General features: G+C 45.4%; 1 protein-coding gene across 1 annotated transcript; it reads left to right on the top strand.

The window, feature by feature from the left end:
• Window positions 1-3,070: 3,070 nt before the first annotated feature.
• Window positions 3,071-36,058, top strand: CTDSPL2 (CTD small phosphatase like 2). The gene is made up of 13 exons (XM_040414363.1): window positions 3,071-3,256; window positions 13,030-13,243; window positions 13,471-13,609; window positions 15,898-16,047; window positions 16,149-16,364; window positions 17,070-17,148; window positions 26,987-27,098; window positions 27,195-27,281; window positions 27,492-27,554; window positions 29,947-30,026; window positions 30,122-30,248; window positions 32,249-32,344; window positions 34,560-36,058. The coding sequence occupies exons 2-13, from the start codon at window positions 13,052-13,054 to the stop codon at window positions 34,623-34,625; spliced, it is 1,407 nt and encodes a 468-aa protein (XP_040270297.1). The 5' UTR covers window positions 3,071-3,256; window positions 13,030-13,051; the 3' UTR covers window positions 34,626-36,058.
• The last annotated feature ends 24,890 nt before the right edge of the window (window positions 36,059-60,948 follow it).

The following is a 60,948-nucleotide window of genomic DNA, read 5'->3' as shown; positions in this document are numbered from 1 at the left end:
TGTTCTGACATGGACATGTGACTGCTGCGTCCAATCGCTGGCTGTATCGGTGAACTGCCAACACCAGTGATTTGCTGAAGTGGTCACATGTCTGGGGGAGCAATGGGGGATCGGTAAGACGAGTAGGACTTGCGGTAAAGATCATCAATTGCAAATTGGCAGAGGTTTGACACCTAGCACCCTCACTGATTGGCTGGAAATGTACAGAGCAGAATCGGAAAGGCTCCGTACACGGTGTAGTTTCCTGCGTCGGCATACTGCAGAGCAGCTCCCATTTATTTGAAAGAAAACTGAGCTGCAGTACCCTTGCACGGCCACTAGACTGTGTGCTGAGCTGCTCACATATTTAGATGTATTTTCCTGTACAGTAATTAAAGGGGTTGTGCCAAATTTTTAGTTATCCCCTGTCCACAGGATTGGTCACTAATCCTGAGAATAGGGGTCCCATTCCCCGTCCTAATTGAGCGGCCGGCCGCACATACACCCTGCCACTCCAATTATTATGGGAATGCCGGAGAAAGCCGCGTAGAGCACTTGGCTATTTATGGCGTACCCATTGTGAATAAATGGAGTGGCAGGGCACAAGTGCGGCCTGCTGCTCAATCAGCACAGGGGAACAGGACCCATGTTCTCATGATTGGTGGGCGTCCCAGCAGTTGGGCTTCCACTAATCAGTTAGTTATCCCCTATTCTGTGGCTAGGGGATGACTTGAACATTGGGTACAACCCCTTTAAAGAGATCCTGTCACCATGAAAATGCAAATTAAGCTACAGGCAGCATGTGCTAGAGCAGGAGGAGCTGAGCAGACTGCCAGGAGGCGGTCCTATCAGTGATTGACAGACTTCCCTCTATGACTGTGTATAGAGACAGCTGTCAATCACTGATAGGACCGCCTCCTGGACTTCAAAGCCCAAAAATAGCAGAAATATAAATAACTTACTGAATCTTTTCCCATAAACCTCTATATGTCTGCCCAGCTCCTCCTGCTCTAGCACATGGTGACAGGATCTTCCTGACAATCACCTGTTCGCTAACGAGTGTTCCTATGAACATTTGTTAGCAATGCCCTCTCCTATCGACTTCAATGGGAAGGAGCAGACTGAGGAATAGGATAAATGCTCCGTTCCATTGAATTACACTGCTCGCTGCCAATGTCGACGGCGGGCAGGTAAACGGTGAAGAGGTGGCGCTCGCAGGAGTGGTGAATTCTCTTCAACCAGCTGATCGATGGGGGTGGCGGGAGTTGGACCCCCACCGATCTGATAGTGATGACCTATCCCGAGGATAGGAAACCGACCAACCATTTTAACTGACGTATCATTGTTAGTTACAGGGGTAGATTTATCAAAACTGGTGTAAAGGAAAACTGCCCCTAGCAACCAATCAGATTCCACCATTTTTCAGAGCTCGGTAAATGAAAGGTGGACTCTGCTTGGTTGCTATGGGCCACTGGACAGTTTCACTCTAGCGACGGACATCTCCGGTAGGGAGCAGCCTGCCAGAGATGTCTGATCCGGCAGTGCTGGACGCTGCCTGATACCCGCCGGCCCAATTAAAGGGGTTGCCAGGATTTTAATATTGATGACCTATCCTGAGGATGGGCCATCAATATCAGATGCAGGGAGTCAGACCCCGGCTGGCCATGCTCCGTGCAAGTGCTGCCTCCCCTTCATTGTTTACCTGCTCGCCGTCATAGCAGCGATGAGCAGGCGGACTTACAGCTACGCCGTCCCATTCACTAATATGGGATGGCTTTCCTATTTAATTTACACAGCCTTCTCTTCAGCCAGCTGATCGGCAGGGATGCCGGGTGTCAGACCCCCACCGATCGGCTATTGATCACCTATCCCCAGGATAGATCATTAATATATAAAATTCAGGAGAACCCCCTTTAACTATAATGGGGTCTGGCTGCAACGCGCACAGTGGTTTTTGTCTAGCTGATTCTCTGCATATTTGCCGAGTTGCGGCCAGATCTCCGCCGGTCCCCAATATAGTTAATGGGGCTGGACAGCAATGCGGTAACTTCCAGCAATGCCGGAAGGCAGGGATACAAAAACACTAGAGTAAAACTAGCCTAAAGGTCCCTTTACACAGGACGATGTACAAGCGTTCCTTCCCGCCAATCTGCGGATCACTAGTAGAGGAGACCTCGGTGTTCACATGCGGCGATCTCCTCCAGAGTATGGGGAGGAGCGATTACTAATGCCGGCGCTCTTCTCCATACTGACTCGTTGTTTCCCGGGAGCAGGTCGTGTTTACACCGCACAATCTACCACCGGGAAGAGGGGATCTTTTTGTGTGCTGCACAAGCATTTCACTCGTTCATTGGGTAATCGGCAGTGCATTTACACCGCCAGATTATCGCTAACAAGCGTTACTATGAAAGGAGCCTCAGCCATGTGACATGCATGGCAGCACAGGTTTGTATTATGGGCCTTCTGTCTGGCACTAGAGATGCTGTGAAATAAGGCATCATTTTTCCTCCGTTGTAGAACAGGCACATCGCAAGCGACGGCTGTCACATTTGGGAACCTTAGTATGGCCGTGTACATTAGGGCTTGTGCACACGGCCATACTATTTCTATGGGGTCATGCACACACCAGCCTGACCTATTCCTGTCCGTGTTTGTAGATGAGAAGACCCTCTCTATTCACAGTAGAGAGGAAAATAGTTTAGTATTTTTTTTTGTTTTTAATATAAATATGTACACGACTGTGTGCATGATCCCATGAACAATGTACCTGTCTCCCATAAGCTTTGCCCTGGTCTGTATATTTTTAGTTGGGGGGAATATTTTATCATTGGACTGAGACTTTTATTTTTTTTGGTGGGCAACACCTCGATCACGTGACAACACAAACACAAAAATCGTCTGGGTTTGCTCTTCCACCACCATGCTTGTGCCCGGGAGGGCAGTGGTGGTCCTAACCGTTCAGACACACGTGCCCGCCTTCTGTACTGCATGTGCCGCCTGCCCTGCTCCGTCCATAACCTGTGCATTGTGGCGCGCCATCCATCCCTATGCACAGCTCCCTCCTCTTCACATTCCCTCCTCCTCGCAGTCTGTCCGCGCATGCGCACTGCGTTGTATCCGGGTCCTGCGTTCCCTCGGTCGGCGGGAAATGGCGCCCGGGATTTAGCTGCCGCCGTCCGGAGATACGGAGGACACGGACACCGGGGAAGACAAAAAGAATACAGCAACAGCCAGTGATTTCACCGCTTATCACCCGGAGCCCACCGGGGCACTCCAGGTATGGATTAATACAGGCTATGGATGGGGAGAGGCCTTCGCGGGGAGAGAGGCCCGGGAACGGTTTGTGTGTGTGTACACGGACGTATCCCGCCTCCTCCTGGGTGGACACGGCCGTGTAAGCGCCAGGTTGTGATTGTGTGCGGGGCAGGTGACTGGCATGTGCGGGCGCTGTGTCTCCCGGGTACATGTATGTGCTGTATCCAGGTGCCTGTGTGTAGTGAATGGACAGGATCCAATTACCTGTGTGTCTCTGATTGTATATGGACCTGACCGGGGGTGGGTGCAGCTCAGCAGAGGGGTCTACCCCTAATGTGCCCCTGATCCTGGAGAGATCACCTACCCCTAATGTGCATCCTAATCCTGGAGAGATGACCTACCCCTAATGTGCCCCCTGATCCTGGAGAGATCACCTACCCCTAATGTGCCCCTGATCCTGGAGAGACGACCTACCCCTAATGTGCCCATGATCCTGGAGTGATGACTTACCCCTAATGTGCCCCCTGATCCTGGAGAGATCACCTACCCCTAATGTGCCCCCTGATCCTGGAGAGATCACCTACCCCTAATGTGCCCCCTGATCCTGGAGAGATCACCTACCCCTAATGTGCCCCCTGATCCTGGAGAGATCACCTACCCCTAATGTGCCCCCTGATCCCGGAGAGATCACCTACCCCTAATGTGCCCCCTGATCCTGGAGAGATCACCTACCCCTAATGTGCCCCCTGATCCTGGAGAGATCACCTACCCCTAATGTGCCCCCTGATCCTGGAGAGATCACCTACCCCTAATGTGCCCCCTGATCCTGGAGAGATCACCTACCCCTAATGTGCCCCCTGATCCTGGAGAGATGACTTACCCCTAATGTGCCCCCTGATCCTGGAGTGATGACCTACCCCTAATGTGCCCCTGATCCTGGAGTGATGACCTACCCCTAATGTGCCCCCTGATCCTGGAGTGATGACCTACCCCTAATGTGCCCCCTGATCCTGGAGAGATCACCTACCCCTAATGTGCCCCCTGATCCTGGAGAGATCACCTACCCCTAATGTGCCCCCTGATCCTGGAGAGATCACCTACCCCCTAATGTGCCCCCTGATCCTGGAGAGATCACCTACCCCTAATGTGCCCCCTGATCCTGGAGAGATCACCTACCCCCTAATGTGCCCCCTGATCCTGGAGAGATCACCTACCCCCTAATGTGCCCCCTGATCCTGGAGAGATCACCTACCCCCTAATGTGCCCCCTGATCCTGGAGAGATCACCTACCCCTAATGTGCCCCCTGATCCTGGAGAGATCACCTACCCCTAATGTGCCCCCTGATCCTAGAGAGATGACCTACCCCTAATGTGCCCCCTGACCTACCCCTAATGTGCCCATGATCCTGGAGTGATGATCTACCCCTAATGTGCCCCTGATTCCAACTCCTGGAAAGTGAGCCCCGGCTGTGTAGATGTAAGATGTGCAGGTCTCCTCCACAGGGCTGCATTGTTTACTTGTCCATGGAGGTGAGGGGCGCACACTGAGCACTTTACAGTCCTCGCTTGTTAAGAGCTCTAGTATCTAAAATGTTAGGTTTTCTTTAAAGAGGACCTGTCACCACTCTTGACATGCCCGTTTTAATAGCGTCATGCATTCTCCATGTAATAACAGTTCTAGAGCATCTATTCTTATGGCTCTATGTTGTGCCGTTCCTTTATTATTCCTGCTAGAAGTTCTGAAGGAATTGCTATTAGCCTTCAGTAAGGGCACAGAGGGGGAGGTAACCAGTTGGGGATGTGTACCTGCACAGTGTGACTCTATCCAATCAGTGCTGCCATTGTCACATTGTGCAGGGACACACCCCCAACTGGTTACCTCCCCCTCTGTACCCTTACTGAAGGCCAACAGCAATTCCTTCATAACTTCTAGCAGGAATAATAAAGGAACAGCACAACACAGAGCCATAAGAATAGATGCTCTAGAACTGTTATTACATGGGGAATGCATGACGCTCTTAAAACAGGCATGTCAGGAGCGGTGACAGGTCCTCTTTAAATGACGCTTTTTCCTGTAGTACTGATGAGTGATCAGTTATTACCCGCCGTTACCCTGTGAAGGTGACGCACATTAGTCTAAAGTTAATTACAATGGACGATTTCAACCACAACGAACGATTTGCGGTTAAAATTTAACAATAGATAGTTTTAGCCGACATGTGACAGATCGTCTGAAAAGAAGTTGCCCGTGTTTAAGGCCTCATTCACACGAGCGATGTCGAAGTCAGGCGAGAGTTCTGCTTTTGTAGGAAACAGGGGGGAACCTCGGGGGGTATGCAGGGGTGAACATCAGATTTTCAATCTGTAAAGATCTTGCATTTTTCTTTCCACGTGGATGCAGCCTGTTTCTGATGCGTTTTTCACACACATGAAGGATAACACTCAACATCTTCTAGAAGCCAACAGTGAGAAACACATCCAGATGGCTTCCGTTTTTCACACAAGCCCCATTCACTTCTGTGGGTCCAAGGTTTTGGAAAAAACGCAGAATATAGAACGTGCTGAAGTTTTGAAGATCCCTGAGAAGCGACGATCATGTACACAGACCCACTGAAGTGAATGGGCCAGGATTCAGTCCACTCGCGTGAAAGGGCCCTAATATTTCCGTCCGATGAAAGATCTTTCAAGGGGTTGAAATCCCCCCCTCCTCCATATGCCCAAGCTCCTTACACACAATGTACTTACCTCACTCCCCAGCACCTGCGTCGCTACTATGCACGGATGAAAACATTCAGAGGGGGGGGGGGGGCAGTCAATGGCAGGCGGTGATGTGGATGAGCCTCCCTAGCATCGCCTTCCCTGCCCAAAAGCCAATGAATGGGACTCGTCGTTCTTCTATTCCTAATAATGAATGGAATTTACAGTGGAAAAGGATATTGTGAAGGTGAGGAACGTCTCTTAGAGGTTTTCGAGAAATCAGATTTGTAGTGCAGACTGAGATGACAATTACTTGTTGCTTCTGCTCAGCTTTGCTTTCCCTTCTCTTCAGCAAACGGACAAGATGAACCAGTTCAAGACGTCTGAGATTGGATAAAATATATAGGCAAGGATGAGGAAAATATATAAGTTGTTGACTGTTAAAGGGGTTATCCGAGAGTATAAAATCTCCCCGTGTGCGGATTGGTGTTTGGGACGGGGGAGCAGGCAGTGACAGGTGGTGATGCTAGGGAGCGCCAGGAGCAGCGTAAGTATATTCATTGTGGAGGGCCCGGGAATATTAATTTTATACTCTCGGATAACTCCTTTAAATACCGCCCTGGTCCTTCCCACCATCCATTGTTTAATAGGCTGCTGCAATGATGACATGTCAATATGTGACCACTGCAGCCAGTCTCTGGTCTCTGCAGGGTATTAACCAGTTGTAGTCCATTGACTATACAGCTGTGTTCAAAATAATAGCAGTGTGTTTAAAAAAAAGTGACTACAGCTCAAAATCCTTCTAATAGCTTTTATTTCCATACACACAAATGCATTGGGAAGACTACACATTCTATTCCAAATCAAAACATGAAGAAAAATATATCAAATTTGTGTTGTTCCTCTGAAAAAATTGAAGAAAAGTGAATATTAGACTGTTCAAAATAATAGCAGTGTTTGTATTCTTTACAAACTCAAACATTTACTATATAAACTGAAAAATGTTTGAAGATTTTGCTTTCCTTTGAATCTCTTCACTAATATTTAGTTGTATAACCTCTGTTTCTGAGAACTGCTGTACATCTGTGTTGCATGGAGTCAACCAACTTGTGGCCCCTGTGAACAGGTTTCCAGCCCAGGATGATTGGACTACGTTCCACAGTTCTTCTCTATTTCTTGGTTTTGCCTCAAACTGAATTTTTGATGTCACCCCACACATAGGCGTCTTCTAATTGTAACAGTTCTCACAGGTAACTTTAGACCTTCTTTGATCTTCCTGGAGCTGATTGTTGGCTGAGTCCTTGCCATTTTGGCTATTCTTCTATCCATTTGAATGGTAGTTTTTCGCTTTCTTCCACGTCTTCCAGGTTTTGGTTGCCATTTTAAAGCATTTGCAATCATTTTAGCTGAGCAGCCTATCATTTTCTGCACTTCTTTATATGTTTTCCCCTCTCCAATCAACTTTTTAATCGAGGTACGCGGTTCTTCTGAACAATGTCTGGAACCACCCATTTTCCTCAGAATATTTCAGAGAGAAATGCACAGTAACCAGCATGTACAACATTTGCTGCCTTCCTTCCTTAAAGGGATTCTGTCACCTCTTTTTACCCTATAGAGATGCGGACATGCACGGCTAGATCGCCGCTAGCATGTCCGCAATATACCTGTCCCATATCTGAGTGGTTTTATTGAGTGTAAAAAACCCACAGATCCCCCATAATAGTGTCATCCACAATTTGTTTTAATATGGCCTTTGAACATAATTTTTCAAGTAAAATCATATAAACCTCTTTGTTTTGTAATTTTGGTGTTTTTTTCCCGATTAATCGATTAAATTATCGACAACTAATCGATTATTCAAATAATCGTTAGCTGCAGCCCTAATATATAATGTAAATTGGCCTGGTAAGGAGCTGTACTAACCGTTCTGGAGCCCAGCCATGCCCCCCTGTGAAGGAGTCCAGCACCGCCTGTATCCACGAATCTGTATCCATGTATCCTAGCGATATGCCCCCATCGTCTGTGATGGGAATACCCCTTTTAAAGTGGTATTCCGGTTGTTCTCCCCTGTCCACAGGATGGGGGATAGCTATTAGATCGGTGGGGGTCCTACTGCTGGACCCTCATCGATCACAAGAACAGGGGCCCAGTAACCCCCTGCCGCCCCCTGAAATGAACGCAGCAACTGGTCGCCCATGCGTGCAGCCGCTCCATTCATCTCTATGGGAATTCCAGAGATAGTGGAACACACAGAAATGAATGGAGCAGCAACGCAAATGCCTGACCAGCCGCTCCTTTAATTTCAGGGGGGATATGGGGCCCCCTTTCTTATGATTGTTAGGCATCTCAGCGGTAGGGACTCCCACCAATCTAAAAGTTATCCCCTATGCTATGATGACCCCTCCATTCATTGCTCCAATTTCTCTGCTAGATTCTCTTCAGGCTGGCAGCCAAGGTGGTGTGCCCTTTCTCGGGAGGCATGTCTATGCTGCCACCGTTATCTCCCTGTGGCTTTCATAGCTTCTAACACTAGATACAGCTGATGGCAGTTGAAGGATGGAACTGAGCATGTGTGACCACCTCAATAGGTGGACGTGTACATTTCTATAGAGATTAGAACCTGGGAGTGCCATTATAATGAAGTAAAGAGAGTATCTCACAACTGGAGCATTTTTGTAACAGAAAGTAAATTACCTAATTAACTAGTTTTTCATGCTGGATTCTATTAGAACAACATTTAAAGGAAGTCTAGAGAAGGTTGGTGACACCACACATGGAAGCTGTACAGATTACAGCCCAGTTTTACCTATATAGACGTGATTGAACACCTTGACATGCTCCATCTTTCCTCTATACAACAGTAGAAGCTGGATACCATTTTCTGACTACAATGCCCATCATTGACTAACACATTTTAGATTCTCTGTAAGGATCAGGGTTTTCTGTATGCATCGCTCAGAGTAAGGTAAAGTACACTTATCAATGTACTTACCTTTTACAATTATGTACCGGTCCAGTTTACCCAGTGACCTAATGAGGCGGCTCCCATGGGGACAACATGTCTCATACGTACAGCTGCTGATGACTGCCCCCTGCTGGGTTGTCACTGTAGATGAAATGCCTTTCATGACCGCTATTAACCCCTTGGTGACCAGTGACTTAACTGTCTGCCATAGTTTGAGAGGAGTGAACCTGCTCCACATGTGGTGGGGAGACCCAGTGGTCAGATCCGTTGGTGATCCCCCTATTCAGTGGGTACTCGATCAGATCATTGTCTTCTGTTGTGTGATACCCTTTTGAATGATACAAAACAATGGTGTCCAAGGGGCTGTGATCAGTAGTTACCATTATACGGAGTCCAGTAAGAAGCCGTTGGCTGCTCCTCTACATGCTGAGGACATGGCAGCCAGTGCAGGTGACACGTGAGCGTCTGTTTGGGACGTCAGTTTAAATAGTTTTTCTCTGGCGGGTGGTAAAATGTCGGCATCTCTGCTCTGACTAATGAGAGCCATTTACAACGTTATCTTGAGGGATTTATCGTGAGGTTCCTATAGGATACTGGAAAGTTCATGTGGTCCATTGTCCATCACTTTTCATACCGGAGTTTAAGGTACTCGACTGTGAAGAGGAGTAAATTATGGCCTTAGGCCCTATTCACATTCAATGGTTTGTGTGCTTTTCCCGTGTCATGTCAGTGGTTACATGGGACTTTTGAAAGAAGACACTTGTCCTCAAGGTCAAGCACTCATAAAGGCAAGCGAAAACCCCTTGGCCAATTATGCCTTGTGGCCATAGTTTATTAACCCTTTCCTGCAGAACTGAATTCAAAAGCGTTTAACAGAGGGGGGGCAACACCTTCTCTTATAGCATCGGCGCCCTATCGAGAGCGCTGGGGTGCGGTTGGGTTGTTATGACGGGGAGGGAGCTAACGAAACGCTTGTCGTGTGACTGTTCAGGTTGCAACAGCTTCATCCCATTAATGTGAGGAGGAAACTGATTGGACAGTGTCTTCATTATCCTCTTACCCTAAATTAAAGGGGTTTATCCCATGACTAATGTAAAAAAATATATGAAAATCATACAAATGGATCCAGAGATCTCCACATTCATTGCTCTGCTAGATTTATATCAAGCTGACAGCTCCGGGGGAGTGTCTTTTCTGCTGCAGCTCAGGGGGCGTGTCCGTTCTCTTCCTATCACCGCTCAGGAGGCAGTTGAAGGATGAAACTGAGCATGTGCGGCCATCTCAGTGAGCAGGTCAAAGAAATAAGAAAAAAAACAAACAGCAGGTGGCGCTATACAGATACATTTTATTGAATAACTCAGTGGCTATGCTAAACTTTTAATTACATGCAGTTACAAAAGTAATCAGATCCAGGTGTTGGTTTTAAAACTACAGACTTTTTTTTTTTTTTTTTTTTTTTTTTTTTTTTTTTGTGGGACAACCTAAGGGTTGATAGTACTCGGCTGGTGTGTGGCCAGCATTACTGTAGAAAGGGCGCCTCGTGTGGTGGTTTTGTGCATAGCTGAGTAATTTATTGTATGGCAGGCCAGGTAGACTGATAAAGACTGTTATTTCTTATAGAAGCCTTACTTTCTAGGTATTGTACCACCTGGAGTACATTACTGAAAGGCTTCTATAAAGTTCCATATTAGACCTCCTCTGATAACATGGCTGCCCACATGCCTTTTATAGCATACTTCTTGTCGTGGGCAGCAATATGGTTGAGAAACGCAGCATGTAAAAAAGGTTGCACTCAAATAATAGGTGAGTTGCACACAAAGAGTTGTGTGCACTGCCTGTTTTATGTGTCCACACTGGATGATGGTCCTCTTGTGTGGCCCTTTGCATTGGCATGTATTTTTATCTTATTTTTGTCTAGATGGCATGTTCACGTCAGAGAAATCCAAAGTACTCTTGCCAAGGAATCCGCGTCCGAAATCCGAAGCTGACCCTTGGACTTAGGGTACTTTCACACTAGCGGTTTTCTTTTCCAGTATTGAGTTCCATCACAGGGGCTCTATACCGGAAAAAAACTGATCAGTTTTATCCTAATGCATTCTGAATGGAGAGTATTCCATTTAGGATGCATCAGTTCAGTCCCTCTTACGTTTTTTTGGCGGGAGAAAATACCGCGGAATGCCAGATTCTGCATTAATTTCCATTTAAATGTATTAGTGCCGGATCATTAAAATTGACGGATCCATTCTTCCGGTCCGCACATGCGCATTGCGCAGACCTTTAAAAATGCAAAAAAAATAAAAATACCGGATCCGTTTTTCCGGGTGACACCGGAGAGACAGATCCGGTATTTCAATGCATTTGTCAGACCCGCATCCGTCTGACAAAATGCCATCCGTTTGCGTGCGGTTTGCCGGACGGAACTGCCTGCCAGAATCCTCTGCCGCAAGTGTGAAACTTAAGTACCCTTATGCCGCAGTTTTTATTAGATTGAATACCGCATATCGGGCTGTGAATTAGACGCATTCAGTGAATCTGCTACATGTGCGGAAACTAAGTAACGCCTGTACTAGTGTCATAGGCGCCTGTACAGGACACATCTTGGGTATATTACTACGACTTATCCCTGCCATTCCTGAGCGCCATGCGTCGGATGGTGCAGGCAGCAGATCGATGCTGCTGGTGCCTGGGATATTCTTTAACCAAGCTCCGCACAGGAAGGCTCTATGTTATTTGTAAGGAAGCCGTCTATTTGTCAGAAGAAAATGGTATGGAGCGACACACACGGCGCGGTGATGTAAGCAATTATGCTCACCTTAGGAAGTTGAGAGTAGTCACAACAACTAGCACCACATGTATGCTGACGACGCATGAAAGGAGAGGCTTGGTTAGCCACGTCCGGGCGGTTAGTAGCCCAATCCAGAGGTGCAGAATTTACAAGCATATGTAGCAGAAAAGTAACCGATATCCAGCGCTTCCTCGTTAAGGCCCATATGTCCGTATTTTTGGTCCTCAGCCTATGTTTTTATTTTTTTGCCGATCGGATGCGGTCCCATTCAGCACACTCTGTTCTGTCCGCATCCGTGTGTCCTGCAGAAGAGAGAGAACGCGTCCTATACTTGTCCGTTTTGCGGACAAAAATAGGCAATGGTACAACAGATGCCGCATGGACGACATCCATATTTTTGTGGATCGCAAAATACTCAAGGTCATGTGACCCTAAAAGACATGGATTTTGTCTAAATAAAATGAATAAAAAAATTAAGCATACGAAATAAAAGGTAAAAAGGCTATAAGATGTGCACAGCTAGTTGTGTTTGTTTGAAAAGTCCATATAACGCGTTTTGAGGCTTGGCCCCTTCTTCAGGTGCAAGATAACCATAGGTGTATGTGTATATAGATGGATATACACACCTATGGTTATCCTCTTGCACTAGTCCAGTTTTTTTTGTTTGTTTTTTTAGTTTTTTTACAATTTTATTTTGATAATAAAACCCACATGTTTTAAAGAGGAAGCGCTGGTTATTGGTTACTTCTACACATGCTTGTATTTGTCAGTTTGGGCGGGATGCAGAACCATGCAGCTATGGAGGGAGACTCGTGCAGCGGTGCCACAATCTTCACCAATGCTGCTTACCCCTCCAGTGACAGCCTGGAGGGGTAAGTAGCCTCCTGGTGGTCGTTACTGAATGTTGGATTGGATGCTTGCCTGGGAGGGGTCTGGACTGAATGCAGAGCAGACAATTATACCCAAGTGATAAAGTACAGGAAAGTCATATACGGTATATGGGAGTGCACTTTATATCCAGGCTTTAATTGCCAGCTCTGAATTCACTCCAAATCTCTCCCAGAAGCTTATTAACCCTATTCTGGGAGTGAAGGTATATACCTGGGACTGTATGTTGCAGGGGACTAAAAAGGAACGGGAGAGATGTTATTTAGACTAGTAGTTGTTCCCGTGCATAAATACCAACCTCTTGGGTTCACACCGCCGCACAGAAAACCTGTGCATGCGGCATTTGTCTGTCCGGTGCTATTTGCCATCCGACGTCACAAGTGATGCACTGGATTAGGGCTGTACGATTAATCAAATGAATTACATCAATTTGCTTTCTTAATAATGTTTTCTTTTTTAGCTTTTATGTGGCGCTCTTAAAGATGAGGCTAAGGACGCGGAAGGGGTCTCCGCGCAGCAGTCACGGTCCTGCCGGGCGCACTGCACGTACTAAGAGGAAGCACTCAGAAGAAGAGGAGGAGGAGGAGAGCTCTCCTCTTGCAGAAAAGTTGTCTAAACCAGACACCGGTCTGCTGTCCACCATAAAGAACTTCATCAAAGGCAGCACAACAAAGGTACGTCTGTGAGCTGCATGGGTTTGGGTGGAGATAACAGCCTGTGTGAGGGGCATTGAGAAATCAGACTGCGGTATGGAACAAGGCAATGATGGTTTATGTCTCGTTTGTTATCAGAAGTCCTTTTAGTAGCAAAACCCCTTGTGACGTGAAATGTCTTGCACAGTCCTAACCCGTGGAGTGATGCACAGTGCTTACGTGAGGCTTTTACTTATCTCTGTTACTAGGAGGATCGAGAGAACCCTGCAAAGAGGAGCAGGGTGGAGCGTGACCTCGATAACAACCTCATCACCTCAACTCCACGTACCGGTGACAAGCCAAGCAAGCCCATTGCACGCGTCCGGCGGAAAAGTCAAGTGAATGGAGGTGACACCAAGGCGCATTGCTCGGTTCTTTAGCTAGTATGTTTACACGCATACAGTGCCCTGCAAAAGGCAGGTAGCCCTAATCTGTGCTCAGCGGTGGCACCTTAGGGGACATAGTAGTAGCGCTTGTGCATCTGCATTGCCTTGCGAAAGTATTCACAGCCCAAACGCTCCACCACCACTTTAAAGGAGCAAAATATTTTTTATTGTGATAATTAAGAAAAAAGAAAAAAACAGGAACATATAATGTGCAGAAGTATTCACCCCCTGAAATCTATTTGTGGAGCCACCTTTTTCAGCAATTACAGATGGAAGTCTCTTGGGATATGTGTCTATTAGCTTAGCAGGGGGATCCGAAACCTTCGGCACTCCAGCTGCTGTGAAACTACAACTCCCAGCATGCACACTTGGCTGTTTTTGTAACTCCCATAGAAGTGAAAGGAGGAGTTGTAGATTCAGAATAGCTGGAGTCCCGGAGGCGACTGATCCATGGCTTAGCATATCTAGGCACTTGGACCTTCTCACTCATATCATTGGGGGGACACAGGACCATGGGTATAGCTGCTTGCTGCCACTAGGAGTCAATACTAGGCTGAAAAGTGATAGCTCCTCCCCTGCCAGCTATACCCTCCCAAGCCAGGAGAGAGCATATCCGTTTTTAGCTTGGTGTCATAGGAGGCAGACCTCCCTGCATATTGCAGAGAGGCTTTTTATGTAATTCTCTTTATGTCAAGTCATGCCACAGATGGTCAGGTTTGGGCTTTGACTAGGCCAGGGATGCCCAAGCTGTGGTCCTCCAGCTGTTACAAAACTACAACTCCCAGCATGCCTGGACAGTCTACAGCTATTAGGGCATGCTGGGAGTTGTAGTTTTGCAACAGCTGGAGGGTCGCAGGTTGAGCGTCCCTGGACTAGGCTATTCCAAGACATTTGAATGTAGTGTTTAGGGTCAGTGTCCTGCTGGAAGGTGAACCTCTGTCCTAGTGTCAAAGCTATGACAGACTGAGACAGGTTTTCTTCCAGGTTTGTCCTGTATTTACTGGCATTCGTCTTTTTCCTTCAATACTGACCAATTTTCTAGTCCCCCGTCAATGAAAAGCCTCCCCACAGTGTGATGCGTCTACCGCCATGTTTCACAGTGTTTATGGTCTTCTTGGAGCGATGGGAAGTATTGAGTTTTAACATCAGCGTGGTCAAAAAGTTACATTTTAGTCTCGTCTGATCAGAGAACCTTCTTCCATATGTTTGGGGCCACATGCAGTTTTGCAAACTCTGAACATGTTATCCTATGTTTTCCTATGTTTTTCTTTAACCCCTTGAAGACAGGGCGTTCTTTACATTTTCGTGTTCTACTCTCTGCCTTCCAGGAGTCATAAGTTTTTATTTTTCTATTCACTGTTTTTTGCAGGACAAGTTGTACTTTCTAATTTGACCATTTTATAATATATACGATGTAGTGGGAAGCTGATAAATATATTCCAAATGGGGTGGAATTACGAGAAAAACACAATTTTACTTCAGTTTTATGGGTTTAGCTGATAACTGATATTAGCTCCAGGTGTCTGCAGTTTAAAACGGTAAAACCCGGCGGCTATGGCTGCACCCCAAAGCGGGCGCCGTTTTTTAAACATGTCCCTAAGAGGTCAGAGAGGACCTGTTGCCTCTCCTGAAATGTATGTTTTACAAAAAACTTGCATTCCCCATGTAGCATTTATCTTTATGGAGCATCTATCTTTAGTTTATAAATGAATTTCCAACCATCTGCAATAAAGTCTAACTGGATTTTATCCGTGGGGGAGGGGGGGGGGGGGGGGGGATCTAATTGATTGCTAAGGGCAACTAAACCAGTTCTACTTTACACCAGTTTGATAAATGACCCTATTTGTGTCTGAAACTCTGAGCATAACCAGTCATCAACTGTGTTTTGTCTCACCGTCTCAGTATCCTTGATGGAAATTCAGCAGCAGTGTCGCCCCTTATGGAAGTACTTGTACAACTTCTGTTAGCACTTGACAAGCACCCACTGACTGATCTAACTACGAGAAGTATTAGGAAGCTGGTTACTTATAGCTAGTGGTCTGAAAAACACTAACTGTTCAAACACTTGCAATACCCAGGCTGATCGAGAAGTCAGTCACGCCTGGGTATAGACCAAGTCTAAAAATTCCTTCCTGACCCCTACTAGTAGCCGGCCAGGTCCGAGGATCTACATCAACAGCCGTAATCCTGTTTCATTGTAGCATGTTGACGCTGTCTTTTCTTCCACTGACACTTAGTTTCTTATTGTAGAAGTTGCCGGCTACGAGGTGACCCCTCAACATCTGAAACAAAATGGAAAGCTGGAGGATGCATCTCTTCCAACCAGCCCACCCAGGACCACATTGCTGGGGACCATTTTTTCTCCTGTCTTCAACTTTTTCTCACCAGCAAACAAAAATGGTGAGTGTTGCGCAAAACAGTTTTTTGTGTCTTTCGCTTAGTGTAAACTTGGTATCTGACCTTAGTTATCTAAGGACATAAATAAAACCACTGGATTTCAGGCACGTCTGGGTCAGACTCTCCAGGACAAGCGGTGGAAGCTGAGGAGATAGTGAAACAATTGGAAATGGAGCAGGTGGATGAAATCAGCACCAGCACCACCACATCCACTAATGGAACGCCCTACCCCAGTCAGGGTACACCTGTCCGTTCAGCAGCCAATAGCTGGCTAGAGACCAGCGAGGATACTCCTGAGCGGGATATCCCAACGTTAACAGGTTAGGGACCTTATTTTATTGGAGTGCATGTTTTAGGATCACCAACAAATGCTTTATCCAACTGAAATCTGCAAAGTTCTTACATGCAAGATAGAAATGACATTATATGAATGCTTAAAGGGAACCTAACCTTAGTCCTAACTAAGGGCAACATAAATAAGTGACTGATTCTCTTAGAAAAATGCTGGGTCACTTTCTTTAATTGACCCAGCCAATCTGCCAACATCATGTATTGAAAAGCTCCAGCTGATAATCATGAGTCCTGAATATTCATGAGCTCCTGACTCTCCCCACCCACCTGCTGCTGAATGACAGTTTTTTTCCATTTGAATCAGCAGCAGGTGGGCAGGGGAGTGGCTATAGCTCTGAATTAAATATATGCTGGACTCGATGACATCACGCTGGACTCAAATCAGCTCATTAGCATGCGGCATCTTTGTGTGTATATTATGAGGTAACCATCTGTCACACCAGTAAATGAATACATCTAAGGCACTTTTTAGTAGTTAATGATTGTATATAATTAGTTAGATTATAATCAAATATCCACATGACAGGTTCCCTTTATTATTTCCTATGGGTTTGAACCCATTTCTGTCAGTCAGCCATTCACATAACTATCACTTGTTTTCAGCTATAGCTGCAGCTTAGTCTGGCTGATCAACATTAAAATTCTAATGGGATTTTTAATATTTTTTTCTCTAGCTCCAGTGTCCCCAGACAGTGGTTACTCCTCTGCACATGCTGAAGCAGCATATGAAGAAGACTGGGAGGTGTTTGACCCGTGAGTTACCTTTTCCTTTGTTCCTTATCCCTTCTGTCGTTTTCTACTTTTTTACCTGTGATCTTTTGTAGCCGTACATTTTTGTCCCTATGTTGTTGTTTTTTTTTGTTGTTTTTTTTTCTATAAACATTTTATCTTTTACTTTTAAACAAAATTGACAAAAAAACATATAGCTTTGGGTGGTTTTATAAAAAAGACCCCTCTAAGGCCTCTTTTACACGAGCGTGACGGATTAGGTCTGGGTGCGTTCAGTGAAACTCGCACCATTTTGCAAGCAAGTTCAGTCAGTTTTGTCTGCAATTGCGTTCAGTTTTTTCCTCGCGGGTGCAATGCGTTTTGATGCGTTCTTCATGCGCGTTATAAAAAACGGAATGCCATGTTATGCGGGGAAACAGCAGTTGACGTGTTCCTTATTGCCTGGATTTCTGTGCACAGATGCTCACCATGTACATCTGTAAATCCACAAGAGAAATCCTTGGTTCAGTCTCGGATTTCTTTGGCAGATTTTTCTGATGGAAAATTCTGCCTTCTGAGTCAGAGGCCCCAGAGGTCAGCAGACAACAGCTGAGCAAGTGTGCATGATGGGAGTTGTAGTTTCACAACAGCTAGAGTGATGATGGTTGGTGAACCCGTCCACAAAATCTGCATGCAGATTTAGAAGTGGATTTACAATTTATTTTTGGTTGTTTAAAATCAACCCTAAATGCTTGTAAAATAATGCTTGGGCTTGGCTAAACCTGCATCGGCCGATTACCCAAAGAACGAGCGGAAAGCTGTTTCATCGGTTGATATGATAGTTTATGCGGTCACCTAAATCAGCACTCTGCTGCCCACAAACAACGATTCTGTTTGGGGACAAGCAATAGCATTAGTGATCACTCCTCCCCATACTGTGGAGGAGATTGATGTATATAACTGCAGCGCTATCCTTTGCTGACGAACAGGCGATTACCAGGAAGGAACTCTTCCTTCCTGACAGTCGTCTGCTATATCTATCAGTGTAAGGGCTGATGCACACGACCGTATGTATTTTGCGGTCCACAAAAAACACGGATGACGTCCGTGTGCATTCTGTTTTTCTCGCCCATATTCATTGGGGGACACAGGAACCGTGGGTATAGCTATGTCCTCTAGGAGGCGTTGACACTACATAAAGCGGTTAGCTCCTCCCCTGGCAGCTATACCCCCTCCAGCCTGGAGAGAGAGCTTCAGTTTTTTTCTAGTGTCAATAGGAGGCAAGACCTCCCTGCTCTGCAGGGAATCTCCTGAAGATTTTTTATTTTAGTTTATTTTTTTCCTTCTTTTTCAGATGGGACAACAGTGGTCGCCTCGCCTCCCTGTTCTCCCGGGGTCGAGTTGCGCCAGTGCCGGTCACCCGCACTGCTACCTCCCCCACAGAAGACAAGGTGGCCAGGGCAGCCTCGCTCCCCTGCTCCCGCCAGCCAAAGGGTTACCTAGGTCCGCCAAAGAGAAGACCCTCCCGCCATACCAGACTCCTGCCACTCCGGTGCCAGCTGCTGAGGAGGTGACCCTGCTGGAGAAGGGGACCTTATAGGCCCACTTAGGGGGGAGGGTGAAGAGAAGAGGATGAAGATGAGGCGAGTACACGGGACTAGGTAAGTATGGTTAACCCTCTAGGTTGGTCTCCACCTCCCTCCCTCTTGGTGACAATAGCCTTCCAACAGACAGGGCTCAGCATAGCCCTGCAGCCATTCCCAGCTCCCTCCATTCCCAGCAGTGAGTGTCGCTGCACGGCGCGAACCCCTAAAGCATTCACCTCTGGCGCAGATTACTCATTGTTGTCCCCCAAGCCGGGACAACGGCACATAGGGGGTTAATATCCGCTGGGTCCGGAACGCAGAGTGTGTCGCTGCGGCACGGTCGCGGAGCCCCGCTCTTCTGGTGTGTTTCCTGGCTACTTACCGGCGTCTTACTGCATGCAGAGAGCGGAGCGCAGCTCCCGCTCCCTGACAAAGAAATCTTCCTGTGGCCGGCATCTACATCTCCAACCCTTCGGGAGCGGACGCCGGGCGCGTCGCTCCAGAGGGGCTTAATTGCCCTGCGCTCGACCGGCACCGAAAGGTGCTCCGGCCGCGATATTGCCCAGCCCACTCTGTGTCCGCCCGGCCCGCGGGGTGGAGCCCCGTCCTAGCCGGGCGGGCGCTTTTCAGAGAGCGATTACTCTACTGGTCTGTAGTCCGTTCGATATGGGGGTTAGCGATGCCCTAATCGGCCATGCGCAAGGGCTTGGATCGCCGCTTGCGGCCTGGCTAGGCCACAAACGTCGTCCCCGGAGGGAGGGGGGGGCGGGCGCGCACACTAACGCAAATTCTTCCCCCTCCCCAGAAGCATGCTGAGCCCGCCCCGGTCCTCAAAATAGTTTTTTAACCCTTCCATGCCCAGCCACCTATTTAGGCCGGCATATCTGGGGATCTTTCCCCTTAGTGCAAGCTGGTATGCGGAGGAATAACCCTTTCCTGCCTCTTGTGCTCTGAGGCCGGCATCTTGGTACAAAAATAATAATAATAAAAAATAAATAAATGTGCGTCCATACGTTAGCGGACCACAGCAGGACCTCTCATAGTTCGCAATCCACCCTCCGCGCAATCCCATGGAGGACAGCTGAAGTATTCCCAATCAACCCTCGGGTTGTTTGGTTGATAATTGTCCACCTGTGCAATTCAGTGAAGGATCTCCGTAGGATTTCCAATCCGTACTCCGGGGCCATTTGGTTGATAATTCTCCACGTGCGCCATGCAGTGGAGAACCTCTGGGATTCCCAATCCACCCTCCGGGGTCGTTTGGTTGATAATTCTACACCAGCGCATTCTATATAGGACCTCTGGCATTCCCAATCCACCCTCAGGGGTTGTTTGGTTGATAATTCTACACCAGCGCATCGAATAAGTGTCCGCTGACATTCCCAATCCACCCTCCCGGGTCGTTTGGTTGATAATTCTCCACCTGTGCAACCACTCTTCAGAGTCGTTTGATTGAGGAATCCGGTGGACGGACCTCTAGAAGTTCCCATTCCAGCCCCTTTGTAGTTTGGTTGATAAGTCCCCACCTGCGCTGTCCGCAACTACTGCCAGGGGCAAGATTCTGAGGAGTAGACCTAGGCCCTAGCGGACCATAGCAAGTGTTCTTTCCCCTCGGATATCTCCACACCCCCTTCCTTCCTCCCCGGGTCACACTCAGACGCACCCTCTCACAGGGATGGGTCCGCCGGAGGGAGGGGGTGAAGTCACTGATTCAGAACCTGCAATGAATCCGAAGCAGTCTTCTAAGATTGCGCCTACGGTGGCCAGCAGTACTTGTCATTCACATTACCCCCTTTCATAGGCGGAGTAATTGCACTACTTCGTGATGCAGTACTGGCCTTATACATTGTCCCCTGCCATACGTGGACTAAGTACAATAACACTGGTTTCAGTGCCAGACGTATACATTCCCCCTTCTGTAGGTGGCGGAATTGCATCTCCACTGGGTTCAGTACCTGCCCCTTCCATAGGTGGCACAATGACATTCTCACCAGTTACAAGGTGTGCTGTATGCATTACCCCCTTACTTAGGTGCTATTGCACTCCCACGGGGTACAGGACTCGCCATATGCACTAGTTCTCGCCGTGGGCATTTACCCCCCTTCATAGGTGGGGTGTTTTCCCTACCACTGGCTTACGTACTTGCCGTACGCATTCCTCCTTCCATAGGTAGGGTAATTGCACCACCATTGGATACGGTCCCGACTGTCGCGCTATCCTTCCATAGGCGGTGTGTTGCACATCACTGTGCTTCATGTTTGCATTTCCCCCCTTCACAAGTGATCCACTAGCGGGGGAATATCTGAACATCTTCAGATACTGCAAGTCAACTGCGCCACGGCTCTAGGTGCCTTCGCTTATTTCATGAGAGGGCACGGCAACAGTCGGTACTTGACAGTGCCCGGCACCTTTACTCTAGTGCTATATGGGTGCCGCCAGTGGACACGGGGGCTATCCCTCATTGTATCCTTCTCTTGGTGCTGGTTTTGAGCATGATTATAACATCCTCTTCTCAGGGGGTTTACTAGCATCACTTGTGTCCTAGAGACACCCATCTCCACGGGCCTCCATTGTTCCCGTCGGTCATGATATTGTCCGCATCAATACGTTGTGCGTACACCATTTCACATATATGTTGAGTACGTTCCAGCGAGTCAAGTGTTCACTGACTCTATATTCTCTATCACCACTCCTCCTTCTCTGGGGAGTGGTTATGCTGGCACTCCGGTTTAGCGCCTATAGCTTGTTTTCCTCCACAGGTGCAGCCCTTCGCTAATGCTCGAGTTAGTGGTCACTTCAGTGGGACGTCCCTCAGGTAGGGGTCCTACCCTGGCGCTAGCTTGGCAGTTGCTCCTGTCCAGCGCCCTTCCAGGTAGAGTTTTTAAGGTTGCTCTACTTAACCTGGGCCAGTACAGTACGTGGCTTCTACGGATAGTCTCAAGGCCTCCCCCTCAGTTTTGCACTGACTGGGCGAACGCTGGCTGCTCTTGTGGGAGCGGTATTGCCTTACCACTACATACTTGGGTTTTTACTGCTCAGTGCTTCGTCACGTGATGGACTCTTTTAGCACTGAGTTCGGTGGCCTTGCGGGTGGCCCCCTCCTCTGCTGGAGTATGAGGCTAGCAACACAGTGTGACTTCCCTTGCCTGGCTTCCTCCTCAGGCAGAGTTTTTTGCGCAGCCATTTAATCCTTGGCTACTTCTGTATAGCGCTGGTCTCTGACCTAGCATATTCTTCTCATGTCTTTTTCCTCCTCTGGCTCATGGTTCAGACGCCCCGCATGCCTTGGTAGTTATTAACATTACTACCTTCCCTCGTCTACATTTGCACGGGGTATTCGTTTGGTGGCCTTCCATTCAAGGCACGTTCCGCGCCCTCCACATCCCTCCCTCTACAGGGACTCCTTCCATTGGTCTGGGTGTGCTAACGGTATCTACACAGAAGCTCCCTACCCTTCTCTTCCGAGCAGGAGTTCCGGAAGCATATGGCATGGACGCCCTGATATCTCCTTGGTGGGACTTCTTCCTCCTTACGTGTTTTTTCTCCTACCAGGGTTCTATGGAGGATCAGAGGAGGGCATTCCGAATACTAGTCGCTCCGGATTGGTTTCGGCGGACGTCATCCGCACTATGATTCAGGCCAGGAAGCTTGCACCTCCCAGGATCTGTTATAGGACCTGGTGGTCCTCCTGGGCTTCTGTAAAAGCCGGGACATTCCTTCACTCCGTTTTTTTTGTTCTATTCCCAGCGATCCTATCCTTTCTACAATCAGGGTTGGACCTTCGTTTAGCCCTTAGTTCTTTAAAGGGTCAGGTGTTGGTGCTTCTATCCTGGGGCAGCCTCCAACGTCTTCTGGTGGCCATGGAAACATTCCTTCAGGGAGTGGCACATGCGGTTCCTCCGTACCATCCTTTACCGCCTTGGGATCTGTATATAGTTCTCCCAGCGTTCCAGTCTTCTCCCTTGTGCCCTTGGGGAGATTTTTCTCCGGCTCTGCCCTAGAAGGTAGTTTTTTTTCTTGTGGCTGTCACATCCATCAGACGGGTGTCCGAGTTGGGGGTGCTCTCTTGCTGAGAACCCTTCCTGGGTCTTCACAGGGATAAGGCGGTTCTCTGGTCCATTCCTTCTGTCTCCCGAAGGTGGTCTCTGTCTTCTGCATCAATTAAGAAGTTGTCCTTTCATCACTGTCCCTCTCCTTTACTCCCTAGGAAGGAAGTTACGTCATTGACGTGGTCAGTGCTCTGATCAAGATTGGCAGCCGCCAAGGACTCGCTCCACTAAGCGGTGGGCGCATCTTGGGCTCTGAGGAATCGCGCTTTGGCTGCGCAGTTGTGTAACCTGGCTACCGGTCCTCTTTACACACATTTACAAAGATTTACCTGGTGCATACTTATGCATCGGCGGACGCTGCTTGGGCTGCATGGTCTTGCAGGCGGCAGTTTCTTAGATACCAGCAGGGACGCTTGCTTCCATGGGTCTGTGGTTTTTTTCCCTCCCCGGGGACTGCTTTTGGACGTCCCACGGTTCCTGTGTCCCCCAATGAATATGGGCGAGAAAAGGAGATTTTGTATAACTTACCAGTAAAATCTCTTTCTCGCTCTTCATTGGGGGACACAGCACCCACCCAGTATTGTTGTCCGGCCACAGTTGTGGCAGTTCCTGGTTAGAACCCCGTTGGGGCTTTTGGCATGGTTGGTGTCCCATGTTTTTTCTTAGTTGGCTTGCTTCTCCTACTGCTTCTCACAAACTGAAGCTCTTCTCCAGGCTGGAGGGGGTATAGCTGCCAGGGGAGGAGCTAACCGCTTTATGTAGTGTCAACGCCTCCTAGAGGACATAGCTATACCCAGGGCCGGCTCCAGGTTCATGTGGGCCCTTGGGCGATAAATCCCAGTGGGCCCCCATGAGGCATTTTTTTACATTGACATGTCCCCCTGTGGCTCCTACACGGTATAATGACTACTAGTGGCCCCTATACAGTATAATGACTACTAGTGGCCCTTCACACAGTATAATGAACCCCCAATTCCCCCCCCCCCCACTGTATAATGACCACCTGTGGCCCTGCATTCAGAATAATAACCCCCAGTCGCCCCCATTTAGAATAATGACCCCCAGTAGCCCCCACACTGGGGGAATACTGTATGGAGGGGGCTCTGGGGGTATTTATACTGAATGGAGGGTCATTGGTGATCATTACTAAATGGGGGACACTGGGGGTCATTATACTATGTAAAGGGCCCTCACAGTATAATGACCCCACAGTGGCCCTCCATTCAGAATAATGACCCCCAGTCGCCCCCACACTGGGGGTTATACTGTATGGAGGGGGCACGAGGGGTTATTATATTTAATGGGGGCTCTGGTGGTCATTATGCTAAATGGAGGGTCAATGGGGATCATTATACTAAATGGGGGGCACTGGGAGTCATTATACTGTGTAAGGGACCCTCACAGTGTGATGAATGACCCCCCAGTGGCCCCCTCACATACCTATCATTGCAGGGGAGCTGGTGGTCCTGTCATTCACTAACCGCAGCTCCCAGCTCCCCACATGAACCTGGAGCTGGCCCTGAATGACCCCCAGTAGCCCCCACACGGGGGGAATACTGTATGGAGGGGGCTCTGGGGGTCATTATACTGAATGGAGGGTCATTGGTGATCATTATACTAAATGGGGGACACTGGGGGTCATTATACTATGTAAAGGGCCCTCACAGTATAATGACCCCACAGTGACCCTCCATTCAGAATAATGACCCCCAGTCGCCCCCACACTGGGGGTTATACTGTATGGAGGGGGCACGAGGGGTTATTATATTTAATGGGGGATCTGGTGGTCATTATGCTAAATGGAGGGTCAATGGGGATCATTATACTAAATGGGGGGCACTGGGAGTCATTATACTGTGTAAGGAACCCTCACAGTGTAATGAATGACCCCCCCAGTGGCCCCCTCACATACCTATCATTGCAGGGGAGCTGGTGGTCCTGTCATTCACTAACCGCAGCTCCCTGCGCTCCTTCTCTACGGCGGCCCGCTGCAGCAGTGAGCCAGGCCTGGAGGAGAGAAGGAGATGTGCAGTGATGTAGCTAGAACTGACTGGGCCCCACAGCGAAATTTAGTACGCCCCCCTCCCCCCCAATGTGTGTTCACATTACGTTTTTCCTATCGGTTTGATGTATACACATGTGCAGCACTCCACGTTTTTGTATCCTGCAGAGTCAAGTAAAAAATGCATACGTTAACGTACATGTTTTTTTACCATGGAACTGTATGGTGAACGGACGCCACTGTACGGCATCAGTCTGAGGCATCTGTTAACGCATACATTTTCACTATGCATTAAATGGATGGCAAAAATGTGATGTGAACCCAGCCCTAGTGTCAGAATAAGCCCCAGTACACAGCCGAGCAGCGTGGCGGAGAGGGGGGGCCGCCATGTACTGACAGAGCGCTACCTGGTGGTCAGGGGTGAGGACTGTGCTTCCCAAGGATCATTTTCTACTGGAAAATACAGGGCACAGTATAATACACTAGAATCTATATAATATAAAGATATTAGCCCCACCCCCCGAATAATCATACGATTAGGGGGTCATTTATTATATAGAAATACGTCTATATTAGGCGTATTTCTGACACAGATGTGGCGCAAAGGTCCTTAACACCGCAATCTGTATCTTTTCCCGCTCATGCCAGGTCTAAAAAAAGTGGTGTGGGCAGGGAAGGGGATACAGTTATGGCCATGCAGTTATTGGATACCACCGCCATATAGTGATAACACCGCCATATAGTGATAACACCGCCATATAGTGATAACACCGCCATATAGTGATAACACCGCCATACAAGGATAAAACCACCATACAGTGACCGGATAAAAGGGTATAAGAGGGCATAGTACAGAGAATGACTATGGGCACTGCACAGAGTGTGGTAAGAGGGCACAATGCAGGGTATAAAGGGGCACAGTACGGGGTGGGGGGCACAGTCACATGACCCTGTGATGTTAGAAGGTCCTTATGGTGAATGCGGTTCAGATGCCACCATAATGAGAGGCAGAGGAGTGAGACAGGGGCCCGGGGCCCTGGATGGACAGGAGGGGTGGACACAGCAAGTAGGTTGAAGGGGCTCTGAGGGGGATTCATACAAGTAGTGGCAGGAGGTCTGTGCAGGGCAGCAATAGGAGATAGGAGGGTGGGACAGGAGCCCTGGATACATGAGGGAGGAATGGAGACAGCAGGGGCTCCATAAGGGTGATATAGGACAGGATATAAGGGGGGGGGGCAGGTGTCATGGAGGCAATCAGCTTAATAAAACAGTAACACAACTAAATAGAATGAAGCAGCAGTGTCCCCCCCTTTCCTTCTGTCCCACAGAGAAGAGACAGTCACAGTGCAGACTCACTCACAGACTGTGTTCACACTTCTCTGCTCCAGCTCCAGCCGTGCGGTCTCTCTCCAGTCTCCTCAGGCAGCCTGTGTCCTGTGTAGAGGGGGCGTGTCCTGAGTCTCTGCAGCTCAGAGGGCCCACCAGAGGGGTACTGCGTATGTGAAAGGACAGCAGTGAGAGCTCCCATCTGTATTGATGGAAGTGCTCATAGCAGCTCAGTGGGCCCCCCCAGGAGCATTGGGCCCCGGCACTTGCCCGGGGATGCCGGGTTATGACGCCGGCCCTGGCTATACCCATGGTCTCTGTGTCCCCCAATGAAGAGCGAGAGAGATTTTACTGGTAAGTTATACAAAATCAGCTGGCCCCTAATAGATCAGTCCTTTCCTTGTCCGTAATGCGGACAATAATAGGACATGTTCTATTTATTGGCGGAACGCACATACGGAAACAGAATGCACACGGAGTAGTTTTTTTTGTTTGTTTTTTTGCGGACCGTGTATGGAGCCATTAATTTCAATAGGTCCGCAAAAATAACCAAAAAAACGGAAGTTACTCCGTGTGCATTCTGTTTCCGGAACAGACACGGAAACTAAATACGGTACGTTCGCGTGCATGAGACCTACCGGTAATTTTTATTTTTTTTTGGTCTTTAATAAAAATATTGAGTCGTTCTGTCACAAAGGGTTAACTTTTTCTAGCTGTGTGAATTATACTTTTTACTTTCACTTTGTGAAATAAACCTGATCTCTAAATTTTTTAGAAAGACCAATTTAAAAAAGGATTTTTAGCTCAAAATGAGTACAATGCAATAATAATAAAAGAAAATTGCCCCCAAAGGTGTACATAGCCTTTAAGACCATATGAGAAGTGATGACGTGAGCTCATGGCTACTCTCTCTATCGTAGATACTATTTCATTAAACATGTACCACCCCTGACTGAAGAGCAACTGAACAGGAAGCCAGCTCTCCCCTTAAAGACCAGGAGTACACCAGAGTTCTCCCTTGTCCTGGACTTGGTAAGGTGTAGCTTGAAAGGCCTTTCTAAAGTGTGACTGAATAGTTTTTTTTTTTTTTTTGGTGTAACAAATTTTTATTCATTTTTTTTAATATAGGATGAGACACTGGTTCACTGCAGCCTCAATGAGCTGGAGGATGCTGCCCTGACGTTTCCGGTGCTGTTCCAAGATGTCATTTACCAGGTGGGGTTTGTGGGCCATACACATGCCGTTCATTTTCTGTGACATCCAAAAGGTTTTAAAGCAACCGTCCGTGTCTGACAATCGCATTTCATACTTATATTCAGCCCTCGCCTTGCCAAGGTTGCTTTTATCTTGGGACTTGTTTGCCCAATTTTTCTCTTGGATATGACTTTTAAATGTATTTTTTTTTTTTTTTTTTTTTTTTTTTAGGTTTATGTGCGGTTAAGACCTTTCTTTCGTGAGTTCTTAGAACGTATGTCCCAGATTTATGAGGTAAGTTTATATTTTAATTGTTTGATGTTTTTATTTTATCTTTCTATTTTTTTATTTTCCAAATGTGTTTCTGTGGAATATATTTACAGTACTGCTATCCCATTTTCTCCTTAGCCAGTATTTTCAACTTTTGAGTCTAATGTGCTTCATGGATGCAAAGGGGTGTATTGGACACCTCATCACGCTATATGAACACTCGTTAGCTATCATCGGGCAGAAAATCTTAAGGGTTGCTACACAATAAATTTGCTCTGGTATTTATTAGGGATCAACCAATATTGTTTTTTTTTTTTAGAGCCGATACCCATAACCTGATAACTTATACCGATTTATTCTGTTCATTTTTTGAAAATTATTATTTTTTTTTTTTGCTGTTACGGCGTTCACCACATAGAAGATTTTTTTAAAATATATTTTAATAGTTTGGACTATTCGGACGTGACTATATGTTATATGTTTATATATTGTTATGTATTTTATATGTAAAATTGGGAAAGGGGGTGATTTATACTTAATAATTATTATTTTTCTTTTTATTTAATAACTATTTCTCCCCTTAGGGCCTAGCTCTTTTAATCCCTTGTCAGATTCACCATAATAGATCTCTATCAGGGTGAATAGGACTTCACACTCTCCCTGCTGATCTGTGCTCTGCACACACAGAAGCACGGAGCCGACTATGGCAGCCAGGACTTCAGTAGCGTCCTGGCTGCCATGGTAACCGATCGGAGCCCGGGATTACAATGCCGGGGCTCCAATCAGAAGCTGCCACTGCACCACCAATGAGGGGGAGGGGAGGGGACCCTGTGGCCACTGCCACCAATGATTTTAATACTGGAGGGTTGGGTGGGCGCACTGCGCCACCAATGATAATTAACGTTTAATACAGGATGCGGATGTGTTTGCGCAGAATCACATAGCCGGCATCTTGCCTCTGACAGGGAGCTGCGATCAGCGGCAGCAGTTAACCCCTCAGGTGCCGTTAACTGCCGCTGATCGCAGCTTCCTGTCATATAGGCTGGGCACTGCCTCCTGTATTTGTATTAGACATTAATTAGCATTGGTGGCGCAGTGCGTCCGTCTCTCCTCATTGGCAGCGCGGCACAGGGGGAGGGAGAGAGTGACTCCTTCTCCCCTGTGCTGCTGAGGGAACATGGCGTGCTGACAGCAGCACGCTCATGTTCTGTGATGGGGCGCTGGACGCACGATCGGCAAGGTTAGATACCGATAACTTTGAAAATCATGAATATATCCCTAGTATTTATCCGCTACAAAAAAAGGCATAGAAAATTTTTGTGTTTTTTTTTTTTCTTCCATTATGCGTTATCTATGCTTCTGTTTATAGCTCGCAATCACTGATCAAACACTGACCATGTGAAGGCGACCTAAGGATAATTTCATATAAGTGAGGTTTTCATCCATCTGGACTGAATTCTGACCCATTCATTTCAGTGGGTATGGGGTGAGCATTGTTTTTCACTGACCTTCTGTCAGTTCAAGAAATAACGCAGCGTGTTCTATATTATTTCGTTTTTTAATGCAGGACTGGTTCATTTCATTTAAGGCCTCAAGCATCGGCTGTGCCTGTATTGCGGCCTGAAAACAGCTGGTCCGCCGTACAATTGGGTCCGCAATCCAGGAGATGCGGCACGGATCGGAGGTCCACAGAAGTACTACTGAGTGCTTCGTTGGGCTTTCTGTCCGTTCTTCCGCACCGCAAAAAAAGTAATGCATGCACTCCGATCCTGGACCCAATTAAAGTGAATGGGTCCGTGTCCGCAGATGGCCACATGGTCTGTGCCCGTGCATTGCAGACTGCAATGCACGGGCACAAACCATGTTGTAGTTTTATTCCGGCCGCCTCTTGGCATGTTTGCTAAGAGGCAGTGAATGGGGCCAGAGCGGATTTCCGGCGGCACGCATGCACTAGCGGCAGCACGGATCCGGCAGGCTGTTCACCCGGAGAAGGTTGCTTCTAATGTGAAGTAGCCTAAACCATCAGTTTTTCACTGAACAGATCCTGACACTTTCCGTATCACTCAGGGGGAAAAAGGCTTAAAGGGTGATGAAAAAAGCCAAAAGCTTCAGTTTGCTGCATTTTTAAAACCTGCTTGTGTGTCCTGCATCTTCTATTTCTCAAAGCCTTTAGCTAACATCCAGAGCTGGTCTGTCTAATTTGTATGGACTCTGTCAAACAAACTTTGTATGAAATCAGAGGGTTATGGAGGTACAGTAAAGGTCTCATGCTCTATGGGTGTTGTATTGTGATCCTAGGCTTTGATTCTTCTAGAGTGAACACCTATGTTGTTCCTCAGATAAAAACTTTTTCTTTTCTGGTAGTAAACAGTTTCTTTTCCCTTTTTTGTTACATGCTTTTTCTTGTATTTCACAGATAATCCTTTTCACGGCCTCAAAGAAAGTCTATGCAGACAAATTACTGAATATTTTGGATCCCAAAAAGCGACTGGTCAGGTAGGTGCACACATTTATGCAATACGACAGCAAGCTTCAGAAATAATATTTTTTTCTCTGTTGTGCATCACCCTGTGTATCTTATTGTTTCCCAGACACAGACTTTTCCGAGAGCACTGTGTGTGTGTCCAAGGCAATTACATTAAAGACCTGAACATCCTGGGGAGGGATCTTTCTAAAACAATCATCATTGATAACTCACCACAAGCCTTTGCATACCAGGTAAATTGAATGCTTTCTTTTGTTCCTAGTTAAAGGGGGTGTCCTGTTTCCGATGTTCTCGGAGTAGGTCATCAATATCAGATCGGCATGGGTCTGATTCCTGGCACCACTGCCGATCAGCTGTTTGAGAAACAGCCCCTCCGTCCCATTCACTTTTATGGGAAAGAGCATTTGTAGTTACACTTCAAGTGAATGGGACATATGGGTCTGTAATGACATCCGTTTCCCGAGCAGGTAAGCAGTGAATAGAACCCAGGACCGATGCGCTCTCTTCAAACAGCTGTTTGTAGGAGGTGCCGGGAGTTGGACCCCCGTTTCAATATCGATGACCTATCCTGACATTGAAAACTGGACAACTCCTTTAAAGCCTTTTTCCCCATAAACTGCACCACTCCTTGTGTATGGGTGGCTTCTGGAATTGCACATGGACAAGGGTGGTGCTACTTCCTCTGGGACAGGGCAGAGGGCCCCCACTCTCATGCAGTCCTTTTAAAAAGATGACAATTTTAAAACATTTTGTACTTTTTCATTAGCCTTTTTTATTCGAAGCAAAGAGATTAGAATAATGGATCGTGTGGATGTTGGGGGTGTAGAACTGCGTGTGTATTTGGATGGCAGTGCGGTCTACACTTCTCAGCAGTCTGTATACTCAGTAGCAGTAGTGGTTGTGCACGTGCAGTGTTAGTCCATTATTCCCAGCAAGCAGTTCAAGCCTTACCACTTTGTATCATTTTAGTTTTGATATATTTGTTTTTTTTCCTTGAAATATCCCCACAGTTTATGCTTCTGTTAATAATGATATTTGAATACAGGAATCTATAGTTAAAGGGCACCTGTCAGCAGATTTGTACCTATGACACTGGCTGACCTGTTACATGTGCACTTGGCAACTAAGGGTATCTGTGTTGATCTCGTGCTCCTATGTTCCAGCAGTTCTGAGAAAAAATATATAATTTTTGCAAATGAGCAACTAGTGCATTGCTGTTACTCCTAGAGGCTCTGCTCTCTCTGCAACTGCCACATCCTCTCCACTTTGACAGGGCCAGGCGGCTAAAACGTCATCACTCCTGGTCCTGTCAATCAAAGTGAAGGAGGTGCAGCAGTTGTAGAGAGAGCAGAGCCTCTAGGTGTAACGGCAACACCCCTGTTGCTCCTAAAGACTCATTTGCATATAGTAAAACACAATTTTTCTCAGCAATGCGAGCACATATGAACATGGGACCAACTCGGATGTCTTCAGCTGCCAAGCGCACATGTAACAGGTCAGCCAGTGTCATAGGTACAAATCTGCTGACAGGTGGCTGATTAAAGGGATTCTGCCACCAGGTTTTGGCCTATAGAGATACGGACATGCACGGCTAGATCGCCGCTAGCATGTCCGCAATATATCTGTCCTATAGGGCTGTGTGGTTTTAATTTCTTTAAAAAAGGATTTAATAGATATGTAAATGAGTCTTGAATGTGTCCAAGGGGCTGCACTAACCTTACTTGTGCCCAGCCACGCCGCCTGTGAAGGAGCCCAGCACCGCCTATGTGCTCCGTATCTCCTCCTTTCATCAACGATAGATAGCCGTAATCTCGCGATGCGCACTGCCGGTATAGTGTTCCTTCCCTGTGCTGGCATCCGCCTCAGGGAAAGAACTGCCCATGCACGATCTCGCGCATCGCGAGATTACGGCTATCGATCATTGATGAAAGGAGGAGATTCGGAGGACATAGGCGGTGCTGGGCTCCTTCACAGGGGGGCACGGCTGGGCACAAGTAAGGTTAGTGCAGCCCCTTGGACACATTCAAGACTCATTTACATATCTATTAAATCCTTTTTTAAAGAAATTAAAACAACACAGCCCTATAGGACAGATATATTGTGGACATGCTAGCGGCGATCTAGCCGTGCATGTCCGTATCTCTATAGGCCAAAACCTGGTGACAGAATCCCTTTAAGTTTACCTGTGGCAAATTTACCACATTTTTCCTAATAGAATCTATGCTTCTTACAGCTTTCAAACGGGATTCCCATTGAGAGTTGGTTTATGGATAAAAATGACAAGGAGCTGCTGAAGCTTGTCCCTTTCCTGGAGAAGCTTGTAGAACTGGTAAGCTTGACTTTAATGTATGTAAATGATTGGATGGTGCTACCGCACATATTTTTGTTGGATATTTAAATGTAGAGAGAAATAAATGATCACATATCCAGTTTGCACAGTGTTCCTTGTAAAAAATTCCTGAACAGGGAGCAGCACTTCATTGTAAAAGCATATATACGATGCGACTTTTGCATTGTGTTTGCTTTTAGTTTTCACTTCATTTTACAGGATTACTTGGGGTACCTTCACACTAGCGTTTTTCTTTTCCGGTATTAAGTTCCGTCCTAGGGGCTGAATACCAGAAAAAAACTGATCTGTTTTTTCCTAATGCATTCTGAATGGAGAGCAATCCGTTCAAGCTGCATCACTTCAGTCCCTCTTACGTTTTTTGGCCGGAGAAAATACAGCAGCATGCTGCATTTTTCTCTCCAGCCAAATATCTTGAACATTTGCCGGATCCAGCATCAATTTCTATTAAAATGTAAATTAAAATTGCCGCATTGACGGATCCGTTCTTCCGGTCCGCGCATGCGCAGACCTTTAAAAATGGGAAAAAAATAAATACCGGATCCGTTTTTCCGGATGACAACCGGAAATACGGATCCGGTATTGCAATGCATTTGTCAGACGGATCCGTCTCACAAATGCATCCGTTTGTGTCCGGATTGCCGGATCCGGCAGGCAGTTTTGGCGACGGAACTGCCTGCTGGAATCCTCTGCCGCAAGTGTGAAAATAGCCCAAGTCCTTTGTTTGTTTTTGTAGCACATCATTGTAACCTGTTCATCTAAGGACTGTTAGAATCTAGAACCAGTGAAGTAGGCAGCACTGGTGTATTGGCACCTTCTACTTGTACTGTTGTACAGCCCAGGAGATTTCACATGTTGGGTGTACGTTATTGCCAACTGCCTTCACAGGTTTTTAAAGGTGTTTATTGGTTGTGAGACGTTCTAATGAGAACAGGGACCCTATACCACTCAGGCCGGAGCTGCAGATTGTGCATGTACACTGCTGCTCCATTCATCTCGATGGGAGTTCCATAGATAGCTGAATACAGCACCTAGCTGTTTCTGGGAGATGAATTGAGTCGTAGTGCGCATGCCTGACCTGCCACCCCTTTCATTTCTGGGGGCTACTTAGAGTATGGGGTCCCCATTCTCATGATGGTGGGAGTCCCATCAGTAGGATCCCCACCAAACTAATACTAGGAGATAACCTCTCACAACTGAAATACCTTTTTAATTTATGGCATACATTTCCTTATGTTTATGCCGGCTATACCCCCTTTTTTCAAACTGTTTAAAGAGTAACTGAACCTTTTATATGAACTTTTAATATGTTGTCCCTAATAAAACTATTTCGAATATACTTTATTAATGTTGTATTTTTCTTACTCTTTTACGTTCCTAAAGCGCACCATTCCCTGTGCACTTAACTCAGTTCTCCGTACACCGCTGACAGCTCAGCGATGCATGGATTGTGGAATTCATGAATGGGCAGCAGCAGCGCTGTGAGTACCGCAGGAGCGCGCATTGCAGCCTGCTCCACTTAGTTAATCCTGGCATAGTACCCATGTGCTATGCCAGGAGTTAGTAATCCTCCGGGATGCAAGAGCAGCAATATGCGCTCCTGCCCGTACTCGGTGGTGCTGGGGCCCCATTGATAAAATGTGCACTTCGTACACCGCTGAGCTGTCAGAAGTGTACGGAGAACTGAGTTTTAAGCGCACAGTTAATGGTGCTCTTTAGGCAAGGAAAAGAGTAAGAAAAATACAAAATTGATTAATAAAGTATATTAGAAAAAGTTTGATTGGGGCATTAGGGACAACATATTACAAGTTCATATAAAGGTTTAGTTACTCTTTAACCTAAGCATAGCTTTATGTTCAGCCGTACCTTAACTAAATGTGCACTTAGTTTTGGCATTAAAGGTAATTCATATTAGAAAAGCCATATTTCATCTACATTTGACCCCCGTGGCTCAGCAGTTGAACCCCACCAATCAGCTGACTGACCTATCCTATGACGCCTTTAATTTGAATAGATAGCCATGCAATTAGAAAATGTATAAGTGAACATTGTGTGTGTGATGTTTAATCAGGTCTAATAGTTTAGGAAAATGTTTATTTGTCAATATTGAGAAGAATGTGTTTCTGTACACTTTAAATTCCGTTTGTATGTCTGCTATAATAATTATTAATGCTTGTGGGTTTTTTCCCTACTACAGAATGAGGATGTGCGGCCTCACATCAGAGACAGATTTCGCTTACACGACTGTTTGCCGCCAGATTAGAAGGACATCAAGCACCTGCAGGATTCCCTAACTACCGGGGGGCGGCAGCTTTCAGATGCCTGCAGGGGAGCAAAAGCTGCAAAACCACAGGACTGAAGCATACATGTACACAACCATTTGCCATAACTGCTGAAGGCATTTCTTTACTTTGCTGTCCAAAAAAAAAATATATAAAAAAAGAAAAAAAAAATTATATATGGGGAAAAAAAGGAACGGTTTCACAGTGACGTGTTGTGACTGGTTTGGTGGCACATCACTGGGCAGCTTGGCCTCCTCCCAGGAATTGTTATGTCTCCAAGAGAAACCCCGCTGTCTGTGAGCTGCAGATTGCATCCTATCCGCTGTTGAATAGTTTGTCCGTGTCAGCAGGAACGGAGAGATTTTTTTTCTTTCTTTTTCCCCCCTCAGTTTTAGCCTCCTACACAGTGATCCTTCTTAGTGTAGATTATTCGTTATCCATTCCTTGCATTTCAGTCGGTTTTAGTAGCCAAATTTTACCTTTTTATTTTTGTATAATATGTTTGGCTGTTCCTATTCTCTGCTTGCATAATGTGTTTTTTTTTTGTTTGTTTTTTTTCTAGGTAAAATTAAATTCTTAAAGTTCAATCCATGTAAGCTCCATTTAGAAATACATATATCTTTTATATTTTATCTGTAATCCATTCTAGTACTTTTTAAAAAACATAAAGCTTTTAAAAAGCAAAGTAGAGAGAGTGGGAATATTGTACAGAAGTGTGGTGCCTGCGTACAGTACAGGGGGGAGGGGATGTATTTCCTGTGACTAGGCCAGGATTGTGTTTTTACATACTTTCCTCTCTGTACATGCAGATCCAAACACCCATTACACACCTATAAATATATATATATTTCCGCTCACACATGTATACACACGGCCTCTCCCTCCTATACGTATCCATCCACAGCTCTGGTACTGATGCAGCTAATTTGAATGGTGGGTATTTTTGTATGAGGTGCTCTGTCCTGCAGGGAAGACGTACAGAAGGAGGTGTCGTGGGTGCAAGGTTGCTTGCTGTTCTGGTGGGTGCCCTATGTTTCAGTGGTGCACTCACTTCCTAAAAAAAAGAAGAGAAGGCACTTTTTTTTCCATTTTCTTTTTCTTTTCTTTTCTTCCTCCTTTTCTAAAATAAAAAGAGGTTTGTATTTTGTAAGCTTGTTCAGAGAGTACAGTATTGGAAGTTAAAGCTCTACAGAGGAGGCTGTTCATCCTTTTTGTTTCTATGTATATTACCTGTTTAACTGTATGCCATTTTATTGTATAAATTTACACATGGATTCATTTTCAAGTCACTCCTTAAAGTAAGGAGTTTTTTTAGTAAGTTTTTAGGAAAACATTTAATTTTTGTATTTTTGATTTTAAAGAAAAAGCATGAGTTCTGTCATATTTTCAGTGTATTAATGAAGATTTTAACCTTTACTTTGGGTGGCTGTTTTATTTCGTACTGTGTGTGCACTTTTGTGCAGTGTTATTCATTCGATTTGCACTTAAAGGAATTACTGCTAGCCATACGCCAACTCCCACCAGGTAAAAGCCCTGGACCACATGATTTTCCCCATACTATATTACTCCTCCTTCACACTTGTTTATATTGTGATCATACATTAACCCCTTCCCAACCGCTTCACAAAAATTTACGTTGGCAGTTGAGTATTTAAAAATTGCAGGCGCGATAGCCACCAGGTGCCTTCTGTTTTAAACAGCAGGCACCCGGGACTAATGTATGTGATTGACATCTGGAGGTGCAAAAACCCGGACGTCCGGTGGCTCTTCAGTGAGGATTGGGTGAGCCGAAGTGTGTGATAGCCTCTAGTTCCTATGGAGCCCCTGCTTGTGGCAGGGATCCATAGGAACATAAGCGGTCATTTATGAACTAATATACGCCAGTTTTCTGGCGTATATCTGTTGCAGATTGCGGCAAAAAGATTATTTGCGCCGCGATCTGCGACTTTTCCCCCGCTCACGCAAGGAAGCTGGCATAGATTTAGACCAGCGGTGGATGTGCTGAAGTTATGTAGAGGCAGGCTCCAGCATGAGGGAGATTAAGACTGCGTCTAAAATGGCGGTCTTAGTAAATGACCCCCATAGTGTATTTCTCATAGACTGCAATGCTAATGCATTTAAGTCTGAGAACCAATCTGATGATTGCTTGTTCCCTATGGGGACTGTATAAAAAAAAAAAAAAAGTTTAAAATTATTAAGATTCAAATCGCCCTTCCCCAAAATAAAAATACATAAACAATAAAAAAAAAATATTATCGCAATGTCTGTGAAAACATCTGTACTATTAAAATATGTGAAACTGAAGTCACAATGGCCATTTTGCCAATTTTTTCGTGGTTGCTTCAAATCCCACAAAATTAAAAAGTGATCAAAAAGTCGTTCACAATTAAAAAAAAGTTATGGGGGTCAGAATATGGCGATGCAACGAAAAAAGTTTTTTCCTCAAGTATAAAACCGCAAGAAAACCATATGAAAGGAGCAGGTCAGTTTTACCTCATAGGAAACGCTGTAAAAACGAAACCCAAAAAACTGTGGCGAAGTTTCGTTCTTTTATAATTCCAACCTATTTTGGAATTATTTTTTCCTGCTTCCCACTACATTGTATGCAACCATAAATAGTGCATTAGAAAGTACAGCTTGTCCTGGAAAAAAACAAGTCCTCATACGGCTATGTGAATGAAAAAATAAAAAAGTTAAGGCTTTGGGAAGGCTGGGAGTAAAACAAACAAACAACAAATCAGTCTTGAAAGGGTTAACAATCACTCTTCTATCACCTAATAGGAAGAGAAGGTATATGAACTCCGATGTTTTTTTTTGTCGGGTGCCATGGTATACAGGTCTAAGCCCATAGATACTTGTATAGAGAAAACCACGCACACTCAATAGAGTGTAATATGCAAAATGGATTTATTGTGATACACTCACAATTGTGGAAGAAATAATACTAATTGAAAAGAAATTCAAAAGTAATTGCCTTAGACCGCAGGTCTGGTGGCAGACATGTATGTTACAGCTCTAACTTTTCGGTTTTGCCGTATGTTGGAACGTTATTCTTGTCCAATGAGGATGCGATATTAATGCGACGTTTCGGTCATTTCAGACCTTTTTCAATCTATCGCTGTAATGTAAAAAGGAGAGTGGTAAACATAAGAATCTAGGAAATGCATCTAAATGGTGTGTAATAAGGAGATTGCTAGCTGTTGTCTATAACAGTATTCACACTTACTATAGTTGGTGACTATGAGCTGTAAATAGTGTAGGAACAAAATAGTTAATGATTATGTGATAGGATGACTCAGAGTATTAGATGTAAGCTTTAAAATGTAAAGGTATAATGGAACATAAGATATTTGAAATAATACTACATAACTCCAGGTACGAGGCAGAGAGAAGTTACCCAAGATTCTATGTAAGTGAGGAGACCATGGGGCAGGTGCCAGGTCAGAGGATGAGGGGCATGAAAGGAAGGAAGAGTATAGCTTACCAGAGGGATAGTCGGATGGAGAGATGGCAGTCCAGGTATGGACAGAGAATAGAGCTGCTATGGCGTGGGCGTCCATAAATACGCCCGCTATACACCACTTCCTGTGTGTGAGCGTGGCCGCTGACGCATGCACACGAGATGTGAGGCATGTGGTAGCCATTTTGGAGTAGGTGGCGCACGCGCACTGTGTGTATAGAGGATGTGAGGTTAGCGGTGGCAATATTACAGAAGGGAGGGCATGCGCTGTGTTTCATTGGGAGTTTGAGGAGTGTGCACTTGCTTATTGGATGTTCTGAAGTTGCGGTGGCCATCTTGGAAGCTGGAATGTCATGAGAATGTACAGGTGAAACTCGAAAAATTAGAATATCGTGCAAAGTTCATTTATTTCAATAATGCAACTTAAAAGGTGAAATTAACATATGAGAGACTCATTACATGCAAAGCGAGATATTTCAATCCGTTCTCATTTATTTATATATTTATATATTTCTGTCTGTCTGTCTGTTCTTTATGCGCGACCAAACGACTGGACCGATCTTCACCAAATTTGGCACACAGGTACATAAGGTGTCCGGGAAGGTCTTAGAACGGGTCTCAGCTCTCTAAGACATACCGTTCCTGAGATATTCCCCCCCCCCCCCCCAATCCAAGCCTGCAAGTCCTTCTCTTCAAATCCCAACTGCTATAAACACAGTTTTACTCTAGGTTTCCATAACAACCCAGCCATTTTTCTTTACTGCTTAAAGGGGCGGGCAATGGTGGAGGTCACTGTTTTTAAAGGGGCGGCCACAGTGGAGGTCACTTATTAAATGGGTGGGCACTGTGGAGGTCAATGTTATTAAAGAGGCGGGCGCTATAAAGGTCCCTGTTAAAGGGGTGGTCACTGTGAAAGTCACTGTTAAAAGGGCGGTCAATGTGAAAGGCACTGTTAATGGGGCGGCCACTAAAAAGGTCACTGTTAAAGTGGTGGGCACTGTGGAGGTCACTGTTATGGGGGAAACTGTCTATCTTTTTACGACACACGGAAACAAAATGAAATAGATTAAATATACCCGTGCAAAGCCGGATCCTTCTGCTAGTCTCTTATACACTCACCTAAAGAATTATTAGGAACACCATACTAATACGGTGTTGGACCCCCTTTTGCCTTCAGAACTGCCTTAATTCTACGTGGCATTGATTCAACAAGGTGCTGATAGCATTCTTTAGAATTGTTGGCCCATATTGATAGGATAGCATCTTGCAGTTGATGGAGATTTGAGGGATGCACATCCCAAAGATGCTCTATTGGGTTGAGATCTGGTGACTGTGGGGGCCATTTTAGTACAGTGAACTCATTGTCATGTTCAAGAAACATTTTTCCAGTCTTCAACAGTCCAATTTTGGTGAGCTCGTGCAAATTGTAGCCTCTTTTTCCTATTTGTAGTGGAGATGAGTGGTACCCGGTGGGGTCTTCTGCTGTTGTAGCCCATCCGCCTCAAGGTTGTGCGTGTTGTGGCTTCACAAATGCTTTGCTGCATACCTCGGTTGTAACGAGTGGTTATTTCAGTCAACGTTGCTCTTCTATCAGCTTGAATCAGTCGGCCCATTCTCCTCTGACCTCTAGCATCCACAAGGCATTTTTGCCCACAGGACTGCCGCATACTGGACGTTTTTCCCTTTTCACACCATTCTTTGTAAACCCTAGAAATGGTTGTGCGTGAAAATCCCAGTAACTGAGAAGATTGTGAAATACTCAGACCGGCCCGTCTGGCACCAACAACCATGCCACGATCAAAATTGCTTAAATCTCCTTTCTTTCCCATTCTGACATTCAGTTTGGAGTTCAGGAGATTGTCTTGACCAGGACCACCCCCCTAAATGCATTGAAGCAACTGCCATGTGATTGGTTGACTAGATAATTGCATTAATGAGAAATAGAACAGGTGTTCCTAATAATTCTTTAGGTGAGTGTATATATAAAAACGAGTTTCTGTCTAGACGTTCTTTATGCACGACCAAACGACTGGACCGATCTTCACCAAATTTGGCACAAGGGTACATCAGGTGTCCGGGAAGGTTTTAGACCGGGTCTCAGCTCTCTAGGACGTACCGTTCCTGAGATATTCCCCAAAAATGACCCACATTAGCCAATACAAGCCTGCAAGTCTTTCTCTTCAAATCCTAACTGCCATAAACACAGTTTCCTCCAGGTTTCCATAACAACCCAGCCATTTTTCCTTACTGCTTAAAGGGGCGGACACAGTGGAGGTCACTGTTATTAACCGCCTAACGCAGGATCGCATTCCGGAGGCGGCAGCTCTGCGCAGAGTCACGCATCTACGCGTCATCACGCGAGATTTCCTGTGAACGCGCGCGTTCACAGGGTCGGAAGGTAAGCGAGTGGATCTCCAGCCTGCCAGCGGCAATCGTTCGCTGGCAGGCTGGAGATGCGATTTTTTTAACCCCTAACAGGTATATTAGACGCTGTTTTGATAACAGCGTCTAATATACCTGCTACCTTGTCCTCTGGTGGTCCCCTTTGCTTGGATCGACCACCAGAGGACACAGGCAGCTCAGTAATAAGTAGCGCCAAACACCACTACACTACACCCCCCCTGTCACTTATTAACCCCTGATCACCCCCCTGTCATTGATCACCCCCTTGTAAGGCTCCATTCAGACGTCCGTATGTTTTTTACGGATACATGGATCGGATCCGCAAAACACATACGGACGTCTGAATGGAGCCTTACAGGGGGGTGATCAATGACAGGAGGGTGATCACCCCATATAGACTCCCTGATCACCCCCCTGTAAGGCTCCATTCAGATGTCCGTATGTGTTTTGCGGATCCGATCCATGTATCCGTGGATCTGTAAAAAACATACGGACGTCTGAATGGAGCCTTACAGGGGGGTGATCACCCCATATAGACTCCCTGATCACCCCCCTGTCATTGCTCACCCCCCCCTGTAAGGCTCCATTCAGACGTCCGTATGTTTTTTACGGATCCACGGATACATGGATCGGATCCGCAAAACACATACGGACATCTGAAGTGGTTAAAGGGGCGGGCACTGTGGAGGTCACTGTTATTAAAGGGGCGTGCGCTATGAAGGTCCCTGTTAAAGGGGCAGGCACTGTTAAAGGGGTGGTTACTGTGAAAGTCACTTAAGGGGGCGGGTACTATGGAGGTCACTGTTTTTTAAGGGGCGGGCACAGTGAAGGTCACTGTTTTTAAAAGGGCGGGCACTGTGGAGGTCACTTATTAAAGGGGTGAGCTCTATGAAGGTCCCTGTTAAAGGGGCAGTCTGTGAAAGTCACTTTTAAAGGGGCGGCCACTATGAAGGTCACTGTTAAAGGAGTAGTCAATGCTAAAGGGGCGTGCACTGTGGAGGTCAATGTTAAAGGGGCGGGTACTTTAGAGGTCACTGTTATGGGGGAACTGTCGATATCTTTTTATGACACACTGAAACATAAAATAAAATATACCCGTGTAAAGCCGGGTCCTTCTGCTGGTCTCTTTTATATATATATATATATATATATATATATATATATATATATATATATATATATATATATATATAAAAATGAGTTTCTGTCTGTCTGGACGTTCTTTATGTGCGACCAAACGAGTGGACTGATCTTCTGTTATTAAAGGGGCGGTCACTGTGAAACACACTGTTAAAGAGGCGGTCACTGCAAAGGGGCGGTCACTTATTAAAGTCACTGTTAAAGGGGAGGTCACTGTGAAAGCTACTGTTAAAGGGGCGGCCACTGTTGAAGGGGGGTCACTGTTAAAGTGGGGTTACTTTTAACCCCTTAGGGACACATGACGTACCGGTACGGCATGTTTCCCGAGTCCTTAAGGACACATGACACGTCATGTGTTGTTATGATCACCGCCGCTTGCTAAATGCGCGGTGACCCCCCCCCGTGTTGACGATCGCCGCAAACCGCAGGTCAATTCAGACCTGCGGTTTGCGGCTTTTACCTGGTGCTGCGGTTGTGCCATCGGGTCCCCATGTGGCTGTGGGGGGGACCCGATGGCATGGAAGGCAGCGCGATGCCTTCCTTAGGCATCAGCGCTGCCTTCCGGTGAAGAGCCTGTGAGATCCAGCCCCCTGGATCTCACAGGCCCCGGTAGCTGTATGAGTAATACACACAGTATTACTCATACAGCCAATGCATTCCAATACAGAAGTATTGGAATGCATTGTAAAGGAATATACCCCCAAAAATTCAAGTCCCAAAGTGGGACAAAAAATAAAGTGAAAAAATAAAGTTTTCCCCCAAAAAAAATTAAGTTTCAAGTAAAAATAATCAAAAACGTCATTTTCCCCAAATAAAGTTAAAAAAAAAATTGTTAAAAAACGTTCTTTATGTGCGACCAAACGACTGGACTGATCTTCTGTTATTAAAGGGGCGGTCACTGTGAAACACACTGTTAAAGAGGCGGTCACTGCAAAGGGGCGGTCACTTAATAAAGTCACTGTTAAAGGGGAGGTCACTGTGAAAGCTACTGTTAAAGGGGCGGCCACTGTTGAAGGGGGGTCACTGTTAAAGTGGGGTTACTTTTAACCCCTTAGGGACACATGACGTACCGGTACGGCATGTTTCCCGAGTCCTTAAGGACACATGACACGTCATGTGTTGTTCCGATCACCGCCGCCCGCTAAATGCGCGGTGACCCCCCCCCCCCCCCCCCCCCCGTGTTGACGATCGCCGCAAACCGCAGGTCAATTCAGACCTGCGGTTCGCGGCTTTTACCTGGCGCTGCGGTGGTGCCATCGGGTCCCCATGTGGCTGTGGGGGGGACCCGATGGCATGGAAGGCAGCGCGATGCCTTCCTTAGGCATCAGCGCTGCCTTTCTTAGGCATCAGCGCTGCCTTTCGGTGAAGAGCCTGTGAGATCCAGCCCCCTGGATCTCACAGGCCCCGGTAGCTGTATGAGTAATACACACAGTATTACTCATACAGCCAATGCATTCCAATACAGAAGTATTGGAATGCATTGTAAAGGAATATACCCCCAAAAATTCAAGTCCCAAAGTGGGACAAAAAATAAAGTGAAAAAATAAAGTTTTCCCCCAAAAAAAATTAAGTTTCAAGTAAAAATAATCAAAAACGTCATTTTCCCCAAATAAAGTTAAAAAAAATTGGTAAAAAAAAAAAGTATACATATTAGGTATCGCCGCGACTGTATCGCTCTATAAACATATCACATGACCTAACCCCTCAGATGAACACCGTAAAAAATAAAAACTGCTAAATAAACCATTTTTTGTCACCTTACATCACAAAAAGTGTAATAGCAAGCGATCAAAAAGTCATATGCACCCCAAAATAGTGCAAATCAAACCGTCATCTCATCCCGCAAAAAATTAGCCCCTACCTGAGACAATCGCCCAAAAAAAAAAAAAAACTATGGCTCAGAATATGAAGACACTAAAACATCATTTTTTTTGTTTGAAAAAAGCTGTTGTGTAAAACTTACATAAATAAAAAAAAAAGTATACAGGGCGGAGCCTGACCGTGCTACATGGCGGCTGCTTGAGTGAAGAGCTCCCGTCAACAAGCTGCCTAAGCTACTAAAGCACTCTTCCTCCGTGCCATGGTTAAGATCCAGCCGAAACCTGTGGCTGGTGACATTGCCAGGGATCCTCTGACCCACTCTGCAGGACCCAGGATGGAGAAATTCGTCCATAAACGGGAGGCGCAGCCACATACCAGGTTAGATAAGATGGCGCCCAGCGGGAAATCCGCTTCTCGCAAGCCTGACGTCGGCTCAAGCGAGACCCTCTCGCATGCAGAGGAGGACTCTCAAATCTCCCAGAGGGAGAGCGACCCTATTCCGCTATCCAGGGACTATCTTGACAAGGCCCTGCAAAAAGCATTGGCCCCGATAGCAGAGGATTTATCCTCCATCAAGATCGACATACGCCACATTGGCAATAGGGTTGAGGCCCTTGAACAGTCGCAAGATGTGCTCCATTCATATGCGGCCTCCACAGCTCAAAGCCTGGATTCGCACAGGGCGGCCATTAACTCCGCCCTGTTATCCATAGAAGATCAGGAAAACTGAAGTCGCCGCAAGAACATTAGGATTCGGGGCCTGCCTGAGGCTTCGGATAAGGAGAATCTGTTTGCCGCTATGCAGTCCTTGTTCACCTACCTGTTGGGCACGGAGCGTGCCAAGTCTGTGGTGGTGGAGAGGGTACACAGAGCCCTTCGCCCTAAGCCTGCTCCTTCGGAGAATCAGCGGGATATCATTTGTGGCCTCCTGAGTTACCGCGACACAGAAGCCATCTTGAACAAAGCCAGAAGCCTGGAAGTAGTGAAAATTGCGGACTCCATAGTCCACCTTTATCAAGATGTGGCCTCTTCCACCCTCCATAAAAGGTGTCTACTGAGGCCTCTCACGGATGCCCTACGTTCAGCTAAGATCCCCTACCGATGGCTATTTCCCTTTGGGATCCTTATCTCTGCTGGCAACAAGCGCCTTTCGGTTCGTGACCCGGACGACCTGCAGGAGCTCTGGGACGTTTTGCAGATTCCCCCTCTGAATATCCCATCGTGGCTACCTGTTCCCCCTGTTGGCGATCCTCCTCCTCTTCCATCTCCTTGGTCCACCGTGGGTAATCCCAGACCCAAGAAGCCCAGATCATTCCGGATGGACTCAAACGACTGATCAGCTTAAGGAGTTAATGGGTATTGTTCATACATTGACTGGGTGAACTATTCAGATGGGAAAGGAGTTGTCATCTCCCCAGCATATTGATCTTTATTTCAATAGTCTTATTATATTGACTGGCTGTCATTTTCTTTATTACTTTTCTTTTTCTTATTCCTTTATATCTCCCCCCCCCCCCTTCTCTTCTCCTTCCTCCTTTCCCTTCCCTTCTCTCTCCCCCCCCCCCCCCCCCCCCCCCCCATCCTCTCCCTCTCTCTTCCACTTGGCTTCCTTCTTTTTCCTCTTCCTTTACCTACCTCTGGCGCGGGGTTAGACAAATAGGAAACATTTTCCTTTGTTTTCCTTTTTTCTTCTTATCTCTTTATTTTTTCTTCCTTCCTGAGGCTAATGGCGGCTTGGGCAGATTAGGATGTTAGGTTATATACACCTTACTCCCCCCCACTCCCTGCTCGTCATAGAGCTCAACATGGTTGTACTTCTACCATACATATTAATGTGTTATCATTGTTATGGTTATTCCTTAAAAGGAATATGTTCCTTTCCGTTTTTATTTTACCTTTGCTTTTTGTTTCTTCCTTAATCAAGGTAATATGGCTTTTGTATAGGCGCTCTCCTTGTTGTTTCTTAATATGGCGTCTTTGATGATTAATGTGGCCTCATTTAATGTTAATGGATGCAACAATCCCATTAAACGCAGCCGCGTATTTCAAATATTAAGGAGAGAGAAGGCTGAACCTTCCATAGTGGCAGACCCTGAGGGTCGCTTTTTATTCCTCTCTGGTAAAATAGGCACTGTAGCGGTCACCATTTGCAATGTATATGCTCCTAACAAACAAACGGTGTCATGGCTAAAGAAAATACTAAGTGATATAGCTGCGGTTCATTCTGGTTTTTTGTTGGTTGGCGGTGATTTTAACCTTACTCTAAACCTATTCTAGATGCCTCATCGGGTAAATCTGCTATTTCGTTCGGCGCTCTGGGGAGACTGCAAGGCTACCTGCGAAATCTCAATCTGTGCGATGTCTGGAGGTCCATGCATGCTGAGTCTAAGGACTTCACGTTTTACTCCAATCCTCACAGATCGTACCAGCGGTTAGACCATCTCTTTTTACAGGACAGGTATCTGCAGCAGGTGCACAGGGTAGATATCCATAATATCACGGTCTCGGATCATGCCCCGCTCTTTTTATCCGTGTCCTTGCCTGGGGTTAACTCAAGAGAATGGTCCTGGCGATTAAACCCCACCCTTCTGAGTAGCCCCTCTTAAATCAGCTCTTTTTCAAAACTTATAACTGATTACTTCATCACCAATTCCTCCTCTGAGGCCTCTCCGGCTTCAATTTGGGAGGCGCATAAAACTGTTATCCGGGGGGAACTGATCTCGCTGGGCTCATTCGTTAAGAAGAAGCATGTAGACATTAACGCCCTTCTGTCTAAGATAGCGATCTTAGAATGCACACATAAGAAATCCCTGACCCTTAGGGATCATGCCCAACTAGTGTCTCTTCGGAATGACCTGAAATCACTCCTTAATGCGAAAGCCGAGAGTGCTTTCGTCAGATTGAGACATAGGCAGTATGCTCATGGCGATAAGGGCAACAAAATCATGTCCGCCATGATCAAGAAAAGGTCTGAGCAAGCCCACATTAAGTCCATGCACTCGATTGGCGGTAACATGGTGTCTGCCACGGGGGATATTGCCAGTGTCTTCACCACATATTATCACTCCCTTTATAATATATACGTCAAGGTGAAACCTCAGTAGATTTGGTAGGTCGCATGCGGCAGACCTCAGAATTTTTGTCCTCCCTCAAGCTACCGGTTCTGTCTGATGATGATAGGGTATCCCTTACTTCACCTATCACCTTAGAGGAAGTGAAGAGGGTCGTATCCTCTATTCCCCCGGGCAAGAGCCCTGGCCCAGATGGGCTTCCGATTTCATATTATAAAAAGTTTCTCCCGGTTCTTTGTCCTCAACTGGTCCTTTATTTCAACGCTTTACTCTCTGGATCTTCTATGTCTGCCCAGTCCTTGGAGGCTCATATTGTGGTGCTCCCTAAGGAGGGGAAGGACCCGTCTCTTCCTTCCAGTTAGCGCCCTATCTCGCTGCTTAATACAGACACAAAATTATGGGCAAAGATTCTCGCTCACAGAATTAACCCTCTTCTTCAGAGATTAATCCACTTTGACCAAGCGGGTTTTGTTGGGGGCCGGGAGTGCAGGGACGGCACCGTTAGGGTATTACATGCCATTGAATACGCTCTAGCTAACAACACACAGCTCACCCTTCTCAGCACTGATGCTGAGAAGGCGTTTGACCGAGTGGACTGGAAGTTTATGGAGGCCTCTTTGCTTAAATTCGGCTTCCCTCTTTCCTTTGTCCGTGCGGTGCTGTCCCTCTACTCCTCGCCTCGGGCGCGGGTCAGAATTAATGGGACCCTATTCTCCTATTTTCCCATTACCAATGGCACTAGACAGGGGTGCCCCCTTTCCCCCTCTCTATTTATTTTGTGCTTGGAGACATTACTTCAGGCGATTAGGCAAAATGATGACATTGTAGGTTTAAAAGTGGGACCTTTGACCCATAAAGTAGAGGCATTTGCCGATGACATGTTACTTCTTCTGCCTGACCCTACCCTACCAAAGCGTTCCCTATTGTGCTTAGCCTATTTGACTCATTTGGACAAATATCCAACTTCAAAATAAACCTTTCTAAATGCACAGCCCTGGGAATTCGAGTCCCCGACTCTACTATATCCTCCCTGTCCCGTGCTTTCCCCTTCCTGTGGGCGACTTCACACATCTCTTATTTGGGAGTGAACATATCAGCCCGTATCGACCAGGCCTATTCTCTGAACTACTCCCCCCTACTCACTAACATTAAAGACCAATTAAAAAACTTAGATATTCCCTTTGTTTCTTGGATGGGACGTAAGAACATCGTCAAGACGTATATCTTACCCAAAGTATTATTCCTTCTCCAAACACTACCCATTTACTTACCAGATTCTTTCTTTCTGTCCCTTCGTAAGATTATATCAGGCTTCGTTTGGAAGCAAGCTCGTCCGAGACTATCACATGCCCAGCTGATTCTTCCTAAACATAAAGGAGGTCTCGGTCTACCTGACGTAAAACTTTATTATCAGGCAATCCAATTGCGCTTGCTAATAGTATTGAAAAACCCCAATGTCACGAAATTAGCTTGCCAGATCGCGCGTTTCTTGCTCAAACCATCTGAGCTAGCTCGGCTATGGTCGGTAAAGTCGGATCGTGCACATGATTTAGATTTTTTCCCCCTACTTAAAGGTCATCTCCATTCTTGGCGCATGCTAGCCTCGAAATTTAAATTTGCTTCTAGCCCCTCCCCTGTTATGCCTTTGCACCTGCTGCCGTACTGTCTTGACCCGAGGTACTTTGATGATTTGGGTATTTGGGATTCTTTTGGAAACACTCCTTTGGGGGATATATTCGCAGGGAGGAGGATCCCCACCTTATCCGACCTTCAGACTTCGACACCGTTCAAGAGATGGACCCCCTTACATTACGCCCACTTCTCTTTCATATGTCAGCAATATTTGAGATCTGCCAATAAGCACTTCGTCCCCTCGTGGTATGATATACTTGTAGTCTCCCCCAGACCGACGAAGAAATTAGTCTCTTTGCTTTATAATAAGTTACTGTTGGAGGGTATACAATATAGACCCCCCCCCCCCCCTCATTGGGCATTGGGAAAAATAGCTTGGGGTTACCTTTTCAGATGAGGAGGTCTCATTGATCCTGAGGAATTCTCATGATTCTCTAGGTGTATCAGAATCCAGGAGAACTCCTTCAAATTGTTTACAAAATGGTACCGTTCCCCGGATGTGATGAATAAAATTGATCTGAGTATCTCCCCGATCTGTTGGAGATGTCACAAGGCAGTCGGTACGCTATCTCATATCTGGTGGTCGTGCGAAGGCATTGCTCCTTTTTGGTCCGAGCTTGGTGGTCTTCTCCAACGGATCATCCCTCCAGGTCCCAAACTCTCTCCTTCTCTGGTTCTCCTTAATGTTCCCTCAACAGATTCTCCCCTCCACAAGCGCTCTCTATTGGCCCACTTACTGGCTGCAGCCAAATTACTGGTTCCTTTGAATTGGCTGTCTGAAAGAGCCCCTTCCATCGCAGACTGGAAGCTTAGAGCTAACGAGATCTGCAGGTTTGAAGAATTGTCAAGCTGGGAGACTCTCTCACATGATAAATTCCTGGCGACATGGGGCCCCTGGATGGACTGGTGTCGGTCGAGGTCTAGTTGATTTTACTTATGTATAAATGTCTTCTGTATGTGGTTTACCTTCGTACTTAGTATTTTCATACTTATGGGCCTATAATGTTTGTCGCTATTTTTTGTCACCTTACATCACAAAAAGTGTAATAGCAAGCGATCAAAAAGTCACATGCACCCCAAAATAGTGCCAATAAAACCGTCATCTCACCCCGCAAAAATCATACCCTACCCAAGGTAATCGCCCAAAAACTGAAAAAATTATGGCTCTCAGACCATGGAAACACTAAAACATGATTTTTTTTGCTTCAAAAATGAAATCATTGTGTAAAACTTACATAAATAAAAAAAAGTATACATATTAGGTATCGCCGCATCCGTGACAACCTGGTCTATAAAAATATCACATGATCTGACTTATCTTGCCTCACAAAAAGTGTAATATAGAGCAACCAAAAATCATATGTACCTTAAACTAGTACCAACAATACTGCCACCCTATCCCATAGTTTCTAAAATGGTGCCACTTTTTTTGGAGTTTCTACTCTAGGGGTGCATCAGGGGGGGCTTCAAATGGGACATGGTGTAAAAAAAAACAGTCCAGCAAAACCTGCCTTCCAAAAACCGTATGGCATTCCTTTCCTTCTGCGCCCTGCTGTGTGCCCGTGCAGCGGTTTATGACCACATATGGGGTGTTTCTGTAAACTACAGAATCAGGGCCATAAATATTGAGTTTGGTTTGGCTTTTAACCCTTGCTTTGTAACTGGAAAAAAATTATTAAAATGGAAAATCTGCCAAAAAAGTGAAATTTTGAAATTGTATCTCTATTTTCCATAAATTCTTGTGGAACACCTAAAGGGTTCACAAAGTTTGTAAAATCAGTTTTGAATACCTTGAGGGGTGTAGTTTATAGAATGGGGTCATTTTTGGGTGGTTTCTATTATGTAAGCCTCGCAAAGTGACTTCAGACCTGAACTGGTCCCTAAAAATTGGGTTTTTGAAAATTTCTGAAAAATTTCAAGATTTGCTTCTAAACTTCTAAGCCTTGTAACATCCCCAAAAAATAAAATATTCCCAAAATGATCCAAACATGAAGTAGACATATGGGGAATGTAAAGTAATAACTATTTTTGGAGGTATTACTATGTATTATAGAAGTAGAGAAATTGAAACTTGGAAATTTGCAATTTTTTACAAATTTTTGGTAAATTTGGTATTTTTTTTATAAATAAAAAAGATTTTTTTTTACTTCATTTTACCAGTGTTATGAAGTACAATATGTGATGAAAAAACAATCTCAGAATGGCCTGATAAGTCAAAGCGTTTTAAAGTTATCAGCACTTAAAGTGACATTGGTCAGATTTGCAAAAAATGGCCTGGTCCTTAAAGGGAACCTGTCACCAGGATTGTGTGCATAGAGCTGGGGACATGGGCTGCTAGATGGCCGCTAGCACATCTGCAATACCCAGTCCCCATAGCTCTCTGTGTGCTTTTAATGGGTTGAAAAACTGTTTTGATCCATATGCAAATGAACCTGATATGTGTCTTGTGTCCGGAGATGAGTCCAGCGGAAAGGAGCCCAGCACCGCCCCGCGTCCTCCGAATCTCCTCCTTGCTGGCTGACGTCACAGAGCTGGAGCGCCGAAATCTCGCGATGCGCAAGCTAGCTCGCTAGCTCGCGCATCGCAAGATTTCGGCGCTCCAGCTCTGTGACGTCAGCCAGCAAGGAGGATATTCGGAGGACGCGGGGCGGTGCTGGGCTCCTTTCTGCTGGACTCATCTCCGGACACAGGACACATATCAGGTTAATTTGCATATGTATCAAAACTGTTTTTTAACACATTAAAAGCACACAGAGAGCTATGGGGACTGGGTATTGCAGATGTGCTAGCGGCCATCTAGCAGCCCATGTCCCCAGCTCTATGCACAAAATCCTGGTGACAGGTTCCCTTTAAGGTGAAATAGGGCTGAGTCCTTAAGGGGTTAAAGGGGCGGCCACTGTGAAAGTCACTGTTAAAGGGGCGGTCACTGTGAAAGTCACTGTAAAGTCACTTTTAAACGGGCGGTCACTGTGAAAGTCACTTTTAAAGGGGCGGTCACTGTGGAGGTCACTGTTAAAGGGGCGGCCACTGTGGAGGTCACTGTTAAAGGGGCGGCCACTGTGGAGGTCAATGTTAAAGGGGCGGGTACTGTAGAGGGCACTGTTATGGGGAAAACCTTTGATATCTTTTTAAGACACACGGAAACATAAAATGAAATATACCCGTCAAAGCTGTAACTGAGCGCTACTAAGGAGAGTCTGTCTTCAGTGTTTGGCCTCTTGCACACGACCGTATGTCTTTTTCAGTATTTTGCGGTCCGCAAAAACCGGAATCCGCAAAAAATACGGATGACATCCGTGTGCATTCAGTTTTTTGGGGAACGGAACATCTGGCCCCTAATAGAACAGTACTATCCTTGTCCGTTATGCGGATTTTCACGGACATGTCACTGACACGGAAATGTGGACGAGGCCTTAGGCTGCAGGACAAGAAAGACTTTTTGGACCTGTCTGCAGTTTAGTCAGTGGCCACTAGATGTCAGCACAAACAAAAAAAATATAAAAATGTAAACATTTCTTATTCCTGGATAAGGGCTCATGCACATGACCGCATACTTTTTTACTTCTTCTGCGCTGACTGTTTTTTAAACATATATCACAGACACATTCATTGCAATGGGGATATGCACACAGCCGTGTTTTTCCACAAATCTGTGTGCTCGATTCATAAAACTCACTAAAGGTGTCACGATCAGTGTGGGAGGAAAACTCCACACTGAACACAGGAGGGAAGGGGAACAGTAACTGGGCCTGGAACCTAGGGAAGAAACAGGTCACCCCCTAAACAAGTTTTTAAGAGATCCGCTCACCTCTGCTCTCTCAAGGCAGGTGCACCAACCAAAATCTGAGACACCCCTCAAAATTGGATTGTAAATGTTAAAAATATGGATGAGCACTCTATATGAAGTACCCCGTTTCTTATGGACATAAGTGCACTATAAAGAAGAAGAGAAAAAGTTTGCGGATATTTCTGAAAGACCTCACTACGTCACTGACCTGCGCCTAAAGCTGCAAGTGCGCAACTCTCGTATTGAGCCAGCTCTTGAAACCAGCCGGGAAACACACGTGGGACGCGACACACTCCAACAGCCGGGACGCCGGCCTTTGAAACGGAGTAGGAACTCAGTCGCAAGACCCCGCAAAGAAAGAACTAGGCAAAGGTAAGCCCAGAGTCTGGGTACAAAACCTATGAGGCAGAATAACAAAGTTACTTTAAGGAGAAACAATGAACTGCATGTAGCAACATACTAAGGATTTCTTTATACTAACAACCACCAATAGGTTGAATTGCAACATTCTCTCTGACGACACAACGGAGATTAGATACATTTTGCAAAAAGGATACCAAATATAAAGGAAACATAGCACAAGCGGAACATTATTTGTATATCTTTGATACATTTTCAAACCAGGATTAGTCAGCGGCAATTCAGCATATGTGTGCGTTTTACATTTGAATATAGGACATATATGTAATATTTAATGCGTTCTTATCAGCTGGATATATATGCCATTCTATACTTTGATTGATATACTTTGAATGACTACTATTTATTTGGATTGAGATCTACTGCACGATTGCCCTCTCTCCCTCTCCTCATGAGTCATACAAACTTTATGGGGATAGCTTGGTGAGGATTGATGACATTTTGTGCTCTTTTTCTCCAATCAAAGATTATCAAGTTTTACTTTGTAAGAATTTTAGATACACACATTTTTATCCATTGTATTTTTATTGTTATAGAATTTATGTTTAAAATAATTGTGTCCTATACCTTCATATAGAGTGCCCATCCATATTTTTTACATTTACACCCCCTAAACAACCCTAATCTGGGTCCTATCTATCAATATGAATAGACCCTAAAGGTAGGAATATTCATATGCAGGATACCTAAGCCTTTATATCCCTATAAGGCCCTGGAAAAGGTTAGGACCAGAGACAACCCATTCCTCCCCAGATGGACGAATGAAAGTCTGTCTCAGGCCCAGATACAAACAACAGGGAATATAACAAACACAAACAAATGCGACCCTTAACTTCTGTAGAGATGGACGAGCAGGAACACCAGAGACAAACTCACACCAGCTCAGCCAAACCCAAAACCCAAATGAAGCTATCTACCGCATAGTCAGAAGGGTGGGGTCAGACTCTAAGGGTAGAAGTGATGACCACTGAGCAACAGCTGAGAAAAGCTGAGAAAAGGGAAGTGGTCATTAACCCTATCAACACTGAATCAAGAGAAATCAAGGAGGCTGTTAGATTCCTCCATGCTCAGCCAATCTCCTTGATTTCCTGACATCAGTCACCTGAGGGACCGTGACAGCAGGTCCTAGTCATGTCCATTTTTGCATATTGGATTCATCCTTTGAAATCTATAGGAGAAATAAACAGCACATAGGAGCCATCCATGTGCTATCAGTTTTTCGCAGATCACTTGCTAAGCAATACCAGGTGTTCCCCTGACAGCATTGTGGTGCAGATAGCGCGTTACATAAATGTTGAACGTCTCATTACAATGGTTCAAGACAGGTCAGGGTTGTGGGACACCTACAACTGTGGCTGCAAGGATGTGGTGTAGGAGTATATTTCAAAGGACCTCTTTCGGTGGCAATGGTAGCAAAGGACCCGGGTGAAGTGGCAGAAAATTGGTAAGTGGCACCATAGCTGTCCCTTTACATGCACAAAATACAAAAATAATTGCCCCCTTTGCATGTGCCAACCATGTGACCGGATAGAGTTAACTCCACCACAAATGGCCCCTTTTATACATGTCATGCCCATGATGTGGGTGCTAAGATTTGACCTCGTTGCTGCCATGTTTAGAATTTTACTATGCAACTTACATCTTTTATGCTATTTTACTCTACATTGAAATCCATCAAGACAAGATGGAATTCGTGTTGGGACCAGTTCCAGCACAAACTTATGAAAAGGGGAAAGATTGGTGATGCCTGACCCACCAAGCACCCCTATATATTTACCATTCAGGACATATTTCTCTGTGATGTACAGGGTCTATTGGATCTAAGACTGTAAATATATACATTTGTTTTCCAGATTTGGTAGACCAGGACTGGTAAAAACGGTAATGCTATATTTCCGCACATGACTTCATGTAGAAATGTGTTATGCTAGTCCCAGAATCTAGCATTGGAAGTACCATGGACACTTATTTTTCTTACCATATCTCCATATGTCAATTTATGTAGTAATGTTTTATGCTAGGCTCACATGAAAGTATGGTAAGCTCCATAAACCCCTATAGTACTTACCATCGCACTACAGGACTGCAATGGTGCAAAATCATCGATATCCCAACTTGACTCCAATTCAGACATAGAGTAAAAAACGCACCAAAAACCAATTAGGCTTCCTCTTTATGTTTCTTTATCAAAAATCTTCAACATTAAAAGACTGATGGTCAGAAGCACATACCATCCTTAACAATAAAGTACTGTGTGCATAGGGTCATTTTGAGGTTCAGCACATGTAGTGCCTAGCAAGCATGTAGCTACGTTTCGGGGGTCTGGCCCCTTTGTCAAGCATGATGCTGGAGTTAATTGCTGGCGTGATGGGCCAGTAAGAAATAACCACTGTCGGCAATGCTTTGCTGTAACCACACGGTATTTTGTAGTAATACAGCACGTTCACTAAAACAGGTATAATAATGCAGTTTTTGAGAAAAAAAAAATCACTAACGGGTATACACCCTGTACAGAATTATTAGGCAAAGGAGTATTTTGACCACATCATCCTCTTTATGCATGTTGTCTTACTCCAAGCTGTATAGGCTCGAAAGCCTACTACCAATTAAGCATATTAGGTGATGTGCATCTCTGTAATGAGAAGGGGTGTGGTCTAATGACATCAACACACTATATTAGGTGTGCATAATTATTAGGCAACTTCCTTTCCTTTGGCAAAATGGGTCAAAAGAAGGACTTGACAGGCTCAGAAAAGTCAAAAATAGTGAGATATCTTGCAGAGGGATGCAGCACTCTTAAAATTGCAAAGCTTCTGAAGCGTGATCATCGAACAATCAAGCGTTTCATTCAAAATAGTCAACAGGGTCGCAAGAAGCGTGTGGAAAAACCAAGGCGCAAAATAACTGCCCATGAACTGAGAAAAGTCAAGCGTGCAGCTGCCAAGATGCCACTTGCCACCAGTTTGGCCATATTTCAGAGCTGCAACATCACTGGAGTGCCCAAAAGCACAAGGTGTGCAATACTCAGAGACATGGCCAAGGTAAGAAAGACTGAAAGACGACCACCACTGAACAAGACACACAAGCTGAAACGTCAAGACTGGGCCAAGAAATATCTCAAGACTGATTTTTCTAAGGTTTTATGGACTGATGAAATGAGAGTGAGTCTTGATGGGCCAGATGGATGGGCCCGTGGCTGGATTGGTAAAGGGCAGAGAGCTCCAGTCCGACTCAGACGCCAGCAAGGTGGAGGTGGAGTACTGGTTTGGGCTGGTATCATCAAAGATGAGCTTGTGGGGCCTTTTCGGGTTGAGGATGGAGTCAAGCTCAACTCCCAGTCCTACTGCCAGTTTCTGGAAGACACCTTCTTCAAGCAGTGGTACAGGAAAAAGTCTGCATCCTTCAAGAAAAACATGATTTTCATGCAGGACAATGCTCCATCACACGCGTCCAAGTACTCCACAGCGTGGCTGGCAAGAAAGGGTATAAAAGAAGAAAATCTAATGACATGGCCTCCTTGTTCACCTGATCTGAACCCCATTGAGAACCTGTGGTCCATCATCAAATGTGAGATTTACAAGGAGGGAAAACAGTACACCTCTCTGAACAGTGTCTGGGAGGCTGTGGTTGCTGCTGCACGCAATGTTGATGGTGAACAGATCAAAACACTGACAGAATCCATGGATGGCAGGCTTTTGAGTGTCCTTGCAAAGAAAGGTGGCTATATTGGTCACTGATTTGTTTTTGTTTTGTTTTTGAATGTCAGAAATGTATATTTGTGAATGTTGAGATGTTATATTGGTTTCACTGGTAAAAATAAATAATTGAAATGGGTATATATTTGTTTTTTGTTAAGTTGCCTAATAATTATGCACAGTAATAGTCACCTGCACACACAGATATCCCCCTAAAATAGCTAAAACTAAAAACAAACTAAAAACTACTTCCAAAAATATTCAGCTTTGATATTAATCAGTTTTTTGGGTTCATTGAGAACATGGTTGTTGTTCAATAATAAAATTAATTCTCAAAAATACAACTTGCCTAATAATTCTGCACTCCCTGTAGTAATGCAGGTTTTGAGGTAAAATGCTTTTGCTGTAACTGAATAGTATTTCAAAGTAGTACAACATGTTCACTAAAATGGATATAATAAAGTAGCAGTAAAACGCATTCACTAATACGGGTATAGTAATCCGGTTTTTGCAGTGCAAGGGATTCATTGGTACAGGTATAGTAATGCAGTTTGTTCTGTAAAACATGTTCACTAACATAGGTATTGTAATTCAGTAAATTCAGGTTTTTAGAAAAAAAAAAGGGGGGGGGGCAATTGCTCAGTAGAATGTATGTTATTGGGGTTCTGGCAATAAGTCTATGAACTGTAGAAACATGAGTTTTTTTTTTATTTATTTTTTAAACTGGCTGGCTGTTCATATACAGAAAAAATTAATTTGTTGCAGAATTTTGTAATGCAGATCTTGCCAGCAAGCTGTTTGAACTATGAAACAACACACAACTTAGAGTTACCAGTCCCTCATTCTCTATGCTATGCTTTTCTGTGCCTTTTCATAGGTAAATGCATTGATATCCAATTCATTCTACAAACCGGATTCCAAAAAAGTTGGGACACTATACAAATCGTGAATAAAAACTGAATGCAATGATGTGGAGGTGCCAACTTCTAATATTTTATTCAGAATAGAACATAAATCACGGAACAAAAGTTTAAACTGAGAAAATGTACCATTTTAAGGGAAAAATATGTTGAATCAGAATTTCATGGTGTCAACAGATCCCAAAAAAGTTGTGACAAGGCCATTTTCACCACTGTGTGGCATTTCCCCTTCTTCTTACAACACTCAACAGACGTCTGGGGACCGAGGAGACCAGTTTCTCAAGTTTAGAAATAGGAATGCTCTCCCATTCTTGTCTAATACAGGCCTCTAACTGTTCAATCGTCTTAGGCCTTCTTTGTTGCACCTTCCTCTTTATGATGCGCCAAATGTTCTCTATAGGTGAAAGATCTGGACTGCAGACTGGCCATTTCAGTACCCGGATCCTTCTCCTACGCAGCCATGATGTTGTGATTGATGCAGAATGTGGTCTGGCATTATCTTGTTGAAAAATGCAGGGTCTTCCCTGAAAGAGATGACGTCTGGATGGGAGCATATGTTGTTCTAGAACCTGAATATATTTTTCTGCATTGATGGTGCCTTTCCAGACATGCAAGCTGCCCATGCCACACGCACTCATGCAACCCCATACCATCAGAGATGCAGGCTTCTGAACTGAGCGTTGATAACAACTTGGGTTGTCCTTGTCCTCTTTGGTCCGGATGACATGGCGTCCCAGATTTCCAAAAAGAACTTCGAATCGTGACTTGTCTGACCACAGAACAGTCTTCCATTATGCCACACTCCGTTTTAAATGATCCCTGGCCCAGTGAAAACGCCTGAGCTTGTGGATCTTGCTTAGAAATGGCTTTTTCTTTGCACTGTAGAGTTTCAGCTGGCAACGGCGGATGGCACGGTGGATTGTGTTCACTGACAATGGTTTCTGGAAGTATTCCTGAGCCCATTCTGTGATTTCCTTTACAGTAGCATTCCTGTTTGTGGTGCAGTGTCGTTTAAGGGCCCGGAGATCACAGGCATCCAGTATGGTTTTACGGCCTTGACCCTTACGCACAGAGATTGTTCCAGATTCTCTGAATCTTCGGATGATGTTATGCACAGTTGATGATGATAGATGCAAAGTCTTTGCAATTTTTCGCTGGGTAACACCTTTCTGATATTGCTCCACTATCTGTCTGCGCAACATTGTGGGAATTGGTGATCCTCTACCCATCTTGGCTTCTGAGAGACACTGCCACTCTGAGAAGCTCTTTTTATACCCAATCATGTTGCCAATTGACCTAATTAGTGTTAATTGGTCTTCCAGCTCTTCGTTATGCTCAAATTTACTTTTTCCAGCCTCTTATTGCTACTTGTCCCAACTTTTTGGGGATTTGTTGACACCGTGAAAATTGGAATCAACGTATTTTTCCTTTAAAATGATACATTTACTCGGATTAAACGTTTGATCTGTCATCTACGTTCTATTACAAATAAAATATTGACATTTGCCATCTCCACATAATTGCATTCAGTTTTTATTCACAATTTGTTTAGTGTCCCAACTTTTTTGGAATCCGGTTTGTAGTCAAGATGGTTGTTCATTGCCTTTAAGAGCCATGCTCGAATATAGTTGCAATTTTGTATGTCTTGAGTAGGCCAAATTAAGGTCATACAAAGGTTTCTGCTCTTTAATGTTATTCTTTTCATGAATGTACCAGTCTGAGAAGAAGCCTCCTTGTCTACTTTTAAATTTATGACGGGAGATAAAGATAAGCTCTATGCAGCTGGTGATCATTACCTATACAATTAGGCATTTGTTAATGAAGCAAAATATATAATATGTATGTATTCATTTATTGAGCCTTAGTTAGTCCTTAGCATAAGACAATCAGTAGTACGTATATATATTTGGTTATATTATATTGTTATATGTTACGAAGACAACATGTATCCAGTATATTATATACACTGCTCAAAAAAATAATGGGGACCCTTAAACAACACAATGTAACTCCAAGTCAATCACACTTCTGTGAAATCAAACTGTCCACTTAGGAAGCAACACTGAGTGACAATCAGTTTCACATGCTGTTGTGCAAATGGGATAGACAACAGGTGGAAATTATAGGCAATTAGCAAGACACCCCCAATAAAGGAGTGGTTCTGCAGGTGGTTACCACAGACCACTTCTCAGTTCCTATGCTTCCTGGCTGATGTTTTGGTCACTTTTGAATGCTGGCGGTGCTTTCACTCTAGTGGTAGCATGAGACGGAGTTTACAACCCACACAAGTGGCTCAGGTAGTGCAGCTTATCCAGGATGGCACATCAATGCGAGCTGTGGCAAGAAGGTTTGCTGTGTCTGTCAGCGTAGTGTCCAGAGCATGGAGGCGCTACCAGGAGACAGGCCAGTACATCAGGAGACGTGGAGGAGGCCGTAGGAGGGCAACAACCCAGCAGCAGGACCGCTACTTCCGCCTTTGTGCAAGGAGGAACAGGAGGAGCAGTGCCAGAGCCCTGCAAAATGACCTCCAGCAGGCCACAAATGTGCATGTGTCTGCTCAAACGGTCAGAAACAGACTCCATGAGGGTGATATGGGGGCCCGACGTCCACAGGTGGGGGTTGTGCTTACAGCCCAACACCGTGCAGGACGTTTTGCATTTGCCAGAGAACACCAAGATTGGCAAATTCGCCACTGGCGCCCTGTGCTCTTCACAGATGAAAGCAGGGTCACACTGAGCACATGTGACAGATGTGACAGAGTCTTGAGACGCCGTGGAGAACGTTCTGCTGCCTGCAACATCCTCCAGCATGACCGGTTTGGCATTGGGTCAGTAATGGTGTGGGGTGGTATTTCTTTGGAGGGCCGCACAGCACTCCATGTGCTCGCCAGAGGTAGCCTGACTGCCATTAGGTACCGAGATGAGATCCTCAGACCCCTTGTGAGACCATATGCTGGTGCGGTTGGCCCTGGGTTCCTCCTAATGCAAGACAATGCTAGACCTCATGTGGCTGGAGTGTGTCAGCAGTTCCTGCAAGACTAAGGCATTGATGCTATGGACTGGCCCGCCCGTTCCCCAGACCTTAATCCAATTGAGCACATCTAGGACATCATGTCTCGCTCTATCCACCAACGTCACGTTGCACTACAGACTGTCAAGGATTGTCAGATGCTTTAGTCCAGGTCTGGGAGGAGATCCCTCAGGAGACCGTCCGCCACCTCATCAGGAGCATGCACAGGCGTTGTAGGGAGGTCATACAGGCACGTGGAGGTCACACACACTACTGAGCCTCATTTTGACTTGTTTTAAGGACATTACATCAAAGTTGGATCAGCCTGTAGTGTGTTTTTCCACTTTAATTTTGAGTGTGACTCCAAATCCAGACCTCCATGGGTTGAAAAATTTGATTTCCATTTTTTTTTTTTTGTGTGATTTTGTTGTCAGCACATTCAACTATGTAAAGAACAAAGTATTTCAGAAGAATATTTAATTAATTCAGATTTAGGATGTGTTATTTTTGTGTTCCCTTTATTTTTTTGAGCAGTGTATATTTCTCATTAGCAGAATATCTGTCTGTAAAAGAGTGTCTGTAAAGATGTGTATTTTGTAACCATTAATCACATCTTTGGTATGACAGAGGAGGTACTGATATCTCTGTGAGAAAACAAAGCCATTCAAGTTATTTACGATCCATAAATTAACAGTGTGAGAAACATTTAGAGAGAGGCCTAGAGGTCTGTCTCTAATTGCTACAAGTGTCAGAATTAATCCCTATAGCTTTGAATTAAAGCTTCTAAGGTCAAAATGTATATTCAGACTTACATAAATTAACCCTTTATACTATGATGCAAATAGCTTATACAGTAGTGCCACCTAGGTATCAGTAGGTGACATTACAACAGTAGCAAAAGTGCATTCTGGGTAAGGTTATGATGTCACATTTTTTATCAATGGTC

This window comes from Bufo bufo, chromosome 1, assembly GCF_905171765.1.
Source record: "Bufo bufo chromosome 1, aBufBuf1.1, whole genome shotgun sequence".
NCBI lineage: Eukaryota > Metazoa > Chordata > Amphibia > Anura > Bufonidae > Bufo > Bufo bufo.
This window is presented reverse-complemented; position numbering and strand designations above follow the sequence as displayed.

Coding starts and splice junctions, on each gene's coding strand:
- CTDSPL2 (XM_040414363.1), top strand. CDS start 13,052: ATGAGGCTAAGGACGCGGAAGGGGTCTCCGCGCAGCAGTCACGGTCCT. Junction 16,048..16,148: donor CTCACCAGCAAACAAAAATG/GTGAGTGTTGCG, acceptor ACTGGATTTCAG/GCACGTCTGGGTCAGACTCT. Junction 32,345..34,559: donor TGGAGAAGCTTGTAGAACTG/GTAAGCTTGACT, acceptor TCCCTACTACAG/AATGAGGATGTGCGGCCTCA.